We start from the raw sequence: 72,089 nt of genomic DNA on the forward strand, positions 1-72,089 counted from the left end.
GGTTCAGTGGACTGTAGTGGACGGGGTTTTATATGCACACATTGCTATGTTAGCATAAGCGCTTTAGAAGTAAAACGCCATCTTGCCACTTTGCTGCTTTTGCACACAACACTACAGGTAGCTGTTATTACAAGTAAAACTGCTGGCTTGCTTTTTCTTCACATGAGAATGGTCTGTTGTTCACATCCCTAGACGTGCACCGTGACCTTAGTCTGAACACTGTGTGCAGAAGCCGTCAAGGTCAAATAACAATGTATGCTGTTGATTTCAGGTTGATCGCCCACGCTCTAGAAACAACACGCACACAGCTGCAAATATCTGAAACTCAGGTGCCTTTAATATTGCATTTGCATGCATGATTCAGACACCTGGAGAAAACCTTTCCAGACACAGAGAGCAGAGCTGATCCTGTGATGTGATTCACCTAAGCTGATCTTTGCGGTATGGGGTTCCCCACTCAAACCTAGAGACCTTCTATTAGTTTATAAAACTAGTTTACTAGCCAAGGGAGTGTGGTTCACAAAGTGTTATAGGACTTGTTTTCCACCATCATTTTTAATATGATTTCTCCCTTCATTTTCAATGGTATTGTAAGAATGCTGATGGTTTTATTATTAATCATTTGCCTGCTTGTATTAGCCAAAGTACTGCATCTTAGAGCACGTAGTTAAAAATAAACATTTTAAACTTTTCCGTGTCTCTGATTCCTCTTGTTGTGGACTGATATGAGAATAATAACGAAAAAGGTGTTTCTGATTCCCACCATTCCTGAGAGTACTCTAAGTCGCTTGTTCTGGGTTGTCTAATCATTGGTAGCTTCGAGATGATACGGAGAATGAATGAGACACTGATGCTAGTCGGATAGGGGTTCTGGGTACTGAGGTGAGTTTTTGGTACACCACAATTCACTGAGGTCCTGGTTTCCTGTGCATAGTTCTGTGCATGAGCAGAATCCCCGCAACATGGCGCACCTCACGTTTTGGTCTTATGATTGAGATGCCTTAGTAGTGCTTATATTTGTCCACAACACCCTCACTCTTGTTTCCGGTTGACGGGAGAGACGGTTTAAACCTACCTAAATAGTTAATATATAGGTTCTCTCAAGATTGACAATTAAAAAGGTTTCATTTTAAATTCTACCCTTTTTGTGCAACGATTTAAAATAGATTGTTTTTCTTCTCTGTATCCTTATGGCCGAAGTCGCTATTGCAGTGCATAGTCGCGCACCTCTCAGGCGCCATTTGACGCAGTTCGGGGTGCCTGACAATGGGATGTCTATTATCTTTGTAGTGAGTGCCGATGCATCGTTTCCCTATGAGCTGATTTACTCTTGGGTTACTTTGCCGGAGCTGAATGCAGATGATAAGACGTTTCACACATACACTCCTACGGCAGTCCCAGCTAATTACACGCCATATAGGACACAGGAAATTCCCATTTCTGCTGGGCATCCTCGTATTTGGTTCAATGGTGCCCTCCCCCACACCGTTAAACCGGTTCATTTGGGTCCCTTGTCCATTCAAGGGGCCACTTAGCCAGTCTTTGCCGGGTTTATACCACATCCACGTTATTTGCAAGCCCCACTATGAGGTAATTCAGTTTTCGTATTTAGCCACCATTTTGTGTCTTTCCGCCATTTTGTGTTGCCCTCACTCAGGCAGCACGGTGAACGAGGTGTTGTTTTCCCTCATCCTACTGCAACGTGTCAAATAACCTCCTACCTCTGTTTATAGCTGGTGTCTGGGTCTGGCCGACTCGACTATTCCTCGTCTGGTTTGGCTGATCCCTGTCTCGACTATCTGTTGGTTCGCACCATTCTTTCCTGACTTTATCGTATCCTCTGGCCTTCGCTATTCTTTACTCGTATTCTCTGATTTCACAACTGTTCTGCGGGGCATGCAAATGTGTCCTGTCACCTGCAAGTCGACTTATAAACACTACCACTGATTAACTTGTGGGGAAGGGTGACAAACACAGTTGGAAGGGAGGCTTATTTGAGTTACTTAATATCTTGTTTTCACATTCTTCTCATTGGTTAACCCTGTATGCATTGGGAGTGTTCTTTGTGAATATGTGTGTTATAAAAGATTGTGCGCCACGAAGTAAAGTGGCAGTCTCCTAAGAATATACCGAGTGTACTTCTGGGACAACTATACTTAGCTGCAGTTAATAAACCAAACCTTCTACGCCTAACGGAGTGTCCCGTGTCTCTGTTCGACAAAGCAGGTGAACTCAGGAGATTAAGGCGTACCCTGCGCCGCCAGGCCCATAAGGTCCCGGTTCTTCAATTTGGTGCCCAACGTGGGGCGGCTTCAGAGGTAGCAGTTCTGCCCGAGGATCGTGAGGAGCCTCGCAAGAAAATTCTGGAGGAATCGCGAACCACGTCAAGTGACCCCTGTATGTCGAAGTGGTCCGAAGGTCTTTTTCAGCGCGGTTTCTCCCTTCTGACGGCTGCTGACGACTGCTGCCCTGACTGCCGCCCTGCTTTTGTCCCTTTGATGATGTTTGGTATCGCGAAACATTAGACGGGCCTCTGTTGGCGTAAGAAGACACTTAGTTAAGTATTGGTGGGTAGCTCCCACTATTTTGTTTTGATTTGGGTCTTTGATTCGGCTATTGCAAAAGCCGAAGCCGAGGGGTGAGTACGTTTGTGCTGTATTATTTGATTTAACCCCTTGATGTTTGTGAACAGTCCAGTGAAATAACGATGCCTGGTCTGAGTAAGTTTAGGAAGTTCTGTTGCTTTGGTTTTAATAGGGATTCCCGGCTGGAGGACTCTTGTCCGATTCCTCCGGTTGGAACTCCCACCTATGAGCTTTATTCAAAACATGGTGTCGGCCCCATCGTCTTTAATAAGGCATGGATCCGATACACGAAGAACGATGGCGTTCTGCAGTGGCCACAAAATGGTAGTTTTGAGCCTGACATATTAGACAATTTGGAAGCGATATTGTTAAAAAGACAAGCCCGGCCGGCAATGTTTGACTCTTTCCGCCTCTGGCGTAAGGAAGCCAAACAGAAAGAAATTCAGCAGGCAAAACGAGATAAGAAAGCACAAAATATGACGATTATACAGGCTGCCCAGCAGTTTAAAGATAATGAGATTGATGATGCAATGGAAATTTCAGAGAGACAGCATCATATGGCAATAGATAGATGCTATCCGGTGTTGCCTAATTCCCCAACTGATAAAAGTAAAGATCTGGAGGAAGACCCTTTGATGTCTCACCTACTGAGATTGCCTACAAGGTGCTAATGCACCCCCGTTGTTACAACCTGTTCAGTTGCCTGTTGTTCCCCCACCTGTTCCGGTTCTTCCACATTTGCCCCTTCCGGTATTGCCACTCTCACATCCTGCGCCACCGATTCCTTTGTCTCCATCTCCTGAGCACCAATCTCCTTTGCCTTTGGCTCCCCTTATAACTGCCAGTTCCTCTCCTGTATCGCCTAATACCTTGTCCCCTGTCCTTATGTCTAATTCTCCTACTGTGCGCAAACGAATAACAGATACTGTCTCTGGTTTTTTGTCCCCTTCCTTTGGGACTCTGAACATGTCTCCGGCTTTTTCTCAAAGACAGTCTCGTAGTCAACTTCCAGGTTCCGACGAACGGGTGGTGTTGGACTCTCTCGCTCGCAAATGGATCGAGAAGGGTCCCCAGTATAGTGTGAAAGATATCATGATCACCTTTCATCAGTGGGATGCGCCCACGCTGGGATATGTATTTAATGTTATGTGTGACACTCTTGCTAAAGGATCGGAGGATATGTGTGAGAAGTTGGCCTGATGTATGATGTGACTAGTTCTAGTGTACATCTTATATCAGTCCAAACAACCCTTATGGTGATTGGTTGTAAAGTCAACCTTATAGACCAGCTATCCTAGTGGTAGCATGGACAAGAGCAGTCTTAGGCTAAACTCTGAATGGCATGTGAAGCCAGCTGTGATACCATATATAATCCCTTGAATACCAAATGAAAGGACACCACAACAGATATATATATATAAAATAAAGTGTATTCATTCTAGTCAAACCCTCAGCACTCTTTATGAGATTAGAGGTAAGTACAACACAGTCTTATTTAAGCATACATTAAGTCACACAGGTAAGTAATACAGTTAGGCCCTAGGGGCCACGCAAACCATATACTAAAGAAGTGGTATAAGGACCACTGTCACGGAAATAGGATAGGCCTAGGCCTAGGGAATCGCTGGGGCTACACTACACTACCAACAGTTAGGAAGTGGGAGGCCCACGGGATTCAGGTGCAGAGTGGAAACACTCACGCGTAATGCGTATAGTCGATAGAAATAGTACAGTTTTGAAATAAGCAGTTTAAGGACACTTCTGAAGCAACTAGAGAGTCGAGACCCGGAAACTAGACCCTAGGATAGTCACTACCCTTGTGAGCACCGAAGTACCCAAGTTACCTAGCCCACGGGCTGCGGGTGTATAGGTGTGAACTTGCGTCGGGTTTCGTCGTGGACTTCTATGGATGCCTGAAGGAAAGTTGCTGACAGTCAGTGCAGAGTGTCCGGTGGATCCCAAGGCCGGGATCAAGAAGGAAGGGTACCTGCAAGCAGAAGGGACAGAGTCAAGGTCACTAGCCAGTGACCACGTGGAACCAGGAAGGAACCAGGCGATGTCATGAAGATTGCAGGTGAAGGGTGAAGCTTGTCGCTGCAGCCACGGGTACCAGGAGACGTCGAGGACGACCAGGACCAGGAGGCGAGCTGTCCCACGAAGGCTCTTGCTGTCGGCGGCGTAGAAGTCGAACTAGGACTCACCAAGCCTTGGCAAGCGGAACCCACGAAGAACGGAGGACTTGCTTCTGGTGCACACCAGGAAGGTCTGGGGTGCTTCTCTTTTGCAAAGAAGCGGGAGCCAGTCTGGAGGAGCCAAACCAGCGGTGAAGATTTCAAGGTGTGTCGTCACAAAGGCCGCTAGCCAACGGGCAAGCAACCGGACAGACGCGGCAAGCAGGAAAATGCAGAAGGGCCCCACGCAGGACTCGTGGAGTGTGGGGGGCTGATCTTCGATGCAGATGGTGCTTGGGGTTGGGGCTTCTCAATCCCCGGTGCACAACTTTGAGGGTACCTCAGAAGCTGCGCTGGAAGATACTTGCCACTTTTCCCAGGTAGCCGGTCCCACGTCTCTCGTCGCCTCCACGAATCTCAGCTCGGCTGTGGATGTGGATCAGGGTCGGAGAAGTCTGGAAGTCAAGGCTCTGGTCGGGCTCTGCAGTCGGTCCCTCGTAGAACTTCAGCAAAGCAAAGGGTAGTCTCTTGATGGTGCCTGTTTGCACAGGGTAGCCACTCCTTGGCCACAAGGGAGATTCTTCAGTCTTCTTCTTTCGTCGAATTTCGAAGGTCCAGAGTTTCTGTTCAAGTTGCAGGTTCAGGATAATCTAATCTCCTGGGGCCCAGCTACCACTCTTATACTAATCTGGGGGGCTGGGTTGCCTGCTAGGTCACGCCTTATGGGTGGACCTGGGAGGGGGGTGGTTACACCCCCTTCCCTTTGTCCAGTTTCGCACCAGGACTGGGGCTGGAGTGCCCCAGCACCGGTTTGAACTGGACTATGCATGGGACACCTTGTGTGCCCCAGGCATGTCTCATTCCTTTCAGCCCTCCCTGCCCCAATACACTAAAGGCTGTCTGGGGAGGTGATAGCACCTCCCCAAGCAGGAAACCTATTGTCCAAGCCTCCCTTGCCGGGATCACTCCCAGCAGCAGGAGGTCAGACTCGTGTCTGTGGCAGCAGCATCCATTTTGTGATGCTGAGGCTTTGGTTAGAGTTAAACAGCAAAGTAGGATTTTAACATGTCTCTCCCTCTAGAAGGGGGGAATAATATCCTCATCACCAGAAATGGTATGGGGGTATTATTCCAAAGTGTTAGACACCTTACACGACATGTTTTGATAAAGCCAAACCATAGTTACCATAACCGTTTAAGATTATAAGGTACTTTTAAGAGTATATGGTAGGCTATATCATAGAACAGCTATAAGGACATGGTTCCGAAAGCTGCAGACAGGCTCAGCTCATGCTAGAGCACCATCTCACATGTTACCAAGCACTCTGCCTCCAGGATTGTTAAGGCCTGCCATAGGAGTGGCTCATAGGTACACATGTGTCTATTTTAAGGGTAGATATAGGTATACTATATCTAAGCAAGGGGTGATTACACGACCTTGCCCCAGCTGAGTGATCAGCCAGTTGTGTCTGATTGGAAGGCCAGACCAGGGGTGGCATAATACATGCTGCAGCCCCTGGGAGGCCTAGGGTACACCTATGCCCTGGGTACCTAGGGTACACTGTACAGGGTCCAATAAGGTGATCCTTACCAATTGGGAATGTACCTAGGGTACATGGAGTCCATTTTAAAGAGAGAGCAGACAGCCTGAGACCCTGAATGGCAGGATCTCAGGCCAACTAAGTCGAAAAACCAGCTAGACACTAGGCAAAAAGTTGGGGGTAACCATAGTCAGATATCCACCTTCCTACACAACCACCCCCCAAACGAAAGGAGATAAGGCTGGCCTTGACAAGGTAAGCCTCTATTGCCAAAGTGGCCATATAAGGAAGAACCAGCACTGGCATGGTTACCCCCTGTCTCATGGTCCACTAAGCAATCCCTCACCCTAAAGGTATCATAGGGTCTCCACCATAGGGAATCTCTACCTTTGGTGTGTCTTTGCAAAGTAAAAGGCTGGTGTTGAGATGGAGTACTGAAGTGAGTGTCCTCAAAGTGAGGCCTCAGCTTCCTCCAATCATCCTCCACCATGGATGCCTTTCTTTCTTTCACTGAGTTGCACTGTGCTCTCAGGGTCAGCCTCTGGCTACCTAAAGCTGGAGGCTGGGTCCCTTTTGTGGGCTTACTGGAGGGACAGGTCAGGTCAGGTTTGGGGCCTTAAAGTCCAATGTTTGCCTGTGCCCAACAGAATCCCTCTGGGGGTGGTCCCTAACTACCTGTAAAGGAGATCCCTCAGGAATGTTTTTAACCATCACCTGGCTAGGGCTACTAGCCAGACAATCCTCATTCTTTTGATGGGGGGTTCTTGTGGACAGGGGCCCTCTTGGGGTCCACTGGCCTCCCTGACCTCTGCAGCCCTGGGCTGACTGAGGCAGGGTAGAGAGAGGCAGGCTACCTGCACCAGACTGGGCCCGACCTTGGAAGGGGCCACTGACATCAGAGGCTCTGCCAGGCCAGGCCTGGCTTCCTCTGGGGCAGTTCCTTCACAAGGGGTGATGTCAGATCCCTGAGGAGGCTGACCTTTTCCTAATGTCTGGGGAGAGGGAGACTTTTCTTCCTCCCCACTACTCTCTGTGTGGAGTGATCCATAGGTTCAGGCTTCACTACACCTATGTCAGTCTGCGTATGAGCTGAGACCATTACAGCCTTGCCAACCTTTTCAGGGAGGCACTCAGTTTGGGTTTGAGCTGTGACTGTCACAGCTCTGCCAATCTCTACAGGGACGTCTGTCTTTGCCTGGGCTGTGGCTACCACTGCCCTTCCAACCTTTTCAGGGAGGAAATCTACTTGGACAGGGGTTGTGGCTGGCACAACCCCACTACCCTTTTGTGAAAGGCCTACCATTTTAGAATGGGTGTCTTGTTCAACTCCAGCCCAAGCTGAGAGTTCTAAGTCATTCCCCAGTAAGCAGTCCACAGGCAAGGTTGGAGACACTGCAACCCTTTTAGGGCCAGTGACACCTCTCCAGCTGAGACATACCTCTGCCATGGGATGACTGTTCTGTTTGCCATCAATGTTAGTTACCTGGTATGAGAAACCAGGCAAAAGCTGCTCAGAGGGAACTAGCCTATGAGCCACCATAGTGATGCTTGCTCCAGTGTCTCTGTAGGCCTCAGCTTTTCTACCATTGATGTAGGGCTCCTGTCTGTACCTACCCAAAGTGTTGGGACAGGCAGTGAAGTTGGCAAACCCTATGCCACCATCACAGACAAGAGTAGCTGCTGTAGGGGAATTGGCAAAGCCAGGGTCCCCCTGTGTTCCCCAAGAAAACCCAACCAAATTTTTGGGGGCACTCCCACCACCTGGGGGACTACTGCTGACAGTAATAGGTGGTGTGACAGGAGTAGTTGGAGGAACAGTTTTGTTTTTAGCCTTTGGGCAACTGCTGTCAGTTTTCCAATGCCCAGGAGTTTTACACTCATGGCAGTAAGGCTTTTTAACTGTGGTAGAGGAGGGAGCTTGGGGCCCACCACCCTGTGTGGAGTTTTGGGGCCCTGAGGAAGATTTTTCTTTTGTTTTGTCCCCACCCTTCTCTTGAGGCTTGGTGGTATCTTTCTTTTGGTCACCACCCTGATTTTTAGGCCTAATCCTGGTCCTGACCCATTTATCTGCCCTCTTTCCCAATTCTTGGGGAGAGGTCAAATCTGAGTCTACCAGGTGTTGATGGAGAAGCTGGTTCTGACAATTACTAAGGATCTGCTCCCTCATAATCAAGTTGTACAATCCTGTATAATCCTGCACCTTGCTGCCAGTTAACCAACCTTCCAAAGCCTTAGTGGCACAATCCACAAAATCAGACCAGTCCTGTGTCTGTGTCTTCTGGGTGTCTCTGAAAACAACATATATTGCTCAGTGGTTAAGCCAAACCCATCTATCAGAGCACTCTTCCGGGCTTTGTAATTGTTAGCATCCTCATCACTAACTGTGAGGAGCTTGTCTCTACCTTTGTCAGAAAAGGAGAGCCACAAGATAGCTGCCCACTGACTCTGGGGTACCTGCTGTACTTTGCAGGCCCTCTCCAAAGCAGTCATCCACTTGTGGATGTCATCCCCATTCTGATATGGGGGGACTATCTTGCTTAGGTTTTTATGGTCATAAGACCTATCTCTATCCTTAGGGATATTGCTGCCACCGGTGGGTTCTGACCCACACAATATTTGCTCTCTGGCCAGAGCAAGCTTCTCTTTGGCAAGGGCAAGTTCTTCCCTTTCAATCCTCAGATTGGCTTCCCTCATTCTGGCCTGATGCTCTCTCCACTGGGGGGAAGTCATCCCCCTGTGGGGTGAAGCATTGGAGCTCCTTGAGTGATAGGAGTGGAGAGAGTCCCCTGAGGGAGATCTACCCCTTCTATCTCTCTTTTTAAGATTACTTGGGGGCCTGTAAGGGAAGCTCCCATGCAAGCTCCCATGCAAGCTTAAGTTAGCCTGACTAAGTCTTCTGACTGGGGTCTTGCTACCTCCCTCTTCCTCTGAGGTCTCTTCTAACTCATCTGTATCAGTTAAGTCAGGGGTCTCTTCTGTGGAGGGGAGGCCCTTATCTACAGCTATGGCACCATACTTGGCACCTCTTTCAGCATCATAGGCCTCCAGAAGCTCCACTAGCTGTCTAAGGGTAGGGTTGGAACCCTGTTTTAATCTCCTGGAGGTACACAGTTGTCTCATCTCCTGGAAAGTGAATGCATCATATCTAGAGGGAATCTGTCCAGGATTCTCCTCTCCTGAGGGAGTATCAGTGTGATCTCCATTCAGGGACATGATTCTAGTGAGGGTGTGGTGTGTGCACCTACCTACACTAGTTGTATCTACTAAACCTCTCTAGTAGTTGTAGTCAGGGTGTGTTACTCCCTTCAACCTACAACAACTAAGTCCAGTAGGACTTAAGTATTATAATCCATGTTATATGTACCTAAACAATATCTGTGTGATCTTTCAATTTAGTATCTCAAGATTACAATGGTATTACAACAGCAAGCTCAGATCCCAACCGCTGCTCACCAATGTGAGAAGTTGGCCTGATGTATGATATCACTAGTTCTAGTGTACACCTTATATCAGTCCAAACAACCCTTATGGTGATTGGTTGTAAAGTCAACCTTATAGACCAGCTATCCTAGTGGTAGCATGGACAAGAGCAGTCTTAGGCTAAGCTCTGAATGGCATGTGAAGCCAGCTGTGATACCATATATAATCCCTTGAATACCAAATGAAAGGACACCACAACAGATATATATATCAAATAAAGTGTATTTATTCTAGTCAAACCCTCAGAACTCTTTATGAGATTAGAGGTAAGTACAACACAGTCTTATTTAAGCATACATTAAGTCACACAGGTAAGTAATACAGTTAGGCCCTAGGGGCCACGCAAACCATATACTAAAGAAGTGGTATAAGGACCACTGTCACGGAAATAGGATAGGCCTAGGCCTAGGGAATCGCTGGGGCTACACTACACTACCAACAGTTAGGAAGTGGGAGGCCCACGGGATTCCGGTGCAGAGTGGAAACACTCAAGCGTAATGCGTATAGTCGATAGAAATAGTACAGTTTTGAAATAAGCAGTTTAAGGACACTTCTGAAGCAACTAGAGAGTCGAGACTCGGAAACTAGACCCTAGGATAGTCACTACCCTTGTGAGCACCGAAGTACCCAAGTTACCTAGCCCACGGGCTGCGGGGGCATAGGTGTGAACTTGCGTCAGGTGTCGTCGTGGACTTCTATGGATGCCTGAAGGAAAGTTGCTGACAGGCAGTCAGTGCAGAGTGTCCGGTGGATCCCAAGGCCGGGATCAAGAAGGAAGGGTACCTGCAAGCAGAAGGGACAGAGTCAAGGTCACTAGCTAATGACCATGTGGAACCAGGAAGGAACCAGGCGATGTCGTGAAGATTGCAGGTGAAGGGTGAAGCTTGTCGCTGCAGCCACGGGTACCAGGAGATGTCGAGGACGACCAGGACCAGGAGGCGAGCTGTCCCATGAAGGCTCTTGCTGTCGGCGGCATCGAAGTCGAACTAGGACTCACCAAGCCTTGGCAAGCGGAACCCACGAAGAACGGAGGACTTGCTTCTGGTGCAGACCAGGAAGGTCTGGGGTGCTTCTCTTTTGCAAAGAAGCGGGAGCCAGTCTGGAGGAGCCAAACCAGCGGTGAGGATTTCAAGATGTGTCGTCACAAAGGCCGCTAGCCAACGGGCAAGCAACCGGACAGACACGGCAAGCAGGAAAATGCAGAAGGGCCCCACGCAGGACTCGTGGAGTGTGGGGGGCTGATCTTCGATGCAGATGGTGCTTGGGGTTGGGGCTTCTCAATCCCCGGTGCACAACTTCGAGGGTACCTCAGAAGCTGCGCTGGAAGATACTCGCCACTTTTCCCAGGTAGCCGGTCCCACATCTCTCGTCGCCTCCACGGATCTCAGCTCGGCTGTGGATGTGGATCAGGGTCGGAGAAGTCTGGAAGTCAAGGCTCTGGTCGGGCTCTGCAGTCGGTCCCTCGTAGAACTTCAGCAAAGCAAAGGGTAGTCTCTTGATGGTGCCTGTTTGCACAGGGTAGCCACTCCTTGGCCACAAGGGAGATTCTTCAGTCTTCTTCTTTCGTCGAATGTCGAAGGTCCAGAGTTTCTGTTCAAGTTGCAGGTTCAGGATAATCTAATCTCCTGGGGCCCAGCTACCACTCTTATACTAATCTGGGGGGCTGGGTTGCCTGCTAGGTCACGCCTTATGGGTGGGACCTGGGAGGGGGGTGGTTACACCCCCTTCCCTTTGTCCAGTTTCGCGCCAGGCCTGGGGCTGGAGTGCCCCAGCACCGGTTTGAACTGGACTATGCATGGGACACCTTGTGAGCCCCAGGCATGTCTCATTCCTTTCAGCCCTCCCTGCCCCAATACACTAAAGTCTGTCTGGGGAGGTGCTAGCACCTCCCCAAGCAGGAAACCTATTGTCCAAGCCTCCCTTGCCGGGATCACTCCCAGCAGCAGGAGGTCAGACTCGTGTCTGTGGCAGCAGCATCCATTTTGTGATGCTGAGGCTTTGGTTAGAGTTAAACAGCAAAGTAGGATTTTAACATGTCTCTCCCTCTAAAAGGGGGGAATAATATCCTCATCACCAGAAATGGTATGGGGGTATTATTCCAAAGTGTTAGACACCTTACACGACATGTTTTGATAAAGCCAAACCATAGTTACCATAACCGTTTAAGATTATAAGGTACTTTTAAGAGTATATGGTAGGCTATATCATAGAACAGCTATAAGGACATGGTTCCGAAAGCTGCAGACAGGCTCAGCTCATGCTAGAGCACCATCTCACATGTTACCAAGCACTCTGCCTCCAGGATTGTTAAGGCCTGCCATAGGAGTGGCTGATAGGTACACATGTGTCTATTTTAAGGGTAGATATAGGTATACTATATCTAAGCAAGGGGTGATTACACGACCTTGCCCCAGCTGAGTGATCAGCCAGTTGTGTCTGATTGGAAGGCCAGACCAGGGGTGGCATAATACATGCTGCAGCCCCTGGGAGGCCTAGGGTACACCTATGCCCTGGGTACCTAGGGTACACAGTACAGGGTCCAATAAGGTGATCCTTACCAATTGGGAATGTACCTAGGGTACATGGAGTCCATTTTAAAGAGAGAGCAGACAGCCTGAGACCCTAAATGGCAGGATCTTAGGCCAACTAAGTCGAAAAACCAGCTAGACACTAGGCAAAAAGTTGGGGGTAATCATAGTCAGATATCCACCTTCCTACAATATGGATTTGGGTTTACTTCCCCAGGGTCTGCTGGATGTTCAGACTAATTTCGATAAAGGACTCATTGTGGGTTCTAAGGTTGAGGACGCCGTAAGGACACTTGTTACTTTTAGGTCCTTATTTTCTTCACAAACTTTTCTTGATTCTGATCCTGCTGTTCGGCAGACATTGAAACATTACCCAATGAGAGAGGTTCCTCCGATATGGAGGGAAGAGGTTTCACAAGCAGGTAATAATCCAGCTATTCCCGCTCACTTCCTGCGTATATGGGTACATGGGTGATGTTTTGGCCCTCAAACAATCTTTACCGGATCCCCGTAAAAACCCTGCTGGTTACTATAAAGAATTGTCCCAGACTGTTGATGCCTGTATTATGAATTTAGCCGATATTGACATGTTAATGGGAAATGTAAAGTCAATGTATCCCTGTGCACACAATGTAAACAATGTTCAAACATTCATTTCGGCGCCCCTTGTGACACACGGAGTCCGACCGTGGCGAGAAATTGTAGAGAATGTGGTGGGGAGTGTCACCTTCCCACTGGAACAAGTGCGCTCTGTAAACAATGAAACACTACGGTTTCTTCTCACAGTTCGGAAAATTTATTTGAGCAAGAAGATTTAATCAATGAATTTTGTTTCAAATACTCGTTGAACACTTCAACATCGTGTCCATAATCCACTTCATGTAGAACAAGCGTAATATTCAAAATGATATATCCACCCAATGCATTTCGGGTCACATGACTGACCCTTCTTCAGGGGTCTAGAATGAAATGAAAGAGGGACCATTAAGTTCACCGCACTTAGTAAGCTTGAATTGCCAATAAACATACAAGTGTGATACAAGATCGGAAATCATCAAAGAAAGAATGCTACACAGATACATAAATCACATGATGTGTGAAAATACAGTTCATGCACATTTGAGTTGGAGTGAATGGGAAACAATACCAGAAATGCAATAACGGAATCAAAAAGGAATGACAATGTAAGGCAGTACATGATAGCGTGTGGGGGAACGATCTTGGATAACAAAAAGCAAGCAGCGCAAAATGAGCGCGGGGTAATGCATAGTGTGAACTGTGAAAGATAAATTGATATCGTGCGCTAATAACCCTAACGTTACACTTACTGTGGACCGGCGGGTCTCGATTGCCGTAGAGGTTCTGCGGTCAAAGTTGAATTTCGCACTAACGATTCTTACAGAGAATCTGATAGGTCTAATAGTTTCGTGAAATCATGATCACCTGATGTAGGAGGAGGAACGTAATCATGACGTGTGGATGAGGGGCCAATGAAAGTGTATCCTATGTGAACGTGAGTGTCACATGATCGCGAAGAGATGAGCTGCGGGAAATGTCGCCGTGGTGGATGCAATAAAGAGTTGAAAAAAGTGTTGAAAGAATGAAGGGTAGGAAAAAAATGAGAAAGTTCAATTGTGCATGCTGTAATGCGAAATCAAGGCAAAATACAAATCATTATACTGACAACAGGTTAAATTAGAATGTTCAGGCCAGAATCTTCCTCATTACCAATGCCATATTATAAAAAACATGATAGTTCTATGCGATCATTCATCCCATGCGGATGGGAACTGTTCAGTTTTTTGATCCAAAAATATTCAGCTCGCAGTCTTTGTTTATGGGGATCCAGGTCTCGACGTTGTGTGATCGTTTCAATGATGGTGAAGCGGAGTTGGGAAATTTGATGTTTGGCCTCAATCCAATGGTTAGCTACAGAAGACTTCGAGTTCATAAGTCTGATGTTACTCTTATGTTCTGTAATGCAGATTTTAATTTTTCTTTCTGTTTGACCCACATATACTTTGCCACATGGGCATTTGATAACGTAAATACAATTGGCCGTGTCACAAGTGCTGGTATGATTGAGAGTTATAGGGTAACCTTTAGTTGGATGATTGAGTTTATTACCAACGATGACATTACTGCAGTGTGTACAGTTATGGCACTGTAACATCCCATGCCATTGCTTCATGATTTTTTGTGGAGAATTCAATATTTCTTTCAGGTTTTTGGATCTTTGGAATGCGAAGGTGACACTCTCTTGATATAGATCTTTCAGATCGGGTTCCAATTGTATCATCCGCCAATGCTTGTTAATTACTTTTTTGATCTTGGATGACTCCGTTGAGTATTTCAGAACACATACAGTTTTGTTCTTAGGATTGGTCGTTTTTTCTTTTAGTAAATCATCCCGTGCAAGTTTTGACACTTTGTCTAGAGAAGTCTTTAATACATTCTCAAGGTAGCCTCTTAGGCGATACTTCTCAGTTTGTTCGTCAAGAGTTCGCTGTAAGTCTTCTTGCTTTGATGAGATGCGTTTCATTCTGATGTATTGAGACGTTGGTAGGTGTTTCTTCAGAGCCTCAGGATGAAAACTTTGGAATAACAGGCAAGAATTTTTATCGGTTTGTTTAGTGTGGACTTGAGTGATGATTTGATTCTGATCGAATTTCACTTTCACATCTAGAAAAGCAATGGATTTCTCTTCAATAGTATGAGTGAATTTTATGCAGTCATTATAAGTGTTTAAAGTGCAAATATTATTTTCCAGTTCTTGACGAGATCCTTTCCATATTACAAATAGATCATCGATGTATCTTTTGTACATCACAATTCCCTTTGTCCATATAGGATTCTCCAGGATATGGTCCATCTCAAATTTGTTCATAAAAATATTGGCGTACGAAGGAGCTCCTCCGAATCCCATGGATGTACCACTGGCTTGGTTGTAAAACTTTCCTTGCCACTCAAAGTAACTGTGGTATAATGCGAATTGCATAAGTTCCATGATGAGTATTTTTTGTGTCTCCTCCAAGTCGCTTTTCAGTAGGATCCATACAAATTGAAATCAACAAAAATCCCGACCTCACAAAAACCTTGGAAGACATCAATTTAAAATTAGAAAAATACGCCAAAGAAGTCAATGAGAGAAAAGTCCGCAAATATCGAAGAGACACACTGGATTACAAATTGGAAGAAGTGTACTCTTGGGCAGAAGTCTACAACCAAAGAAAATGGCAACCACAACAACAGTCACAAAAGGCACCGTCATCTTCATCTCAAGAAAGCGTTGTATCTGATTCGGATATTTCCGCATCAAGAGGCCCTATAAGTAAGACCACCATACCCACCGCCAAACCATCTACAAGCACTACTCAACAATCTGCTTTTTTAGATATCAGTCCGGCAGCAAACTCTCCACCGAGCGCGGTAGAGCAACAAGAAGGGGCAAAAGAAACCGACCAAAATATAGCGGTAAGGACCAGGAGCCAACTGTCGAAAGTGACCTCATAGTCAATATTTCATCTAAAACTCTCACCAAATCCGAAATCAACTTATTAAGCAAAGGTACCACCTTTGTCCCGACTTATCACTCGAACCTGGCCGAAACTGAGATTGCGCTCTTTAAATTTTTCAGATCGTTGAAACTCAAATTCTTCTTTAAGGACATACAAAAACCTCATTGCGAGGAAACTTGGGATAAAGTTTTCAAACCGAAGAGCACCTTCTGTGCGCCATTTTCACACAAGACCATTGAAGCCTTCGAAAGATCAGTGCTAGCTGATGTCCATGAAATTCCGTTCATCAAACCAAAGAAGATGAACTTATCAGTAAAAGAATGGCATACTTTGAAAAATTTAAGCTACAACAAACAACTCACCTTTCAAAAAGCAGATAAAGGCGGAGCTCTTATTGTGATGGATACTGAATTCTATATAAAGTGTGTGAATGATCACGTATTGAACCAAGATATTTATCTTCCTCTGGATTCCGATCCAACTCATGCATATCAAGAAATTCTACATAAGATCATTGAACACGCATTTGAAATGAACTGGATTGATGACAAAACCAAACAGTTTTTCGTTACTAAATTTCCCAGAAGACCGCAGCTACACATGCTGCCAAAAATCCACAAAAATATCACCAACCCTCCATTCAGACCCATCGTCTCGGCCTGTGGGTCGATATCTGAACCCATTGGACAATTTGTGGATAAATTCTTACAACCCATTGTTCAACAAACCGTAACATACATCAAAGACACAACTGCATTTCTGAACTTATTGAAATTGATTGAACTCGAATCGGATGAGACTTACACGCTGTGCACAATTGATGTAACAGCGTTATATACATCGATCCCCCATAACGAGGGGTTGGAAGCACTTGAATGGATCCTACTGAAAAGCGACTTGGAGGAGACACAAAAAATACTCATCATGGAACTTATGCAATTCGCATTATACCACAGTTACTTTGAGTGGCAAGGAAAGTTTTACAACCAAGCCAGTGGTACATCCATGGGATTCGGAGGAGCTCCTTCGTACGCCAATATTTTTATGAACAAATTTGAGATGGACCATATCCTGGAGAATCCTATATGGACAAAGGGAATTGTGATGTACAAAAGATACATCGATGATCTATTTGTAATATGGAAAGGATCTCGTCAAGAACTGGAAAATAATATTTGCACTTTAAACACTTATAATGACCGCATAAAATTCACTCATACTATTGAAGAGAAATCCATTGCTTTTCTAGATGTAAAAGTGAAATTCGATCAGAATCAAATCATCACTCAAGTCCACACTAAACAAACCGATAAAAATTCTTGCCTGTTATTCCAAAGTTTTCATCCTGAGGCTCTGAAGAAACACCTACCAACGTCTCAATACATCAGAATGAAACGCATCTCATCAAAGCAAGAAGACTTACAGCGAACTCTTGACGAACAAACTGAGAAGTATCGCCTAAGAGGCTACCCTGAGAATGTATTAAAGACTTCTCTAGACAAAGTGTCAAAACTTGCACGGGATGATTTACTAAAAGAAAAAACGACCAATCCTAAGAACAAAACTGTATGTGTTCTGAAATACTCAACGGAGTCATCCAAGATCAAAAAAGTAATTAACAAGCATTGGCGGATGATACAATTGGAACCCGATCTGAAAGATCTATATCAAGAGAGTGTCACCTTCGCATTCCAAAGATCCAAAAACCTGAAAGAAATATTGAATTCTCCACAAAAAATCATGAAGCAATGGCATGGGATGTTACAGTGCCATAACTGTACACACTGCAGTAATGTCATCGTTGGTAATAAACTCAATCATCCAACTAAAGGTTACCCTATAACTCTCAATCATAAAAGCACTTGTGACACGGCCAATTGTATTTACGTTATCAAATGCCCATGTGGCAAAGTATATGTGGGTCAAACAGAAAGAAAAATTAAAATCCGCATTACAGAACATAAGAGTAACATCAGACTTATGAACTCGAAGTCTTCTGTAGCTAACCATTGGATTGAGGCCAAACATCAAATTTCCCAACTCCGCTTCACCATCATTGAAACGATCACACAACGTCGAGACCTGGATCCCCATAAACAAAGACTGCGAGCTGAATATTTTTGGATCAAAAAACTGAACAGTTCCCATCCGCATGGGATGAATGATCGCATAGAACTATCATGTTTTTTATAATATGGCATTGGTAATGAGGAAGATTCTGGCCTGAACATTCTAATTTAACCTGTTGTCAGTATAATGATTTGTATTTTGCCTTGATTTCGCATTACAGCATGCACAATTGAACTTTCTCATTTTTTTCCTACCCTTCATTCTTTCAACACTTTTTTCAACTCTTTATTGCATCCACCACGGCGACATTTCCCGCAGCTCATCTCTTCGCGATCATGTGACACTCACGTTCACATAGGATACACTTTCATTGGCCCCTCATCCACACGTCATGATTACGTTCCTCCTCCTACATCAGGTGATCATGATTTCACGAAACTATTAGACCTATCAGATTCTCTGTAAGAATCGTTAGCGCGAAATTCAACTTTGACCGCAGAACCTCTACGGCAATCGAGACCCGCCGGTCCACAGTAAGTGTAACGTTAGGGTTATTAGCGCACGATATCAATTTATCTTTCACAGTTCACACTATGCATTACCCCGCGCTCATTTTGCGCTGCTTGCTTTTTGTTATCCAAGATCGTTCCCCCACACGCTATCATGTACTGCCTTACATTGTCATTCCTTTTTGATTCCGTTATTGCATTTCTGGTATTGTTTCCCATTCACTCCAACTCAAATGTGCATGAACTGTATTTTCACACATCATGTGATTTATGTATCTGTGTAGCATTCTTTCTTTGATGATTTCCGATCTTGTATCACACTTGTATGTTTATTGGCAATTCAAGCTTACTAAGTGCGGTGAACTTAATGGTCCCTCTTTCATTTCATTCTAGACCCCTGAAGAAGGGTCAGTCATGTGACCCGAAATGCATTGGGTGGATATATCATTTTGAATATTACGCTTGTTCTACATGAAGTGGATTATGGACACGATGTTGAAGTGTTCAACGAGTATTTGAAACAAAATTCATTGATTAAATCTTCTTGCTCAAATAAATTTTCCGAACTGTGAGAAGAAACCGTAGTGTTTCATTGTTTACAGAGCGCACTTGTTCCAGTGGGAAGGTGACACTCCCCACCACATTCTCTACAATGGGAAATGTAGTCCCACAAGCGTTATGGGCTCGGATTCGTAGAGAGGGTCACGTTCAAGAATTGGGTGGTACGTGGGATGCTATAACTGCCTCGGATAGAGCGCAAGTGGGTGGTGCTAAGCCTGATGCTTTGATCACAGAACTCCCTGGTAGGATTATTACTTTAATGAAAACAATGATGCCCGCCTTACGAGTTAATTGGTCTCCGATTTGAGGAGACGTTTATTGATCACAGTGCGCAGGATATGACTGTGGAGGGTGGACAGGGATTATTTGTAGATAAATTCGTATTTAATTTGCTCCCCGAGTTGTCACATAAGTTAAAAGACTCTGAAAGTTCATGGGCTGTTTCTTCTTCCGCTCAGATATTGGCTACTGCTCAATATTACGAGAACAGGGACAAAGAGGAAAAAGATAAGCAAGAGAAAAAGACTAAAGAATTAAAAACGAAGGTTCTTCTGCAACAAGCTTGTCCTCCTCGCTCTGCTCAGCGCCAGTTTCAACAGCCTCCCTAGTTTCAGAGGGTGTTTCAAAAGCCTGAGCCCTATATTCCGCGGCCTTTGTTAGGTCCTAACCAATGCGCCTATTGTAGGGAGGAAGGTCATTTTAAGAATGGCTGCCCGGTTTTATTACAGCGTAATGGAGGACTATCTACTCCACGAGCGCCCAGGGGTAGAGGTCGAGGTATGTCACCCCAGACACAGCGCTTCCTTCCACCTCCACATTCTATGAACTACTCTGATCAGCAAAATACTCAGTCTACACAGTATTACAATGATGATTACTATGTTGAAGGTGAGAAGGACGGTCTTCACACTAACTAGGACAGCCATAGACAAAGTGAGGGAGTTGTATCGATTCCAGTAGATCAGAATGGGCCTTATGTTAATGTCACTACAATGGGTGTTTCAGAGCCATTTCTTTTAGATACTGGTGCGATGAGAAGTTCTATTATTCACTCCAAACTCCCTGGGGCACCTTTGTCTGGCTTAACAAACGTATCCGTAGTATTTTCTGGCGCCCCAGTTCATAGCCCGGTCTCTTGTCCTCTGCCTATTTCAATTGGTTCTTATGATTTGGAAGCTCCGCTTCTTTTAACGACTGGTTGCGGCGAAAATCTGTTGGGTTTGGATTTATTGAAAAGATTGCATGCAACAATATATTGTTCTCCTTCTGGTGTACATCTCGTTTTGGGGCAGAAACTGACTTCTCCAATGTATTTGTCTGAAGATCAATTTCGACCTGAATTGCTCTCTCTCCCCGCAACACTTTGGGCTACGGGTCCAAATGATGTTGGTTGTCTTGGGATCCCACCCTATGTCGTTACCCTCAAGCCCAATGCTAAATTGCCACGCATCCCTCAATACAAAATTCCCAATGATGGTGAAAGAGCACTTTTTGCTATTATTTATGATTTGGTTCAGAAGGGTGTGGTCGAGGAGACGAGGGGAAATGTATGCAATAGTCCTGTTCTCCCGGTTCTTAAACGCTGTGATCCTTCTCAGCCTCCTGTTTATCGCTTTGTTATTGATCTTCGGGAGGTTAATAAAATTGTTGTACCACAATTTCCTGTTGTTCCAGATATTACTGCCCTGTTAACTATGATACCTGCCTCGGCAGCTTGGTTTTCTGTTATTGATCTGAAAAATGCTTTCTTCAGCATCCCCATTGCTGAAGAGAGTAGGGATATTTTTGGCTTCTCTTTAGGAGGCCGAAGTTTCCGGTTCAAGCGTGCACCCCAAGGCTATTGTGAAAGTCCCTCCATCTATAGCCAAGCTCTGAAGTGCCAGCTTGATGCTTTTCCTTTGCCGCCAGGTGCTACCCTTATTCAGTATGTGGATGATTTATCGATTGTTGCTGATTCAGAGGATATTTGCAAGAACGTGACTATTGCACTATTGCAACACTTGTCTGACCTTCACCATAAGTTTTCACCTTCTAAATTACAATATGCCCGCCAAGAGGTTACCTATCTAGGTCATCTCTTGTCGAAGGAGGGAAGGCGACTGACCCCAGAACGTATTCAAGCAATTGCACAAATGTCTGTGCCATCCACACAAAGAGAAGTGCGTGCCTTTCTGGGCATTACCTCTTATCACTTTGAAAGACACACCCCAACCCCTTCCTTGGACTGACAAATGTCAGAAGAGTTTTTCTAATTTACGTGCTGCTCTGTGCTCTGCTCCTGTGTTGGGTACTCCGGATTACAGTAAGCCCTTCACGCTCTATGTCCATGAAAGAGAGGGTTGTGCGTCGTCAGTCTTAACACAACGATTTGGAGACAAACAGCGGCCATGTGCCTACTTTTCGGCTACATTAGATCCAGTTGCCAAGGCATTGCCTAGTTGTCTTAAAGCTACAGCAGCAGCAGCAATTTCTATTCGTCAATCTGCTGGAGTGGTGCTAGATAACACTCTTATTGTTTTGGTACCACATGCAGTGGATACCTTGCTAAATAGGACGAAAACGCAGCATCTTACAAGTGCTCGCTTGTCTGGGTATGAGCTGACGCTCTTGGCTAGTCATGTACACATCAAACGATGTAACACTTTAAATCCAGCCACATTGTTACCTCTTCCAGAAGAGAAAGGTATTCAGGAACAACATGATTGTTTTCTCCGTACTGAGGAGGAGACAAAAGGAAGGATTGATTTGAAAGATACACCACTAATGGACCCGGATGGGATCCTATGGATGGATGGTTCATGTTTTAAACTCCCTAATGGTGAAACAACTTCAGCTAATGCTGTTACCACCTTGCATACAATTGTGGAGACAGCATGCATCAGACATAATTCACCTCAGGCGGCTGAACTGATAGCTTTGACCAGAGCGTGTGTGTTATCTAAAGGGAAAAGAGTGAATGTATATACCGACAGCCAGTATGTGTTTGGTGTGGCACATAGTTTTGGTCGTTTGTGGAAGGAAAGAGAATTCTTTACCTCCCACGGTACTAAAATACAGCATGGTCAGTTGGTAACTGATCTTCTTGAGTCACTTGCTTTGCCTACCCTGATAGCAATCATAAAGTGTAATGCGCATAAGAGGATTACTGATGATGTTGGTCGCTGGAATGCTTTTGCGGATGAGGTAGCGAAAGAAACAGCCAGAGATGCTATGAGTCGCATGTATGTTGTGGGCCCTGCAAATTGGCTCAAGGAAAAAGGAATGTGTGAGGATACAATAGAAAGTGTGAGATCGATTTAAGGAGAGGCTACAGAGAAAGAGTTGAGTAAGTGGAAAGAGAGTACAGGAATGTTAGACGCAATGGGATGTTGGATAGAATTGTCAGAACATCAGCGTTGGCTGTTACCAGATGCCTATGTACTGCCTGTAGTTGCTATGGCACATGGTCCAGCCCACATCAGTGCGAAAGGAATATGTAAGCTTTTGGCTCCAGTGTGGCTGAACGAAGGGATTCCAAAATGTGCAGATAATTTAGTGAAGCATTGTATCATTTGCTTGATGCATAATCCAGGAAAGGGAACCCCAACTCCAGCAGGTCATTTTGCTCCCCCAACATATCCTTTTGAGGTGTTGCAAATTGATTATATTCACATGGAACGATGCAACAATCTCAAATATGTTTTGGTGGTGGTGTGTGCCTTCTCCAGATGGATAGAGGCCTACCCCCTGAAAGACAACACTGCTTTGTCCACTGCCAAAGTTCTTCTAAAAGAGTTCTTCCCTAGGTTTGGTTTGCCACGCATTGTCTGGAGTGACAATGGAAGTGAATTTGTGGGCCAAATTATGAAAAAGGTGTGTGCCGGTCTTGGTATCGGGCAGAAATTCCACGCGGCGAACCATCCCCAATAAGCGGGTCTGGTAGAGTGCTTTAACGGCACTCTCAAACTTAAGCTTGCAAAGGTACAGGCTAGCACGGGACTTGCCTGGCCCGATGCTTTACCTTTGGCTCTCCTATCCACTAGAACAGCAGTGCATTCTCGTTTGGGACTCAGCCCATACGAGGTTGTTTTTGGGTGCCCGGCTAATGTTTGGGGAGTCCCTCGCCCTAAAAAGTATTCTGACATACAGTATCCAATGCTGATTGACTACTCACATGACCTCACCACTAAATTAAGTGTTCTCCACCAACAGGTTCAAAACGCTGTACAAGAGGCCTCCACAGACCCAGGTCATTCTATCCAACCGGGAGACTGGGTTTGTGTGAAAAAATTTCAGAGGACAAGGAATTTGGAACCTCGTTGGAAGGTGCCTCAACAGGTTCTTCTGGTGACACGTACAGTAGTGAAAGTCGAAGGGAAAAAGAACTGGATCCATGGCGTGCACGGCAAAAAGGTGCCCTTGTTCTTGCCTTTTGACCAGTGGGTCTGTAAGGGTGTAGGTGACTTTGAAGGCGAAAGGGTCCCCCAGTTTGTACCTTTCAGTAGTGCACACCTAGATGGAACTCGGTCAGAGAAAGAAGATGACGACGTTTTACAAGAAGCCGTAGCGCCACATCTCCGATTGAACACTACAGATCCACAGACACTATTCGCGCGAAAAGCCGTGAGGGGAACGGCCAGCCAGATCTCTTGCGCCGTGAGGGGAACGGCTAACCTGTTTGCATCAGCTTCCGCCGTGAGGGGAACGGCCATCATCGCCAATTGAACTACAGCCCCCAGCAGCCCCGCAGCGGTGACGTGGTAATGCGGCGCGCTATTTCATCTGCGCTCGCATCCCGCAGCGCGGGACGCGCGCGGGCGTGCCCGGACCACGCCTGGGCGAAGCACGGGCCAAGGGCGGGCCCGTCAGCGCCCGTCAAAGACCGGAAAAGACTGGACTGGGCCACCCCCCTTATCTGTCAAGTAAGATCTTCTGGTAAATTAAAGGCAAGACCCCGTCAGATTCACACGGGTACTCATGCATTTTATTCCTGCAACATCAATTGACTGAGGCCTTATCGCCGCTATTGTCGTTATATGAAATTTTATATAGTAACTTACTTTTAGGGTGCATGCGTGGTACCCAGTTTTAAAAACATTGAATGTGTCCAGAATACTCGCCTGGGGTATTGATTTTGGGTGATACTCTAGTTATACTGATAGTCGGGCCCCTTTTTCTCTTCTCGTTTTTTTTGTAACGTGGTAAAGGAGTTATATCAGTTGTAATATATACTGTGTAAACCCACCCCTAGGGTAACGATGGGAAAGCGGAAGGCTACTGAACCTATGATAGGGAAGAGAAAACTAGCTAAGACGCAGAAGCCAGTAAAATCTGCAGCAAACAATTGTACATTGGCTGAGATTGATGACCTAATAGAAGAAGTTGAGAATATGTTATCTAGTGACAAGGGGATTAACACCAAGGGAGAAAATACAATCTCATCATACTATGGTAAAAGAGAGAAGGTGATACGAGCAAAGTCCCCCGGTCCCATTGTCACAGTCCACCAGACTTATTCCACAACTCAGTCCCAACTATTAACTCCATCACCCTCGAAGCAAAGTATGGGGCCAGTCACTACACGCCCCCCAGCCTTGACAATACTGAAAATTTAGACAGAAATCCAGGTAGCATTACCCGTAGAGAGGTGACCAATATTGAGTGCTCAAATAGATTTGCACCCTTAGGTGACAATCCAGAGATTGATAATATGAACTATGTGAGCAGTAAGGATGAAACGGCTCCAAAGCATCTTGATGTGACAGGGGATCATTCCCAGGTGCAGACACAAGATAAACCAGTGACACAGGATACTCATAGCCTAGTGGTAAACTTATACAACAAACTTGACGTACTCCAAGAGGAGGTCAGGACAATTAAAAGAATGCTCGAGGTCCTAACTCTCCACCTACCAAAATACGAGGGTGGTCCAACTTCTACATTGGGGGAATTTATTGAACTTGAAAAGAAATCCCCATGTATAGCCAGTGAGAGCCAATTGACCCAACCACCACTTCGAGTAACCAAAAGTCACCCTGGGTCTCAGAATTCTACTTCGAGTAAAAATGTAATTCCAAACTTACATCTTCCAACTAATTTTGGAAGAGAACAGGATAATAATCATGATTATTTTAAAAAGCCTATTTCCCAACACCAGGCACAATATACTCACGTAAACCCAAGAATCCCATGCACAGACAGACTTACATGTATTGCCCAGGACTCCTGGAGGGGGTTCAGGGGGCCAGAGCGAAACCGAGAGCCAGACCGGGCCCCCCACTCTTTAATTGGGGAGGATCTGGATTCCCGTAGTGTGTTCCTTACAAACGTTCCAAGATTGAAGGCGGGTAGCAGGGAAGATAAGGACTCCCTAATAAACAAAGCCGTACACTGGATTAGAAAGGAAAGGCAGTGCCTTTCTATAATAAGATCAGATCTAAAAAATGTGGAAAGGATTCAACAAGATAAGGGTAATTTGGATGATATAAAGTTAACATTCTACTCTAAAATCATCGCTGATAATTTAATAACCATGAACCTAAGATCTTACTCCCTCTTTAATTCCAGTATCGGCATTAGGCAAAAAAGAACCTGCCTACCTGGTAGGGATACCGAGTCATATACTCATGGGGGCAAACGAACCTTGAAGATCCAGACTGACTGAGTCTAGCGTGGCACCAATGCCCTCCGGAAAGAGTGATACCCGCTATAGCCCCCGAGCCCAAAGTGCAACTGTAATTGCTTCTGCACTCGAGGTAGATACACATCATGAGATACTACACCCCAAGGAAAGACTAGGCATTACCATAGAGGAAACGGGAGGCCTCGACTGCACTAATGGTGCCTCCCAGCGCTCTAACCATTTAGTACACCTATCAGCAGGCTGTAATGACCCTAATACTAAATCCACTTATATGAATCCAAACTGTGTGAAGATGGTAAGCTGGAATATAGCCGGTCTTGCAAGAAAGTTCCAGGAACCAGACTGGCAGGAATACATTGATGCTTTCGATCTTTGTCTCCTCCAGGAAACGTGGGCTAGGGAACCACTGCATAAGGTGGGCTACAGAACATTCAGTGTAGAGGCGCGACAATCACCCAGAGGAAGACCATCAGGAGGACTCCTTATCTGGGTAAGGAATAACATTAAAAGCCATAATAGGAATTATACCTTTAGATACAGAGGATGCCCTGGGCCTAAGCTTCAAATTTACAAATAACTCGTGGTTATATTTATTTAACGTATATATTAGGCCAAGAGACAGTTCAAAAGAATCAACAATATTACAGCATTTGGAAGAAGTCATAGACCCTATACTGCCTAATGGGCCCATTATAATTGGTGGGGACTTTAATTGCTGTTATGAACCATTGTCAGGCCTAAACGAAATTTTTGAGGAAGAAGATATTGCTTAGGGAATACCTCCTCTAGGGATAGTTAAAACTCCTAGATGTTCTGTCTCTGCACTACAACTATTAAATTTTACTGTAGCAAAAGGCCTAAGATCATGTAATGGTAGAACTCTGTCGGACCCTGGTGGATCCAATACCTTTTCGAGGGGGCCCTCCACATCAAGGATTGATTATATTATGATAAGCACTGCTTATTGGGCTTATGTGAAAGATTTTAAAGTAGATGCCAGAAGAGAAAGTGATCACTTTCCACTCTGCCTAGAACTTGCAGAGGAATCGTTTCAAAAACATTTATTGATCCACTCTGGAATTGGGAATGAAGTTATCCAGCCCATAGTGAGCAACAATAGAAGGGCAGTAAAATGGCCTTCTATAATGGGGAAGATTGAACCACTCACTCACATTTATAATAGTTTTAGTGACCTAGTGTCGTCTTACCTAAACGAATGTCCGGGGATTACATTGATAACACAGACCCACTCAAAACTGGTAAAGACAATAGAACCATACCTAACTAAACCAGGGATTGTAAAGATCAAACATACCACTAAGATCGGGCCAACAAACCCCTGGTTTAGTAAAGATTTCGCTGAAAAGAAACAACGCCTAATGAAGGCACTGCATGCAAAAGATCCAACTATTATCATGGAAGCAAGGAAATTATACAATAAAACCCTGAATGTAGCCCGTAGGTGCTGGGAAGACGTAAGTTGGGGAGAACTGCTAATAGCATCAAAAGTGGGCGATCAATCCTCATTTTGGCGGATTATCGCAAATGGAAAGAAATCAAGTATCCAAACCCTCGACTACAACCTGGATCCAGGTACTTGGCACAGGCACTTTGCCCACTTGTATGCTTCTCTAGCCCCTACGATGAGTGGTCACTATTGTGACATCGAAAACCTCATATCATCAACCGAGATTGCCCCGTTATCCTTTAGCATCGAAGATACTAGATTGGCCCTGGACGCTATTAAGCCCTCAAAAGCTCCTGGCCCTGATAAAATACCGGGCGATCTTTTTAAACATGCACCAGATGTGTGGGCACCATATATTAACTTGTTGAGTAATGCAATTGCAGGAGGGCAGCCAATCCCCGAATCTTGGAAGGGAGCGGAGAACGTCCCGATATATAAAAAGAGTGGCAGGGACGATCCCGCTAATTACAGACCTATTAGTTTGTTGGATATACTACAAAAGGTTTATGCCAAACAGATTTTGGAAAAATTGAGTGATTGGATGTCTGCAAATAATGTACTCTCCCCATACCAAGCAGGCTTTAGAAAACGGACAAGCTGGATGGTTCATGTTTAAAACTCCCTAATGGTGAAACAACTTCAGCTAATGCTGTTACCACCTTGCATACAATTGTGGAGACAGCATGCATCAGACATAATTCACCTCAGGCGGCTGAACTGATAGCTTTGACCAGAGCGTGTGTGTTATCTAAAGGGAAAAGAGTGAATGTATATACCGACAGCCAGTATGTGTTTGGTGTGGCACATAGTTTTGGTCGTTTGTGGAAGGAAAGAGAATTGTCAGAACATCAGCGTTGGCTGTTACCAGATGCCTATGTACTGCCTGTAGTTGCTATGGCACATGGTCCAGCCCACATCAGTGCGAAAGGAATATGTAAGCTTTTGACTCCAGTGTGGCTGAACGAAGGGATTCCAAAATGTGCAGATAATTTAGTGAAGCATTGTATCATTTGCTTGATGCATAATCCAGGAAAGGGAACCCCAACTCCAGCAGGTCATTTTGCTCCCCCAACATATCCTTTTGAGGTGTTGCAAATTGATTATATTCACATGGAACGATGCAACAATCTCAAATATGTTTTGGTGGTGGTGTGTGCCTTCTCCAGATGGATAGAGGCCTACCCCCTGAAAGACAACACTGCTTTGTCCACTGCCAAAGTTCTTCTAAAAGAGTTCTTCCCTAGGTTTGGTTAGCAACGCATTGTCTGGAGTGACAATGGAAGTGAATTTGTGGGCCAAATTATGAAAAAGGTGTGTGCCGGTCTTGGTATCGGGCAGAAATTCCACGCGGCGAACCATCCCCAATAAGCGGGTCTGGTAGAGTGCTATAACGGCACTCTCAAACTTAAGCTTGCAAAGGTACAGGCTAGCACGGGACTTGCCTGGCCCGATGCTTTACCTTTGGCTCTCCTATCCACTAGAACAGCAGTGCATTCTCGTTTGGGACTCAGCCCATACAAGGTTGTTTTTGGGTGCCCGGCTAATGTTTGGGGAGTCCCTCGCCCTAAAAAGTATTCTGACATACAGTATCCAATGCTGATTGACTACTCACATGACCTCACCACTAAATTAAGTGTTCTCCACCAACAGGTTCAAAACGCTTTACAAGAGGCCTCCACAGACCCAGGTCATTCTATCCAACCGGGAGACTGGGTTTGTGTGAAAAAATTTCAGAGGACAAGGAATTTGGAACCTCGTTGGAAGGTGCCTCAACAGGTTCTTCTGGTGACACGTACAGTAGTGAAAGTCGAAGGGAAAAAGAACTGGATCCATGGCGTGCACGGCAAAAAGGTGCCCTTGTTCTTGCCTTTTGACCAGTGGGTCTGTAAGGGTGTAGGTGACTTTGAAGGCGAAAGGGTCCCCCAGTTTGTACCCTTCAGTAGTGCACACCTAGATGGAACTCGGTCAGAGAAAGAAGATGACGACGTTTTACAAGAAGCCGTAGCGCCACATCTCCGATTGAACACTACAGATCCACAGACACTATTCGCGCGAAAAGCCGTGAGGGGAACGGCCAGCCAGCTCTCTTGCGCCGTGAGGGGAACGGCTAACCTGTTTGCATCAGCTTCCGCCGTGAGGGGAACGGCCATCATCGCCAATTGAACTACAGCCCCCAGCAGCCCCGCAGCGGTGACGTGGTAATGCGGCGCGCTATTTCATCTGCGCTCGCATCCCGCAGCGCGGGACGCGCGCGGGCGTGCCCGGACCGCGCCTGGGCGAAGCACGGGCCAAGGGCGGGCCCGTCAGCGCCCGTCAAAGACCGGAAAAGACTGGACTGGGCCACCCCCCTTATCTGTCAAGTAAGATCTTCTGGTAAATTAAAGGCAAGACCCCGTCAGATTCACACGGGTACTCATGCATTTTATTCCTGCAACATCAATTGACTGAGGCCTTATCGCCGCTATTGTCGTTATATGAAATTTTATATAGTAACTTACTTTTAGGGTGCATGCGTGGTACCCAGTTTTAAAAACATTGAATGTGTCCAGAATACTCGCCTGGGGTATTGATTTTGGGTGATACTCTAGTTATACTGATAGTCGGGCCCCTTTTTCTCTTCTCGTTTTTTTTGTAACGTGGTAAAGGAGTTATATCAGTTGTAATATATACTGTGTAAACCCACCCCTAGGGTAACGATGGGAAAGCGGAAGGCTACTGAACCTATGATAGGGAAGAGAAAACTAGCTAAGACGCAGAAGCCAGTAAAATCTGCAGCAAACAATTGTACATTGGCTGAGATTGATGACCTAATAGAAGAAGTTGAGAATATGTTATCTAGTGACAAGGGGATTAACACCAAGGGAGAAAATACAATCTCATCATACTATGGTAAAAGAGAGAAGGTGATACGAGCAAAGTCCCCCGGTCCCATTGTCACAGTCCACCAGACTTATTCCACAACTCAGTCCCAACTATTAACTCCATCACCCTCGAAGCAAAGTATGGGGCCAGTCACTACACGCCCCCCAGCCTTGACAATACTGAAAATTTAGACAGAAATCCAGGTAGCATTACCCGTAGAGAGGTGACCAATATTGAGTGCTCAAATAGATTTGCACCCTTAGGTGACAATCCAGAGATTGATAATATGAACTATGTGAGCAGTAAGGATGAAACGGCTCCAAAGCATCTTGATGTGACAGGGGATCATTCCCAGGTGCAGACACAAGATAAACCAGTGACACAGGATACTCATAGCCTAGTGGTAAACTTATACAACAAACTTGACGTACTCCAAGAGGAGGTCAGGACAATTAAAAGAATGCTCGAGGTCCTAACTCTCCACCTACCAAAATACGAGGGTGGTCCAACTTCTACATTGGGGGAATTTATTGAACTTGAAAAGAAATCCCCATGTATAGCCAGTGAGAGCCAATTGACCCAACCACCACTTCGAGTAACCAAAAGTCACCCTGGGTCTCAGAATTCTACTTCGAGTAAAAATGTAATTCCAAACTTACATCTTCCAACTAATTTTGGAAGAGAACAGGATAATAATCATGATTATTTTAAAAAGCCTATTTCCCAACACCAGGCACAATATACTCACGTAAACCCAAGAATCCCATGCACAGACAGACTTACATGTATTGCCCAGGACTCCTGGAGGGGGTTCAGGGGGCCAGAGCGAAACCGAGAGCCAGACCGGGCCCCCCACTCTTTAATTGGGGAGGATCTGGATTCCCGTAGTGTGTTCCTTACAAACGTTCCAAGATTGAAGGCGGGTAGCAGGGAAGATAAGGACTCCCTAATAAACAAAGCCGTACACTGGATTAGAAAGGAAAGGCAGTGCCTTTCTATAATAAGATCAGATCTAAAAAATGTGGAAAGGATTCAACAAGATAAGGGTAATTTGGATGATATAAAGTTAACATTCTACTCTAAAATCATCGCTGATAATTTAATAACCATGAACCTAAGATCTCACTCCCTCTTTAATTCCAGTATCGGCATTAGGCAAAAAAGAACCTGCCTACCTGGTAGGGATACCGAGTCATATACTCATGGGGGCAAACGAACCTTGAAGATCCAGACTGACTGAGTCTAGCGTGGCACCAATGCCCTCCGGAAAGAGTGATACCCACTATAGCCCCCGAGCCCAAAGTGCAACTGTAATTGCTTCTGCACTCGAGGTAGATACACATCATGAGATACTACACCCCAAGGAAAGACTAGGCATTACCATAGAGGAAACGGGAGGCCTCGACTGCACTAATGGTGCCACCCAGCGCTCTAACCATTTAGTACACCTATCAGCAGGCTGTAATGACCCTAATACTAAATCCACTTATATGAATCCAAACTGTGTGAAGATGGTAAGCTGGAATATAGCCGGTCTTGCAAGAAAGTTCCAGGAACCAGACTGGCAGGAATACATTGATGCTTTCGATCTTTGTCTCCTCCAGGAAACGTGGGCTAGGGAACCACTGCATAAGGTGGGCTACAGAACATTCAGTGTAGAGGCGCGACAATCACCCAGAGGAAGACCATCAGGAGGACTCCTTATCTGGGTAAGGAATAACATAAACGCCATAATAGGAATTATACCTTTAGATACAGAGGATGCCCTGGGCCTAAGATTCAAATTTACAAATAACTCGTGGTTATATTTATTTAACGTATATATTAGGCCAAGAGACAGTTCAAAAGAATCAACAATATTACAGCATTTGGAAGAAGTCATAGACCCTATACTGCCTAATGGGCCCATTATAATTGGTGGGGACTTTAATTGCTGTTATGAACCATTGTCAGGCCTAAACGAAATTTTTGAGGAAGAAGATATTGCTTAGGGTATACCTCCTCTAGGGATAGTTAAAACTCCTAGATGTTCTGTCTCTGCACTACAACTATTACATTTTACTGTAGCAAAAGGCCTAAGATCATGTAATGGTAGAACTCTGTCGGACCCTGGTGGATCCAATACCTTTTCGAGGGGGCCCTCCACATCAAGGATTGATTATATTATGATAAGCACTGCTTATTGGGCTTATGTGAAAGATTTTAAAGTAGATGCCAGAAGAGAAAGTGATCACTTTCCACTCTGCCTAGAACTTGCAGAGGAATCGTTTCAAAAACATTTATTGATCCACTCTGGAATTGGGAATGAAGTTATCCAGCCCATAGTGAGCAACAATAGAAGGGCAGTAAAATGGCCTTCTATAATGGGGAAGATTGAACCACTCACTCACATTTATAATAGTTTTAGTGACCTAGTGTCGTCTTACCTAAACGAATGTCCGGGGATTACATTGATAACACAGACCCACTCAAAACTGGTAAAGACAATAGAACCATACCTAACTAAACCAGGGATTGTAAAGATCAAACATACCACTAAGATCGGGCCAACAAACCCCTGGTTTAGTAAAGATTTCGCTGAAAAGAAACAACGCCTAATGAAGGCACTGCATGCAAAAGATCCAACTGTTATCAGGGAAGCAAGGAAATTATACAATAAAACCCTGAATGTAGCCCGTAGGTGCTGGGAAGACGTAAGTTGGGGAGAACTGCTAATAGCATCAAAAGTGGGCGATCAATCCTCATTTTGGCGGATTATCGCAAATGGAAAGAAATCAAGTATCCAAACCCTCGACTACAACCTGGATCCAGGTACTTGGCACAGGCACTTTGCCCACTTGTATGCTTCTCTAGCCCCTACGATGAGTGGTCACTATTGTGACATCGAAAACCTCATATCATCAACCGAGATTGCCCCGTTATCCTTAAGCATCGAAGATACTAGATTGGCCCTGGACGCTATTAAGCCCTCAAAAGCTCCTGGCCCTGATAAAATACCGGGCGATCTTTTTAAACATGCACCAGATGTGTGGGCACCATATATTAACTTGTTGAGTAATGCAATTGCAGGAGGGCAGCCAATCCCCGAATCTTGGAAGGGAGCGGAGAACGTCCCGATATATAAAAAGAGTGGCAGGGACGATCCCGCTAATTACAGACCTATTAGTTTGTTGGATATACTACAAAAGGTTTATGCCAAACAGATTTTGGAAAAATTGAGTGATTGGATGTCTGCAAATAATGTACTCTCCCCATACCAAGCAGGCTTTAGAAAACGGACAAGCACCATAGATCAGGTGTTTAGATTGGTAATAATAGCCTGGAAATACACTAGGTTAAGATCTGGCCACTTATATGTGGCCTTTATTGATTTAAAGGCCGCATTTGATTCGATCCCTAGAGACCTTCTGTGGCTAAATCTATTACAACAGGGGGTACCTAAAAATATTCTAGTGTAGCTGGTTAGGTTACATGAGAATAATTTTGCAAGAGTACGCTGGGGCCATGCGGGAGAACTCACAGAAGAAATACCAGTCAATAGAGGCGTGCGTCAGGGATGTGTCCTGGCGCCAACCCTCTTCCTTTTATACGTCAATGACATGGTTGAGTTCCTGCAAAAATCCAATCATGATTCCCCGAAATTGGGGGGGAATCATGTCTGCGCATTAACCTTTGCTGACGACACAATGTTGTTGTCGCAAACACCAAAGGGTTTGCAAAATCTTTTGAATTCACTCAATGAATACTGCAAATTAAAAGGCCTGGAAATTAATCCTGAAAAAACTAAATATATGTCAATCAGGCCCCACAAATGTTTTAAGCGTAACATTAAGTTGAATGGAATGAGTCTAGAGTGTGTTTCTAGGTTTATCTATCTTGGAGTGAACATTGATCCTAAACTCTCTTGGAATCCACAGATTACGAAATCAAGATCAATTTGAATACAAAACTCAGCACCAATTTAAAAAAAACTTTATGCAACCACATCAAAGGCCATTACTCCGGCCCTGGAGGTTTACAAGGCCAGGGCCCAATCTGATGCGTTATATGGCTCAGAGTTTTGGGCGGGGGGGGCTCCCTCTTGACACTAACTACGGGGGAAAACAAGATCTTGAGGAAACTTGTTGCTCTCCCCCAAAATACACCAATGACCCCTTTAATGATGGACTTGGGTCTAAAACGAATGGGCCACAGGGCTGTTTGGATGTCCCTGTCTTATTGGGTAAGAATATGGACGACAGAGGAACTTCATACTTACAGACAATCACTAAGTGAACTCTTGGCTCTAGATATACACCTTAGTTTCCCGTGGCTGATCCATATCCGTAAATGGTTGCTGGACGTGGGTTTGAGCAGATTTTGGGTAAACCCGAACCTGCTCATCCCCGATTCAAAACAGGAAATAAAGACTATCCACTGGAATTTTATCAAGCATAATGTTGTTCTAAATTGCGGAGCTCAATTTTTGATGTTCAAAATAATTCCCCACTTCGAACAATTTCTAGACGAGATTGAGCCCTTACTCGCTAAAGTATTGTATTTAAAATTTAGGTACGGCACCCTCCAGATCAAGTCTTTTACATCTAAATGGGGGTCCACCCAGAGAGGGGAAATTGATGGTAGGTGTACCCAGTGCCACACAGGAAGCAAAGAGGATGTTGCGCATGTTTTATTTTTCTGCCCCGCCTACAGAGTGCCTAGAAAGAAATGGATAAAACGCATTTTAAAAACTGACACCTCAAAACTCATTGTATTTGGTACCAGTAGATTTTTATTGGCAGCTAATTTTATTAGGATTAAAAAAGGGCTCATATTTAAAATTTGCATTTTAAATCACGTGAATTTTATAATCTATTTTAATCATGTGTGATTCCCACAAGTAAACAAATACTATACTACTAATAGCTGATGTATGACTGTAAATATACATTGGGAGAGTTATGTTTACACGCTTTTTTATGCAAAAAACTCTAGCATCCCTTTACTAAGCACTTTGCACTTTATGGAAAATTAATCCTGGGTATTTTTGAATATTTTTGATCTCGAGTCATCCACACGTTAAAGTTCTATGAATGCTAAAAGCATATAGGTATCATGCACCTTGATTGTTAGGGAAATAATTATGTTGCTGCTTATGATATTGCAAGGTTTTTATCCATTGTAATGTGAATTTTTAATGAGGGACTAAAGTTCCATACATGTAAATAGACCATATACTCTCTTTTGCTTGTATTGATGCTTTTATGATTCTGTGAATCGAATAAAGATATATTGATTAACTATTTCAGGACCAAACTGTACTGAACAGAACTCGATATAATTTAAGGCCTAGACTGGTCAAGAACACCTGAGATTCTCATCTCTTTTGTGACATGTATCATCTGTCCAGGTTGCAGGGTCATGGTAGGAGTCTTGGTTCGTGACCTGTATAGTGGCTAGGCCCCCAGGACTTGCAGTGTCATAGGACGGCTAATAATCACAGCAAAGTGAATAAGGAAGATTGCTCTGAGCAACAATTTTAGAGGATGGATGTTAAATTGGGAAAGTATAATAAGAAGGAAGAGATGAGAAAGAAATATTGTAAATTAGTGTACAGTCAATGTGGCATAACATTGTGTGTTCTTATGTTTTCTAGTATCTTATTGGCTTGTATAGGTTGGATTGTTCATGCTATGCAGCACAAATCTGTCCCTACTTCTATTTCCTTGCCTCTTCATTCTACTATCTCCCCACATCAATTACATACGCTTCCCCAACATGAACTAATCAGGAGAACAGAATATTTTAACAATTCATTTGTTCAGTTGTTGCATCAACACCAATTGGTAGTCAACACAACCAACTGTTGAGTGTGTGGACTTATGCCTCATACCACAGACAAAGGGATGCCATATTTAGCCCTTCCATGCCATATTTAGCCCTTTAGGCTTGGGCCTATTTTGTGATGTTTTCAAATGCATATCAGAACCGATTTAGACGTCCAGTTGGTTCATATGGTAGTGGGCAAGATTTTAGTCATAGTTCTCTGATAAAAGGAATAGTGGCTATGGCTAGAATTGTAGAGAGTAGTAGGGTTTCTGTTGATGAGAAACGGGCATACGATGGTTGGAACGTGACTCGTTACGCTACTAGCCTTACAGATAGAGTTAAACAGGGAAAATCTCCACCAATTTGGACTGTGCCTCATAGAGGTAACTTTTGTTTACAAATGAATGGCCAGACTACTGACACTGGACAAGGAAAGAGTGTTTGTTCCCATACATACATTCACACATCTCAGAATTCACCACCGTTAGTGCCATCCCAGGGCACGTATTTTGTCTGCCACGATAGAGCGTACACGTGGCTACCGACGGATTTTTCAGGAACATGCTATATAGCCTTTCTTCTCCCCCCTACATACACTGCTCCTTCGGGACATCACAGAAACAGATATGGCAGAGGGATTATTGATTCTAAAGACACGGCAGGACAAGAGGGAGGTGATTTCCTTAAAAAATTTCTCCCTTTTTGGGGCCCAATGGCCAACAGTAGAAACATGAGACAATTGGTTCGTGTTGTTGAGACTACCATAGATGTCACTGTGGGAGCCTTGAGTAATCTCACAGCTGAACTTCAAGCGGATCGTCTCATGACATTGCAGAACCGGATTGCTCTGGATGTTATTCTTGCGGATCGTGGTGGTGTTTGTAAATTGATCGGATCTAGCTGTTGCATTTATATACCTGACGACGCCCCTACGGTATACCAAGCCATCTCCAAATTACATGCGATCTCCGAGTCGATTCATCAGGACGAAAGAGATTGGTCTTTATTGGAATGGTTTTGGGGATTACTGTCCAAATGGGGATTGAAGGTACTAACATTCCTTGGAGTGGTTTTGGCCATCATTTTTTCCTGTTGTCTCTGTATGTAGTGTGGCCCTGCCATCTGTGGTCTTTGTGCCACTATATGTGTCCCAAGGCCTGTGCCACGGAAGACGGAGAGCAATAAAATGATGTTGCAGCAACAGCTTGATGACCTCATAGCCATTGACGTTGACTCAGATTAAAATGAGTCTGTGTGTCTTGCCTGAGTAATGGCAAAAGGAGGGTCTGAGGTAATTCAGTTTTCGTATTTAGCCACCATTTTGTGTCTTTCCGCCATTTTGTGTTGCCCTCAGTCAGGCAGCACGGTGAACGAGGTGTTGTTTTCCCTCATCCTACTGCAATGTGTCAAATAACCTCCTACCTCTGTTTATAGCTGGTGTCAGGGTCTGGCTGACTCCACTAATCCTCGTCTGGTTTGGCTGATCCCTGTCTTAACTATCTGTTGGTTCGCACCATTCTTTCCTGACTTTATCTTATCCTCTGGCCTTCGCTATTCTTTACTCGTATTCTCTGATTTCACAACTGTTCTGCGGGGCATACAAATGTGTCCTGTCACCTGCAAGTCGACTTATAAACACTACCACTGATTAACTTGTGGGGAAGGGTGACAAACACAGTTGGAAGGGAGGCTTATTTGAGTTACTTAATATCTTGTTTTCACATTCTTCTCATTGGTTAACCCTGTATGCATTGGGAGTGTTCTTTGTGAATATGTGTGTTATAAAAGATTGTGCGCCACGAAGTAAAGTGGCAGTCTCCTAAGAACATACCAAGTGTACTTCTGGGACAATTGTACTTAGCTGCAGCTAATAAACCAAACCTTCTACGCCTAACAGAGTGTCCCGTGTCTCTGTTCGACAAAGCAGGTGAATTTAGGAGATTAAGGCGTACCCTGCGCCGCCAGGCCCATAAGGTCCCGGTTCTTCAACTGGATGACTTACGTCAACTCCATCCCGCCTTGATTACGGTACATAGGGCTTTAGTGCAATACGTCTCTCGCAATGTCCAGGTGGGGGCACCTGGAGTTGCGGCGCAACCAGCTGGCCTGGCCGGGATTACTAATAGTCCCGTCATGGTTAATTCGGTAATGGGCAAGCGCCCCCAGAATAAGGACGATATACCTTATGGGCTTGCTGAGAAATTTGACCAGCTGGAAGCGGTATTTCCAAATTCTACTCCTGTGGAAAAACACAGGATCCTTACCATTAGTTTGCAGAAAGACTTGTTCCCAGAGGTAAATGATTGTCAGAACTGGGGTAAAGTATTTGCAGCAGTCTACTCGAAGTGCTTCGGCACACAGTCTATGAATGTACTGCCCTCCGTGATCAAGCGTGTTCAAGATCAACATGGTCCGGAGGCGACGGTCGAGTTAGGAATGAGGCTTGTCGGTGTGTTCGACATAGTTGCTGATCTCATCCTTGCTAACGTCAAGGGAGATGCAGTTAACTTTTAAGTGTCGAATGAACTGCGCCTCGTCGCCGACGTCGATAAACCCCGACAGTTACCGAAAATTATTGCGGAGGCTTATAAGACCATTGGCCGCAATAGTTTAGGGCTTAAGCCTTTTGCTAACACAACAGCGCAACTACAAACTCAGACGGTTACGTCTACTAAAGACGACCGTCCAGCTTTTTCTAAACAAACTCAGAAAACTAAGAAACAGGGGAAGCAGCAACAGAAACAGGGGTCTCGGGCAGCGTCACCAGTACAAGTGACTACTAAACGCACATATGAATTGCGCAATCGCACTAGAATTAGGTCTCCTGATAGATTTTAGGTTCCTGAACAACGTTCTCGTTCTTCACAGGAAACATCGGTCTCACAGTCCAGTGGAGGAGAACGTGGCAAAGGTCGGGGTGCCCAACAAGGACGTGAGCAGCCCCGCCCGGTTGACGGTAAAGGCAAGCAGGAAGAGTTTGCATGTCAGCGACCCCTGTTTCAGAAAAAGAAGGTTGCTGCACTAACAGCGAGGTATGCCACAGATAGTTAGAACGCAGCTTCGGAACCTGACATGGGCACTAACACTGCTAGACAGCGCGGCGGAAGTTACAATAGTGCGGCAAGCACTGCGTCCATATCTGAAGGCAACTGCAACTGATACATTCATTACTGTAGAAACTGCTGACACTAGAGTGGCTCCCCCTGACAGACTATATGACATAGTCCTTTTAATAGAAGGTGACATACAACGTACCATAAAAGGGATTTTTTTGGAAAATCTGACCTGTACATATGACATTCTGTTAGCGGAGGTGAACTGGCCCCCAGCTTTCGTTTTGGCAGGTCCCAGAGGGGAGGAGGTAATCCTCCTGTCTTTCGCACACACCATGTCGAAGGAGCAAGCTCAGAACTTTGCAGAAGAGTGGGCACAGGTGCTTGCACCGGCGTTGTACCGTACTCAGGTTGGATGGGATAAATTGTCGCCTAGCCATGAGATTCCATTACGGTTTATGCCACAGCCACAACCCCAATATCCCATGCGCCACGAAGCTAGATCACACGTCGCAGAAATCCTTGAACAATTGGAATATCAAGGTGTAATTGAAACATGTGTGTCACCCATGAATAATCCTCTTTTCACTGTAACCAAACCTGGTGGGTCGCACCGCCTGGTTTTGGATTATCGGCATTTGAACTCTCATTGTTGAACGTGCGCGGTACAGAATACCCACAGTTCTGCCCTTGTTGATAGTCTCATGAGAAAAAGGTTTAAGACCACACTTGACATCTCCAATGGCTTTTATAGCCATAACCTGTCCTCTATTAGTAGTCAATGGACAGCCTTTACTTCAGGCGGCAAACAGAAACAGTTTAAAAGATTAGCCATGGTCTACAAAAGCAGTCCAGGTGTCTTTGCCGCACGTGTAGTCTCTCTGTTGGAGAGCAGTGACCCTGATGCGTATACGCATGTTGATGATAACTATCTCACAGACGATGAATTATGGCCGCATCTGTGTCGTGTTGACCGCATCATTGTTATGTTTGCGGACTTCGGTTACAAATTCAACTTTGCAAAATCATACATTGCAGAGTATACAGTGTTGTTTTTGGGCTATGAACTCAACAATGAAGGTCGAGATTTAGCACCTCACTTCCTGGAGAAATGCGCATGTTTGCGCGCTCCCACAACCCTGAAAAAACTACAATCTTTGCTGGGTTTCTTGAATTTTGGGCGTACTTACATTCCCGATTATGCCCAGTGTATCAAGCCACTATATGCCTTGGTACAACCAACTTTTTCCAATTCGAGCTGGCTGCCAGAACAATCAGCTGTTCTGCAATCTTTGCAGGCGGATCTTCTTGCCTCTAAATACTTACTGACGCGTGATAACCATGTTCAATGAGGGCGATACAGTCCCCATTGCTTAAAAGTCTCACTTGTACACATCGGCTGAAAAGCGCTTTTCCACGGTCGAAAAGGTTTTGACTGCAGTGCAGATGGAGATTTTGCAAGAGAGAGCGCTGTCTCAAAGGAAACGCATGTTGGTTGTCACACCGTATCCTGTCCTAGAGGCAGTAACGAAAGCCAGTGTACCAAATTCTAAAGCTTTGCATCCGCGTTGGATACAATGGGTCACTTCTTTGACATCTCCGGATGTCACTTACATCTTGGATGCCTCATTGCAGACTCAGGAGTATTTGCAGTATGAATTTGTTCATCCAGCTCCTCTGTCCTTGCGCCCACTTGAGGATTACCATTGTGTCATTTACACTGACGTTTCGGCGCAACCGGCGACAGATTCTAAGCATGCTTATTCGGCGGCCTGCGCAATAGTGGTGGGTACTTTCGTGAATGGTGAATTCAAGTCTGATGTTGTGCAAACGCAGACATTGGGTGATTGTACCGCCCAGTTGGCAGAGCTTCGTGCTCTGGTGCTTGCACTGGAGTTTGCTGATCCTCGAGTGACTACTCTTATAGTGAGTGACTCTTTTTACTGTGTTCAGTCTTACAATGACAATTTATTCTTTTGGTCTCAAAACGAGTATCGTGATTCCAAAGGTAGCACAATCAAGCATAAAATGCTTTGGGTTCAAGTCGCGGAACTTAAACAATGTTTGCCACTCGTGAATGTAATTCATACTCTTGGACACCATCGGTGTCCACGCTGTTGGCAACAGTTTAGCTGACGAAGCAGCGAAAACAGCAGTGGCAACATATCTAGTAGCAGCAGTTACTAGATCCAAAAGTAAGATTGATGATGACATCTTGGTAGAAATTGCTTCAACAGAGAAGGGTGATAATTACCCTCTGGGTTTCCCTTCTAAATACTCTTATCATTTAAGTCCTGATAAAGTTCCCTATGTGAGAATTAACGACGTTGGTGATAGATTGATTCCCAACGCGGACTGCAGACTTTCCTTGATAACAGCAGCTCACGAAGGTATGGCTTCTGCCCATGCCGGCGTTTCGGCGACTGTTACTATCTTACAACAACATTACTGGTGGCGCGGATTGTATAAACAGACTCATGCTTATGTCCTTAATTGTGACATTTGCCAGCAGATTAAACCTTCGACTGCTGCGCATCCACCTCAAACACAGTTGTACATATCTAATAAACCACTTGGGTGTGTTTATTTAGATCACTGCGGTCCTTTCTCCTCTGATACTGCGTATAAGTACATCTTAGTTGCAGTGGATTCGTGCACACGTTTTCTATGGGTCTGGCCACAATGGAGTGATGATGCTCGAACTGTCCTCAGGGATTTGTGTGTTTTTGTGGGAAATTTTGCGTGTGGTACCCTTCATTCTGACCAGGGTCCAGCGTTCGCCTCTAAGGCGTACAAGGATGCAATGAGATCTTTGGGGGTCCAAGTCAAATTTTCGTCTCCATACCGGCCTGAGGGCAATAGTGTTGTGGAGCGAATGAACCGTGACTTAAAGCAATCACTGACAGCTAGGGTTTTAGGCACTGGCAGGAACTGGTTGGCCCATTTGTATAGCGTTCAACGTGCACTTAATAATCTCCCAAGAAGGTCTCTGGGTGGGTGGACCCCATACGAAAAGCTTTTTGGCATAAAGATGTTTGTCCCGGACCTTGATGGTCTAGACATGGCGGCGGCGGCCACACCCTTTGACGTAGATGATCATTCTGCTGTATTACAGACTCAACAAGAGACCCGAGACAGTCTTGCAAAGGAACACTTGCCCTCCGCAACTGATGCTGCACTTCAGATTCCGGTAGTCGGCTGGCTACCTTGAGTTGGTGACCTGGTCTGTGAGAAGGTGGAGAACAAGATGGAGTTCGGCCCCTCTTATCGTGCACCGTTTCCAGTGCTTGGCGTGCAGGGTACAAGAACAGTCATTTTACCTCCACTTCCTGGTCGCAAGGATAACAGGTACATCTCCATTGACAATGTCAAATTACAACGAGTGGCCGATTCTTATAGTATGACTCCAGCGGTCTCTTGTCCAGCAATGCTGAGCAATTCTGTTTTGGCTCCGGCAAATACCAACAGGCCTGACGTTGCCATCGAGATGCATACCGTTACAAATCTTTCATTGCCTCCACCGGCTGGTGGTCTAGTTGAAGATACTGAGTATACCTATCCCACAGATGTGTCGTTGCCTGATTTACAATCAAGTGCAGTTGACCAGTCATGTTTTTCATTTGACACTAACTCTACAACATCGAATGCCCCATCGAAAATTCCTATTTTTGCTGTTTGGTTTAAAATAAAAATGTTAATTCCTCCTTCGACTTACATTTGGCTGGTGCTCATATCTATTTTTTTGTTCATGTTGATTGGATTTGTGGTTGTATTTTTTCGTCTAGTAAATGGACACTATCTCACCGAAAGAACTGCAATTAGATTAATTGATGGAACTTTGGCACCCCACTCCTCGTCACACATCATGAAGAGAGACCAGACTTTTGTTAATATTACTGCCTGGCTTGTGTTAGATGGGATTGTATGGGATGCTGTAAAATTTCAAATTCATGGTCCCACAGAGGTGATTAATGTCCCCAATGTACTTCGTGTTTCTATGGGGGATGTTGTGAAACAAAACATATGCTCTGATGATTGGGATGTCCAAGCCGTAGAGGCTCTTTTATCTGATTTGAAATATTATGTTGCTTTTGATGCTGAAGATTTATATTTAGACACAGCAAATTATGGAGAGCTGTTTTGCTACCAACACTATGGCAATCATTTCCTGCATAAAGCAAATACATTTAGAAATATCATCAATTATACACAATAGGAACATTGTCCAGTTCCAATTGAGGGCAGTTCCAATACTCTAGTGAAAAAATTTACGTATTTTACTGATTTCAGTGTAACTGATCCTGAAGCCTTTTATTTTAAAATGGCTGCTGAGTCAGCTTCCAAGGTTAGACTGACCCACACTAAATTATTGTATTCCAAGTCCTTTATGGATGAATTGGCTAAAGGGAGCTAAGAGCTGTGGAAGGATACCATTGATCCTAAATCTGTTTGGGGTTCTAAAGCTCGGCAGGTACAAGGTACAGAAGCTCTGCATCGTGCATGCCTGTTAGGGTATGTACAAAGAACCATGTTCAACCTTACTTAGAATCAGGAACGTCTGGTTTCTTGTAATTCCTTTTTTTTTTTTTACCTTATAAAGAAATGCCTTTTGTACCCTGTCAATGCTTGTTTGTTTTTGTATTTGCCAATGTTTGTTTGTTTTCAGGATTAGGTATGTACCATTCTCTGTATATTGCCAATGCTTATTTGTAGGAATTGTCAGTGCTTGAGCTCCATGCATAATTAGAACACGTTGTCTCAGACACTTCAAACATGTGCAGCAGAGTTCAGTATTAAGCTTGCACGTGGTATTAACCCCTTCGCCGCGGCACGAATTCCGCCGCAGCGCTGGGGGGGTTCGGGGTCAGCGCGGCGCCGCCATGCTCATGACGGAACCACTCCATCATGAGCCACGGGCGCGCTGTGCTCATGACGGAGTGGTTCCGTCACGACTCCGTCCACTTGCATTGTTCGCCCGCACAGGCGGGGAATCAGTGCCGCGTGGGCGGAGCGGCCGCCAACGGCCGCAGCATGACGGAACCACTCCGTCATGAGCACACGGCGCCCGTGGCTCATGACGGAGTGGTTCTGTCATGAGCAGGCAAGGGGTTAAAGACAGTTGCAACACATGAACAGCACATTTTCAGCACGTTTTTTTCTACTGGAACAATCAAGAAACCCCACCCTCCCGGTAGCTATATAAGTCCCGAATGAGCAGCAGCAAGCGCTTACGCTCTTTGACAATCCTTCCTCACCTGGAATCCAGCTTTCTTCGAGCATTGCAGAGTGGTAACCATAGCAGCGCTGATGCTTCAGTTGGCATTCCAGTCCGACTTCAGAATTCTTCCCCGTCTTCAAGGAAATCTTTGCTTGGGGCTTCTCCGGTCCACTTTCAAATGAAGCTCGAGTCCTGCAAGAAGAAATTAAGATCTTTTAACAAAGTGCACGCATAGAACAAATAAGTTCCTTCATATTTAAACTTGGATAACCTTTGAAATACAGTACACGGTATTTTCACCTCATTTAAAAGGCATGGAAAGTTGAATATGAATAAGACGTTTTTGGCACATGTTATTTTGGAAAAAGAAAGACTAGTTGGCACTTCGTTTTTTCAAAGAATTCAAGGACAGTTGCTTTTCAGATAATAAGTGAAATATTGCTTTCTTGAACTTTGCTGGAAGTTGGTGATTTGACAAGAACAAATGAGACTAATAACATTCTAAGCAACCGATTAACACTTACCTTGCATAGGGCGCCATCTAGTGGATATTTTTACAACTAGATGTACAACTAGATGAACCTGTAAAAGAAAAGAAATACATTATTATTTCTTAAAAGACTTCCTTGAACTAAATGAAGCAATTTTTAGTCAGTAAGTTCAAAATAAGAATCTTAAGTGGGTTTTTTCTAGTTAATAAGTGATAGGTAACAGTTATTCAAGTGTGTTTATTTGTTTACAGAAAGTAATTGCATTAAAGCAGCTATAACGTGTTGAATAATATTCTGGCGGAGACGAGACCAGAATAGAGAGGTATAATTTCTTATTGATGTTATGTGTACAAAATAACAGAAATATAAGGTCTAAGTCCTAAGCTTATATTTTCTTGTTTCTGTTTTATGATTAGAAACACCGTCCATGTATTCCAGAGCACCTGATACGGAAGCAAGAATTTGGAGTGTTTCTTTCTGTTTATTATTTTGTCCCTATTTCCCCTTCCCTTAGTCTTTTGCTTCTGTTCCACTGTCTGTATAAATTCAGTTAGAACAGGAGTAAATTCTAAAGGGGAGTTGAAATTTCTCTTCACGTCTCTCAAGTTGAATAACCTGGACTTCAGGTGAGTGAAGGTTCAACAGAAGCGTAAGCCTTCACAACAATTAAGGTTCTACTTGAGAGACATGGATTTAGAAAACGAAAGAATTGATGGTCAAGCTATGGCTCAAGCACTCAGTGAAGACTTAGAAAGAAACAAATCTGTATCAGAGATGTTACAACAGATGCAATTGGAGATAGATAAATTGAAACAGGAGAATTTGTCTTTGCGTCAAGAAGTGGTTCGTTATAAGCCTAGAGAGGCTATGTGCGACACACCTCTTTCTACAGTTTTCAGAGAATCTACAGACTTTGGGAATAAATCTAGAACTTCGAATATGTTCATGGCTTCAGACTCAAATCCATCACCAGTCCAGGTAACAGTGGCTGTGCCTAATGTTGTCCCATTATCTGCTCCTGAACGCTTTTTTGGTGATAGTAACAAGTTTAATGTGTTCATTAGTCAATGTCAGTTACATTTCATTTGCAAACCCCAATTGTTTCCTACAGATGCGACCAAAGTAGCTTTTGTGCTTTCTTATTTGGGAGGCACTGCTGCAAATTGGTCTATACCATATATTGATAGAGATGATCCTATTTTGCACGATTGGCCCCTGTTCAAAAGAACCATGTCTAAGTTGTTTGCAAAACATACATATATTCAAGCTAGTGACAATGAACTGCTTAATTTGAAACAGGGAAAACAAGACTTGTTAACTTATGTCACCACTTTTAACAGGTTGTTAACTGAAACTCAATGGCCTGAAGAAAAGCGCACGTCTTTGTTTTATAGAGGTTTGCGTGATGATTTAAAAGATGCCTTCGTGCACATTGTAGATTTGCCAGAAGAGTATTCAGAATTTGTAGATTTAGTGGTTAAACTAGATCATCGTCTGGGAGAAAGAAAAGGAGATAAAACGCGATTCAAAGCTAGGTTTTTAGCAATAAAACATGACAAAAAAGAACCAGAGAATAAGGTTTCAGAACCTGAGCCCATGCAGATAGGAACGATTAAAGGACCTTTGTCAACTGAAGAAAAAGATAGAAGAAGAAAATTAAATTTATGCTTATACTGTGCTAGGTCAGGACACTTTGCAAAAGATTGTCCAATCAAACCTAAGATAACTAAAAAGACAAATGCTTTGGTAATGAATCTGTTAGAGGAGGAAAACTAAGAAACTCGTCAAGAAGGGAGGTCGCTTGTGCGAGTGATAAAAATCTACAGATCTCCAAATACTTAGCAAATACTGTGCCTAGAATACCTCGTAATTTTGTTATACAGGATATTTTGATTATTAGTACTCAGTTGCGACACTCAGTGCCAGTCTTATTAGACTGTGGAGCCACAGGTAATTTTTTAGATATTAAATTGGCTCAAGATATACATATACCCACAGAATGGAAATCCCACCCTGAGTCAGTTAGTGCAGTTGATGGTTCGGAATTATCTTCAAAAAGAACTAGCCTATTACTATGGTATGCCAAAATGGTCATACAGAAAGGATAAGTTTTGATTTAATTGACACACCTAATTTTGGACTTATGTTAGGTGTACCTTGGTTAATAATGCATAATCCTAAAATAAACTGGATTTCTAGAACAGTGACTTTGGATTCCTCTCATTGTCAAGCATCTTGTTATCAAGAGGCTCCTAATGACTCTATGACTATTCTACATTGTGCAAATACTGTAACATCAGCTCCTGAGATTCCGTTGGAATATCAGGAATATAAAGATGTATTTGATCCTGTAAAAGCTGGTTCTTTGCCACCACATAGATCTTATGATTGCCGCATAGATTTAATACCTGGTGCTACCCTGCCAAATAGTAGAGTGTATGCTCTCTCAGAAGAAGAAACGAAATACTTAAGAACTTACTTGGATGATTTGTTGGCGTCAGGTTTTATACGGCATTCTCCATCCCCCGTATCGTCGCCACTATTTTTCATCCCTAAACCTGATGGAAGTCTGCGCGCATGCATAGATTATCGCGGATTAAATAAAGCCACTATCAAAAATAAGTACCAGTGCTCTTGGATCACTTACGACACTCAACGATTTACACAAATTAGACTTAAGAGGGACATATCATCTAGTCAGAGTAAAAGAGAATGATGAATGGAAAACTGCTTTTAAAACTAAATTCGGCTTATTTGAGTACACCGTCATGCCCTTTGGCTTATGCAATGCCCCAGCTGCATTTCAATACTTTATAAATGAGGTGTTACATGAATTTCTTGATGTTTGTGTAATTGTTTACATTGATGATATACTCATTTATTCTAAAACAAAGAAAGAACATACACATCATGTAAAAGCAGTTTTAACCAAACTACAAGAAAATAAGTTGTTTGCAAAACTGGAAAAATGTATCTTCAATACAGACACAGTAGATTTTTTGGGTTATTGTTTGTCCCCAACAGGAAAAATGATGGATCCAAAAAAGGTGACTTCTATTAAAGATTGGCCTGAGCCCACATCAGTAAAAGAAGTACAGAAAGTCTTGGGTTTTGCCAACTTTTATAGACGTTTTATTCCTCACTTTGCAGAAACAGTGGTACCCCTTACTAAACTGTTACAGAAAGGACAACTATTTTCTTGGTCGGATCAAGCAGCACAGGCTTTTAAGCTCTTGAAAGAAAAATTCACTTCTGCACCTTTATTGAAACATCCAGACCCTGATCTTCCGTTCTTTGTAGAAGCAGATGTGTCGCAGATGGCTGTGGGAGGGGTGCTCTTTCAAAGAGATACGCAAGATGGTCAATTACATCCCATAGCTTTTTATTCCAAAAAATTGCTACCTGCGGAACAAAACTATACAGTGGCTGAGAGGGAGCTCTTAGCTATCAAATTAGCGTTTACTGAATGGAGACATCACTTAATGGGAACAAAATTTCCAGTAACCATCTTTAGTGATCATAAAAATCTACAATTTTTTAGCTCTGTGAAAGCACTTACACCTCGTCAAATGCGTTGGTTAAATTTTTTTAGTGCCTTTGATTTTGTTATTACATATAGACCAGGAACACAACAAGTGCAGTCAGACGTTTTATCCAGGTATGGTTACACAAATGAATCTAAAAGAGATATAACAGGCCCTCCTATCATTCCTCCGCAGAAAATATTGGCACCAATCATTCAAAATGATTTTATGGAAAAACTAAAAGCAGAGCATCTAAAAATAAATGTACAAACATGGTTAAAAGACCCTCAAAATTCTATTCAGGAGGGATTATTTTACCATAAATCACTATTGTTTGTGCCAACTAAGGATTTACAGGAAAAGGTGATGACATGGAATCATAACTCAAGTTTGGCTGGTCATCCAGGCTATCAAAAAACTCTAGATAATTGTAAAATACATTTTTGGTGGTCCTCAATGGTCACCAATATCAAAGAATATGTAAACACTTGTCCTGTCTGTGCTAGAAACAAATCTTTACACCAGGCACCAGCTGGTTTATTAGAACCATTACCTACTCCTAGTCCCTGGCATACTATCAGTCTGGACTTTATAACTAATTTACCTGCATCAAACAAATATACTACTATCTTGGTGGTAGTTGATTACTTATCTAAAATGGCACATTTCATTCCATTATACAAAATTCCTACTGCTTCAGAGTTAACAAATATTTTTCTTCAAGAGATAGTGAGACTACATGGTTTGCCATTTTAGGTTGTTTCAAACAGAGGAAGTCAATTTACTTCTAAGTTCTGGACAAATTTATGTAAAACTCTGAAAATTGAAATAGCTCTTTCCACAGCCTTTCATCCCGAGACCGATGGTCAAACGGAAAGGGTAAACCAAACGTTGCTACAAACACTGAGATGTTTAATGGCAGAATTTACTAGTGAATGGGATAGAGCATTACCAATTGCTGAATTTATCTATAATAACAATGTACATTCAGCAACACAGTGTAAACCATTTTATTTTTTAAATGGGTATCATCCAAGAGTTTTACCTATAACGTTAATCCCTTCCTCAACACCAGTCGTCACAGAACGACTTTCTCATTTATTAGACATTCAGGACAGAGCAAGAAAACATCTAAATAATTACAAAGACACAATGAAAAAGCAAGCAGACAAACATAGATTAGACACTCCTAAATACCAAATTGGACACAAAGTATGGCTTTCTACAAGGAATTTGAATATTTTAGGACCCAGAAAATTGTTACCAAAATACATAGGACCCTTTCCTATAGTCAAAATTATTAATCCAGTGACAGTACAGCTAGAATTACCTTCTGACTATGCCATACATCCTACCTTTCATGTCTCTCTGTTGAAACCTTATAATCCTGAAACAAGGTCAGAACCACCACCCCCACCTATTCCAATCGACGGTCATTGAGAATATGAGGTTCAGAGAATAATAGATGCCAAAAGAATCCAAGGAAAGCTCCATTACTTAATAGCCTGGAAAGGGTATGATGCTACTGAAAACTCTTGAGAACCAGCGTCGTTTGTTCACGCACCAAGATTAGTGAGGCAATTTCATTTAAGATTCCCACGAAAACCTCGTCCTGTAGGGAGGCCTTTGAGGGGAGCGACTGTTAGGGTATGTACAAAGAACCATGTTCAACCTTACTTAGAATCAGGAACGTCTGGTTTCTTGTAATTCCTTTTATTTTTTACCTTATAAAGAAATGCCTTTTGTACCCTGTCAATGCTTGTTTGTTTTTGTATTTGCCAATGTTTGTTTGTTTTCAGGATTAGGAATGTACCATTCTCTGTATATTGCCAATGCTTATTTGTAGGAATTGTCAGTGCTTGAGCTCCATGCATAATTAGAACACTTTGTCTAAGACACTTCAAACATGTGCAGCAGAGTTCAGTATTAAGCTTGCACGTGGTATTAAAGACAGTTGCAACACATGAACAGCACGTTTTCAGCACGTTTTTTTCTACTGGAACAATCAAGAAACCCCACCCTCCCGGTAGCTTTTTAAGTCCCGAATGAGCAGCAGCAAGCGCTTACGCTCTTTGACAATCCTTCCTCACCTGGAATCCAGCATTCTTCGAGCATTGCAGAGTGGTAACCATAGCAGCGCTGATGCTTCAGTTGGCATTCCAGTCCGACTTCAGAATTCTTCCCGTCTTCAAGGAAATTGTGGTGTTGCGGTCTAGTCCGCAGCGCGCACGGTGCGTTACGTCACCGGACTTCCGGCGGCGGCCATCTTAGAATCGGCACTAGCGCGCCGATTTGAATAGCGTTCGGAGCTCCGTACCGGCGCTCCTGCTGTAGTTGTGTAACCAGGAATAAAACCCTTCAACTCTACCAACGCGAGGTGTCTTCTGTGGGGGGGCACATCATAGAAGGAAGGGGCAACATTACAATGGCGACGAGGAGGTGAAACGGCCCAGCGCTGCCTCCAGGGTGAGTGCCTCGTGGTCAGCACGCCATCTACACCCACGGTCACCACCACCCCGACCAGCAGGAGCGCGGCAGCGTCTCGGAGGGAAGAGGAGGGCGCGCATCAAGTCCGACGGGTCACACTCGAGCCTGGTTCCGGACAGCAGCAGCCCAGCGGCGTGGAACGGCGCCAGGGAGAGTCCGCGTGGCGAAGCGCACACACACACCGTGGCGGGGGTCACAGGACGACACGCGAGAAGCGGCAACTCCGACCGAGAAGACGACCCAGGTGAAGGGAGCCCCGACAGCACCCGGGGGTCGAGAAGCTCGAGCCCAAGACCGCGGCGAACGGAGGCAAGGCATAAGATGAGTGCCACATCGACAGGATTGCCGAACCCGGTACCTTTCCTCACGAAAGCAGGAGTTCCGGATATGCCGTGGGAGGATTGGAAGCCGTATTTCTTGAATTTCTTGTTCGCTTTAGAGGAGGAAAGCGGCGCAGAGTTCCCAAGCACGCGCAGGAAGAGGATACTGCTACACCTGAAGGTCAGAGAGTATACGACGATCTGGTGAAGGTGGTGCGGCCCGCGGCAGACGATAATGTGTTCCAGCACGCGATCGACGATATGGATGCCCATTACCGCCCAACCGTATGCGTAGCCGTCGACAGGTACAACTTCTACCACAGAGCGCAACAGAAAGGGGAAACGATTGACCAGTATGTGGCGGCGTTACAGAAGCTAGCCCTAACGTGCAAATTCGGAGCCTTCCAGGAAGAGTTGATCAGGGACCAAATAGTAATGCACGCAGCGAACGCGTCCATCCAGGACAAGTTGTGGGCTAACGGAGACGAACCCCTTAAGACGGTGGTAGCCATGGTGAAGAAAGCAGAAATGTCCAAGAGATGCGCAGAGACAGCGAAGAAGGACCGACTCCCAGAACAAGCAGTGTGCAGGATAGAAGATAGAAAAAGCCGCGAGAGACAGGCGGCGGCAGAACAGCACAACACGCGGCCGCACAGGAAGCCCATGACCCGAGGCGCGAAACAGCAGACACAGGGACAAGGGAGCACCAACACGTGCTACAGATGTGGCAGTGAAAGACATGCCGCCGACGACAAAGGGTGCCCAGCGTTCCGAGCTAAGTGCGCGTACTGTGGTCTGATGGGTCATTATGAAAGAGTATGCCGAAGGAAAACACCAAGGCAGCAAGTGAAGTACGTGGCACAGGAGTCAAGCAAGGAGGAAGAGCAAGAAGGCCAAGAGGACGACGAAGAGATCATGATAGAAGACCAGATCCTGGGGATCGACGGCGCGGTCGACAAGAAACCGAGGTGTGACATGACCATCGGGGGAGTAGGAGTCACTATGGTCGCCGACTCAGGCTCCCCCTACACGATCATAAAGAAGAAGATATGGGAGGAGGACTTCGCACCGGTTACCACACACCAACTGCGTCCCACGGACATCCATCCGGTGACATTCACCGGGGAACCCATACCCATGGTAGGGTATTGCCCCCTAACATTCGAGTTCAAGGGCAGGACGTGCGAAGGAAAACTGTATGTGGCGGAAAAGAGGCCATCAGTGTTGGGATGGAAGGATCAAGGGAAGCTGGGAATAAAGCTGAATCCGGGAGGCCGTGTGCAAGTGCTCATGATGGAAGAGGACCCTGGAGTGGGAGCAAGGCAGTGGAAGGAGGAGTTCCCAGAAGTCTTCAGAGACGACATAGGGAAGCTAACCAAATTCACGCACAAAATAAACCTCAAGGAAGGAGCCCGACCGGTGTCCCACAAAGTGAGAAACATCCCGTTCCGCACCAGGGAGGCAGTACAAGAGGAACTGCAGAGGTTAGAGGACAACGGGATCATCGAGGCCATTGACAACGCGGAATGGTTGGCCCCCTTAGTTGTGGCGCAGAAGCCGAACGGGAAGGTGAGGTTGTGTGTAGGCCTCAGAGAACTCAATAAGAACATTGTGGTGGACAAGTTCCCTCTTCCCCGCATCAATGAGATGTTAGCCAAGACCAAGGGCGCCAGGTGGTTCTCCACAGTAGACTTAACGTCTGCGTATCACCAGATCGCACTCCACAAATCGTGCAACCACCTCACATCGTTCATAACACCGTTCAGGTGCTACAAATTCCTACGGATGCCGTTCGGGCTTGCCTCGGCAGCGGCAGTCTTCCAAAAATTGATGTACCGCCTGTTCAACAAGATGGAGGGGATCCAGTTCTTCCAGGACGACATCTTGGTGACGGGCGCCTCCAAGGAAGAACATGACCGAAGGCTAGCAGGCGTACTGACAATACTAGAGCAGAACGGACTAACGGCCCAGTGGGACCAGTGCAAGTTTGGACTGGAAAGTGTCACGTACCTGGGGCACGAAATCAGTCAGGAGGGCATAAAACCCAAAGCCTCCAACGTAGCGGCCATCAGGGATGCACCCACACCCGCAAGCAAGGAGGAAGTACGGACATTCTTAGGGATGGCTGAGTTCTACAGCAAGTTCGTATCCCACTTCGCATCAAAGACATACCACCTGAGGTCGATCCTTAAAGACAAAACAGCGTTCACATGGAAGGAGGAACAACAGCTGGAGTTCGAAGGGATGAAAAGAGAAATATGCGAAGCCGTACCCATCCAAGGGTTCGACCCAGCAGCTCCTACGACCCTGACCACAGACGCGAGCGACCGAGGCTTAGGAGCCGTGCTAACGCAAAGGTCTGCGCAAGGAATGACAGCTACAATCAGCTTCGCGTCCCGCACGTTGGCAGACAATGAACGCAAATTCAGCGTGATCGAAAAAGAAATGCTAGCCGTCGTGTGGGCAGTGGAAAGGTTCCGACAGTTTCTGTGGGGAGGACGGTTCCTCTTACGAACAGACCACAAACCCCTGGTAAAGGTCCTCACATCCAACGGCCATGAGCACGCAACACCAAAGATCGCAAAGATGACGCTGCGACTCCTCGACTACGTGTACGACGTAGAGTACATCCCAGGCACCAGGAACCGCGTGGCAGACTACCTGAGCAGGGCGGCTGCAAAGGAATCCGCAGAGGCGCAAGACGCAGAAAATTGGGCAGAGTACGCAGTGGCGTTCATGGGCGATCACGAAAAAGCCATCAGCAAGCAGGAATGGGAAGAAGAGTACGGGTCCGACGAGAAGGTGAAGGCAGTCAAAACATATGTGACGCAGGGGTGGCCGGAGAAGAGGTTACTCGGAGAAGAACTCAAACAATACTGGGAGGTCAGGGAAGAACTGTCGCTGGGGGACAACCCGTGTTTCCTGTTCCGGGGCAACAAAGTAGTACCCCCATTGGCGCTGCGACCTAGAGTGGTGGCTATCGCCCATGAAGGTCATTTAGGAATCGTGAAAACGAAGGGAAGAGTGAAGGAGGACTATTGGTGGCCAGGGTTGGACCTTGCAGTGGAAAGACACGTCAGAACGTGTGAGCAATGCAGCAACGCAGACAAGACGCAGAAAGTGCTACGTCCTCCGCTGGGACACTTCGACTGCCCGGAAAACCCGTGGGAAGAGATCTCTATAGATGTCCTGGGCCCCATACAAGACGCCAGTGGTAACCAGAAGTACCTCACCGTGGTCGTGGACAGGTACTCGAAGTGGCCAGAAGTCCACGTGGATGAAAACGCAGAGACAGATACCATCTTGGGGTTCCTCACGGAGGTGTTCATCAGAGAAGGGATCCCCAAAGGAATCCTCAGTGACAACGGCCCACAGTTCACGTCGACCAAATGGGAGGCCTTCATGGACAGAAACGGGATAACCGTCAGGCGCACGCCAGTTTACCACCCTGCGGGGAACGGAGCAGTAGAGAGATTCAATAGGGTAATAATGGGGTCAGTGCAAGCGGCCATCGGTCAGGGAGCAAGCTGGGAGAAAGAACTCAAGCGCCTGCTATGGGCGTACCAGATAACTCCCTCGTCCACAGGCTACAGCCCATTCCGCATACTGAGAGGAAGAGAACCGTTCACCCGAGACAATGTGGCCTGGAAGAAGCTCACAGTGCAGAGTCATTGGTCACCGGCAGTGGTGCGCAGGAACTTGGAGAAGGCGCAAGCCGTGTACACAAACTACTACGACTCAAAGCATAGCACCAAGGAAGTCGCCCTGGAGAGAGGAGAGTGGGTGAGGGTAAAACTGCCGACACCGGGGAGGAAAGGGGACAGCAAGTTCACGCCCCCATTCCAAGTGGTGGAACCCTACTCCACATCAGCCTTACTGAGCGACGGGAAGATATGGGCACAAGATCGGATGGCAAGATGCACCAGGGCCGATGAGGCTGAGCTGAACATGGAGCCGGACAGCAGGGCAGGAGCCGAGTCCACACCGGCGGGAAAAGGCGAAAGTAGGAGACCAGATGGAGAAGCAGGAAGCGTTCCCAAAGGAACCTGGAGTCCAAGAGGAGGAGAAGCCGAGACTCCAGGACTAAGTGACCGAGAGACAGAGTTGTGTGGTCGTGAACCACGAGAGGCGAGTGGAGAGGCGATCCCGAGTGGGGGGGGCAACACCCCTACCGCAGGCGCAGGAAGCAGGAGGACACGCTGCGAGAATAATGCTGCCACGAAGATTCGAGGAGTTCAGCCTAGACCACAAGTAAGACTGTTCTAGTGTAAAGGAGGGACTGTGACTGTTGTGTTATAAAGGAGGGAGATGTGGTGTTGCGGTCTAGTCCGCAGCGCGCACGGCGCGTTACGTCACCGGACTTCCGGCGGCGGCCATCTTAGAATCGGCACTAGCGCGCCGATTTGAATAGCGTTCGGAGCTCCGTACCGGCGCTCCTGCTGTAGTTGTGTAACCAGGAATAAAACCCTTCAACCCTACCAACGCGAGGTGTCTTCTGTGGGGGGGCACATCATAGAAGGAAGGGGCAACATTACAGAAATCTTTGCTTGGGGCTTCTCCGGTCCACTTTCAAATGAAGCTCGAGTCCTGCAACAAGAAAGTAAGATCTTTTAACAAAGTGCACGCATAGAACAAGTAAGTTCCTTCATATTTAAACCTGGATAACCTTTGAAATACAGTACACTGTATTTTCACCTCATTTAAAAGGCATGGAAAGTTGAATATGAATAAGACGTTTCTGGCACATGTTATTTTTGGAAAAAGAAAGACTAGTTGGCACTTCGTTTTTTTTTCAAAGAATTCAAGGACAGTTGCTTTTCAGATAATAAGTGAAATATTGCTTTCTTGAACTTTGCTGGAAGTTGGTGATTTGACACGAACAAATGAGACTAATAACATTCTAAGCAACCGATTAACACTTACCTTGCATAGGGCGCCATCTAGTGGATGTTTTTACAACTAGATGTACAACTAGATGAACCTGTAAAAGAAAAGAAATACATTATTATTTCTTAAAAGACTTCCTTGAACTAAATGAAGCAATTTTTAGTCAGTAAGTTCAAAATAAGAATCTTAAGTGGGTTTTTTCTAGTTAATAAGTGATAGGTAACAGTTATTCAAGTGTGTTTATTTCTTTACAGAAAGTAATTGCATTAAAGCAGCTATAACGTGTTGAATAATATTCTGGCGGAGACGAGACCAGAATAGAGAGGTATAATTTCTTATTGATGTTATGTGTACAAGATAACAGAAATACAAGGTCTAAGTCCTAAGCTTATTGTTGTAATCAAAAGGAAGTACTGGTCTTCTATAGTAGATTAGTTAAGTTCCTTTATTTAAGTTAACAAGGGAAACCCCACCAGGAGCAGCTGTCCTGCTGCTCAGCCCACACCCAACTGACATTCACAGACATCCAACATTCCATCCATCCAACATTCCACACCACAGTCATTCTAGCTGAGCAGCAGGGAAACATAAGTTACAACATATCTCCCTTCTTTACGGGGAACAAGTGCATTGTAAAATAAATTAGATGAAACAATACAACAATGACAATATGGCAAATAACATATAGTCACGAAATCGAATACAATGCACCAATAGTAAGAAAATAATGCAATACAATATAAACATCTCACATCATACCCTGTCACACCATACCACGTCTCATCAAACTCACATGAAAGAAACGTCATATCACAACATACTACATCTCATCTCACACACAGTGAATAAAGAAACGTCATATCACATCATACTACATCTCATCTCACACACAGTGAATAATTAAAAGAACATTCTTTCACGCCATACTACATCTCAACTTACACGCAAACTATACTAAAGATTTCACACCACATCACATTCTGACCAAAGTATCACAACGCTTCCTGAATTAAACCACCATCCTACATCATACACCAAAACCCACATGCCATAAATCACACCAGTTGGCCAGACCGGTACGACAAGCAACATACGGGGAACCAACCTTAAAACAATACATATATCAGGACACAACGTGCGCACCGCAGGTCAGAAAACATTCACCCTCATAACACTTCAACACACACATCCAATAAATCTACCACTCACACTTACCCAAAACCTAAACACCAATACAATAGGTGTTTCAATATTCTGGGACCTATGTCCCTTCCCAGTTCCAATTATGGGACATGGCTCTCTGTCGTGGTTCAAATTCAAGCACTAAGTCAATGGGTGACTTATCCCCATACTATCAACCAAACAACAAATATGTAGTAATGAGTGACTTAACATAACACAGTCATCTCATACACGACACAAACCAATGAGTGGCTTAACACTTAACAGCCACCACATACACCATATTCACAGTGGTTCATTTTCTGGGACCTGTGTCCCTTCCCAATTCCAATTTTGGGACTTGGCTCTCTGTCGTGGTTCAAATTCTAGGACACTCTGTCCCTTTCCAATTCTGGCTCAATGGCCAGCTACCCGGTTCCAGGTTCAATCTGGAGGCTGCTGGATTCTATCTCCTAGGATCACTGTCCCGGCTCTAGGCTCTATGCTCCTCATCGCACTCTTACTTTTAATTACTGACCCTGTCATGGATCAGGTTCCGGGAGATTTATTCCACTTATTGACTTTATAGTCATTTCAGATTGAAGGGCACACTGCCGATACTCAGCTAGTAAGCAGGATATTTTCCTCTCAATTGTGTTTTTTTTTTTATACATCCTGAGCCACCGGACACGCCGTCGATATTCCCACAGTAATATACACAGTCATCTTCAGCTGTTTCAAAACAACATATCCCGCATCAGCAAGGCAAGAAGTTTAAAACCGATTAAAATACTTCACTTTTCCTCTCTGACAAACAGTCGATCTCAGCGCAGCAAGATTCCTGTTATTCTGACACTCCCAATTGACATTGTTGTCAATACCTGGACCTATAAACTGTGTGGGCCTGCGTTATTCACATAAAATGAAGGCACGCATATCCACGTAGATCCGGGTGGTTCTCGGCAAGAACATGCACCCATAATCGCCACACAGGAGTACTGACGCAGGTTGGAGTGAGGAGTCGTCACAAAAGAGATGTGTCATGGTGACGCCGAAGGTAAGTTGGCGCGTGTGTTGTCCATCTCGTGCAGGATTTTTCCATTTAAACTAAACAGTTAATCCGTTACTGAAGACAACACTGTACTTACACGGCACCCCCGAAAACAGTGTTAACCATTAAATAGGGTTGAAAATTCAATCGGCATCAGCACATCTCTACTCCCAAAACATTTGCTGCCAAATAACATATACATTGTCCGATGATTTGTCAACATCACAGACTTCTATTAGTCATTGCCTCGACATTTCCTATGAATCGATGTTATTCATCTCTGCCCAAAAACAGCATCAGACATTGACAGGGCCCGCACTCCAAAGTCAAAACAAAACTGCCCAACAGCTTCTCACCGGGGCCCGGTCTTTGCCCCCGAGTAATATATTCCAAAATACACACCGGGGCTCGATCTTTGCCCCCGATCAGCACACATAAAGATTCCTCACATTATAACCAAATCCTTCAATATTTAGCACTGGAGCTCGATCTTTGCCTCCAATCAACACATTTTAAATGAAGTACTGAACTCGTATCTTGTCCAAGATTAACACAAAATCTGGCACGCTTGGGTTAAAGGGCGACCGTTGGCAGGGTCACTGGTGGGGTTTGGGTGCCAGACAGCATTACACTCGTACTTTTAATTTTCGTAAAAAGTCTTTTACCTTGTGGTTTCCATGGCTATTTTTCCTGTACCTGTCAAATTTCAGTTCTCCATCATGCTCGGACTTCACTTTTCTGTCAAGTTTCTGTCAAGTCTCACTTTTTCTTTCCTTTAATTTCCATTAGGTGGCACACGTGGATTCTTCTTCTAATTCATCGCCAAAATGTTGTAATCAAAAGGAAGTACTGGTCTTCTATAGTAGATTAGTTAAGTTCCTTTATTTAAGTTAACAAGGGAAACCCCACCAGGAGCAGCTGTCCTGCTGCTCAGCCCACACCCAACTGACATTCACAGACATCCAACATTCCATCCATCCAACATTCCACACCACAGTCATTCTAGCTGAGCAGCAGGGAAACATAAGTTACAACACTTATATTTTCTTGTTTTTGTTTTATGATTAGAAACCCAGTCCATGTATTCCAGAGCACCTGATACGGAAGCAAGAATTTGGAGTGTTTCTTTCTGTTTATTATTTTGTCCCTATTTCCCCTTCCCTTAGTCTTTTGCTTCTGTTCCACTGTCTGTATAAATTCAGTTAGAACAGGAGTAAATTCTAAAGGGGAGTTGAAATTTCTCTTCACGTCTCTCAAGTTGAATAACCTAGACTTCAGGTGAGTGAAGGTTCAACAATGCCTTATCCCAAACCACATGTTGTTTTTGAATTCTACCATTTTTCAAACCACCTGCTTTGGATTGGCTACTTCTAAAAAACTGAATTCCCCTACTATTCCTGATCTGGGCGGATATCAAAATTGGTATAATCACACAGAATTGTCCCTTGATGAATTACAGTCATTCATTACTATTATATCCTTCAACATTTCAAACTTAGATCCTGAAGGATGGTTAATATGGCAGAAAAGTTCAGATTCCTGTCAACATCGTTTTCTGGGTCTGTACCCCGGCTATAAACAGGTTAGGATAGACCCTCGATTTGAATCTTCCCATTCTGTTGCTACCTATTCTGTAAGAAAGTTATGTCAAACCTGGCTGCAACATTCCACCTTGGCATCTGTTAAATTTAATTTATCCAAATTGAATGACAAGGTAGATTTGAATGATTTTGTTAAGGGCCCTGTGGGTGGCAGGTTCAAAAGATGGGTGTATGCTGTTTACAACGAAGTTTGGAAATTATATCAAATTGAAGCTGCTTCTAGATTAAGGGCTATTGATCAAGCCAATTTAGAAAAAATGCTAGCTGTCATCGATAATAGCATTAACACCCTTTCATCCAGAATTTACACGTTAGATAAAATTGTTTCATCTGTTGTGGATATTGTACAGGATGATATGTCTGTTTTATACCATGGTCAAAATCAATTGCGTTCTATAATGCAGTTTGCGTGGACTTTACAAACATTGAAGGCTGGGAAAGTTCCCTGGGACTACATGAATACTTCATCCTTATTCCTGCTGTTTAATCTGACTGATAAACAACAGTTCATGTCCATGAAGGATGCAACATACTCATTATTGCATATTGAAAAGTTGGAACCTTTACCATTCTCTGTGGCCGAATCGAACTCAGCTGTGTGGCTCATCCATGGATTGATCACTTTACAATTTCCATTGTTTAAGTTCAGTTCATGTATGAAACACTATGCCTTAGGCAGGTATGAACCATTGGGTACCACTTTCCTGCATGAAGTTTGGTCACTCCCATTTACATACAGATGCCTGAGAGAGGGTAAAGAGGTTTATTTAAAAGGGGAGGAATGTACTTCCACACCTGATCATGCATTAGTCTGTAGAAACATCCAATTGCATGGCGCTTGCGATGTTCACGCACCGAATTTAGCTTGCATTCTGAAAGGAAATCCTGTGCCAGCAATTAAACCCACTTTCACGTTATTAGCTAACGGTAGTTACTTGCTTTCAAATAATGAACCTTTTTTTTTTTTTAAATATCTTTATTGCATTTTGTCTTTTTCTGATATATATAACCTAAGCATCTGTACATGTTGCACTTATAACAAAATTATTATTGCTATGTCGCTGTGTACATAAATCAAGGTACTTCCATCGTATAATCATAGCATATGTTGTATCTGCAGCGCAGGTTTTGACGTGCATTTGTAAAATAACATTGGTATCAACAGCCCACCCATACTGTCATCTCTAATTGAGGAGCAGGATGCGTCAACCATGTGCGTCTCTTCCCAACAGTGGTTATCAATGTACAAGTATATCAATGTTCACAGAGGTGCATGGCCCCATACGCAGTTCAACTTCGGGATCTCGATATACAATGTTTCATGGGCAAGAAAAAGAAAATGTAAATGCCATAACTGATTTCTAGATATCCTCATTTTTAACATTTTAACCACAGCTAATGAAAACAAAAGAAAATCAAAAGAAAAGGAGATATCAATCACATAAAGGAGTATGTGTCCAGTATATAGAGTGCCGTTCGAGTTTAGTCGTGCCCAGGCTTGTGTGTTCGTAATGAATGTGAGCTGCTTTTTCTGTACTATGTATGGTTGCATGGACACTAGGGCATCCTGTGACTAAAGTTGTGTCTATGAAATGTTATTAAGGAATGTGGGGTCATTGCCTAACCCGACAGCTATGGCCGAGTTCTCCTGTGATTACAGCGTATCTGTTTCACCCAAGCGACATGCTTGGCATTATCCCCTTCTTGTTGCGTTGATGGTGCATGCAATACGGCATTAGAGTGTGTAAGGGCTTTAAGGATATCCTCCCAGGTTTGTGCGATGGGATAGTTTCACAACCCCGCTGTTTCTTCCCTATGAAGAATTGTGCTCTCCGCCTGTGCCCAGACCTCTAGGGATTTCACCCAGTGGGGTACCTCCGGGGGGTCCTTGTGTTTCCACCTCTTAGTTATCAGTCGCTTTGCGGTAATTAGGCCTAGATCATGAAATCTAGAACTTAGTTTGTTAGCTTTAGTTCGTTTGTAAAATCCCAGGATACATACCTCCCATGTATTGGGTACCTCGGTGCTAGTGCAGTTTGAAAGTGTCTCTGTTATCGTGCGCCAGTAGGACAGAAGCAGGGGCAGGACCATAGCATATGTAATAGGTCAGCACCCAGAAGACGGCATCTTGGGCAATCGGAGGTGTTGATGTTAAAATATTTATTGATCTAGTCTGGTGAGAGATACGCTCTATGTAATATATATGTTTGTATAAGTTTAAATCGTGAATTGTGTGGTATGTTTGTGGCACTGGCTAAGACACGTACCCATTCCTTATTGGTCCAGGGTCGGCCTCTGTCCTCAGTCCAACGCACGTGGAACCTCTGTGTTGGTTTTAATACGTGGGTAAGCAGGGCTTGTACTAACCAGTGGATCACATGTGACCCCTCCCCCATTATATGCAAATTCTGCAATAACTGGTGTGTCGATGGTTCATTTGTCAAGTCTCCCCATGCTAGCGTCAGTGTCGGTATGATAGAATGTCTGCATGTAGAAGGAACTGACCCACCGGTAAACCGCTATCTGCCATCAGGGTCGCAAAGAGCAGAAGGGCACCGTCTGCGTATAGGTCTCCTAGCGTCTCCACTCCTGCTTTGGTCCAGGATGTCAGTACTACATCTGTTACAGAGTCTCTGCCTCTGGGTGTCCCGATGAGTGGCAGTATTGGGGCATAAGGGACCGTATCTTTTGTGAGCTGGAGGCTCCTCCGGTAACATCTGTGAGCTAATTCGATATGTATCTGTGTCAGGCAGGGGAGTTTCGCCAGTGGGTGAAACAAACTATAGATCTGAGTCTGTGTCCACGATGATTACTCGGTCACCGTGTCCGTCAGGTTCTTATCACTCAGCCACTTTGTGACCCATTGCAGCTGCGCGGCTAAGTTATATAGTTCCAAATGTGGAACTGCCAAGCCTCCACATTCCGTGGCGCATACAATTTCTGCATAGCTATCCTGGGCCTCCCCGCATTCCAAATTAAGCCTCGGGTTAACCCCTCCAGTTCCCGAAATAGTCGTACCGGAACATATACTGGAAGGTTTGCACAGTAATACAGCAGCCTTGGCAGTACTATCATTTTGGTTACGGTAATACGACTCATCACATTGAGCGGTAGAGTTTTCCAGAATTGTATCTGCGCCCTTATGGAGGAAATGGCGCGCACTAGGTTATCCTCCAATATGTCTGCTGGGGACCTGTAGATATATATGCCTAGGTACCTGAACGTGGTCGGGTACCAAGCAAGCGCAGTCCCGTTGATGACTATATCCGTCGCGGCCACGTCATCATGGAAAGAGTAGGCGCCTGATTTAGCCCAATTCACTTTTAGGCCTGACACTTCCTCTAAACTACGGAACAGTGCGGATATGGCCGGCGGCACAGCATGCAGGTCTCTTATGTACAGCAACAAGTCATCTGCATATAGGGACACTGTGTGGAGTCCATCATTCAAGAGGACGCCCCAGTCCGTGCCACTCTCTCGGAGGAGAGCCGCTAAAGGCTCCATGGCAAGGGAAAAGAGTAACGGGGACAAAGGGCATCCCTGCCTAGTTCCTCGTCTGACCCTGATTGTGTCGGAGATGAGCCTGCCTGTGCGAGCCCGTACGGTGGGGCGCTGATACAGTAGTTGCACCAGTTGCAAATACCCGTCTCCTAGCTCGTACTTACGCAGAACCGCTGCAAGATAGGGCCACTCCAACGAGTCGAAGGCCTTCTCTAGGTCCAGCACCAAACATCCGGACCGTGGCCAGTTCTTCGTTGCGTACTTCTGGATCCTAAATAGTCTACGTATATTAAGAGAGGTGCTCCTGGTTGGGATAAATCCGTTTTGATCATTATGTACTAGAGTTGGCACAAACGGGGCTATTCGTTTAGGTAGGGCGGAAGCAAGTATTTTATAGTCTGTGTTCAACAGAGCCAGTGGGCGATAGGAGCCCAGGAGTTCAGGGTCTCTGCCCGGCTTTAGGAGGGAGATCAGCGTTGCCTCATTTTGTGTAGGTGTGAGTGTTGAGTCATCTAGAGCCGCTGCATATACCCGCAGCAATTCCAGTATCAGTATGTCCGAGTAGGCTTTGTAAAATTCAGCCGGTAGTCCGTCCGGACCCGGAGATTTGCTGTTTGAGAGGGAGAAAATACTATCCCTTATTTCCTCCGGTATCAGAGGATCACCTAGCTCCTCTTGTTGATGCTCTGTCAGTTGCGGCAGCGTTAGGGCGGAAATAAATTCCCGTATGACCGCGTCCGTAGCCTGCAAGCAAGACCTGTACATCGTTGAATAGTGTTCCACAAAGGCGTTGTGTATGTCACTCTAGGTATGTACCGTGACGCCTTGTGTGTTACGTATGGATGTTACGGGCGCGGTGACTGCATCTTGCCGTATCAGCCACAACAGCAGCTTACCAGGCTTGTCTCCCATATGGTGGGTGCGCGCGGAGTGTGCTGCATAGTTCAAATTGCGGAGCCGTTCTACCAATCTGGAGTGTTCCTCTCTATTTTGCACTAAGGATCTGTTGTTGCCCTCTAGTGCTTCTCCCTCCCTTTGGAGCAGTTTATTTTCAAGGTGTGTGAGTTCAGCCTCAAACTGTCTCCGCATACCCGCTTGTGCACAGAGGCAATCACCCCTGATCACTACCTTAAACGCATCCCATTCTACCTGAGGCGTCGTGGCTGTATCAGTATTTTCTTCAAAGTATTGGGTAATATTAGTGGCTAGCAGGCTTCGAAAGGGTGCATCTAATAGCATATCCGGTTGCAACCGCTAGGCTGAAACCGGCGGTCGGGGGTGTTCCCACGACAACTCCAATATATGTGGGTTGTGGTCTGAATGCTTCCTGCCTAAATAGTAGACTGCAGATATATGTGGGAGCAGCTCCTCCAAAAGCATGTAGCGGTCTAACTGCACATGCAAATCATGTGCACCTGAGTAGTAGGAATATACCCTATCATGGGGGTAGCGATGTCTCCAGACGTCCCTAAGGTGCCATTGTGTCGCCCAGTTAGTTAATGCCTTCATGGCATTGTGCGTGTTTGTTCCCGGAAGAGGTGGAAAGGAGCGGTCCAGTGATGCGTCCAGTACGCTATTGTAGTCTCCCCCCAAGAACATAGGAATATCATGCCATGGCGCTAGGACGCATGATATATTGTCAAAATAAACAGCCTGCTCTGTGTTGGGAGCGTATAGTGATGCACTTACAACCTGCCGGCCATCCAATGTGCCCTTAACTACAACATACCTGCCCTCCGTGTCTACCAATGACTGTGTGATTTTAAGTGGGACCCCTGGCTGCACCCATATGAGCGTGCCTCGCGCAAAAGCCGAATACCCTGTAGCATACAATTGGCCACGCCAGCGGCAGTGTAAGCGTTGGATTTCTGTTTTGGCCAGATGAGTCTCTTGCAGAAGAGCTATTTGTATGTGATGCCGTTTAAGATACGAATATATCTGATACCTGCGTGATGGTGAATGCATGCCCCTCACATTCCATATACCAATTTTAAGTGAAGAGATAGTCGTTACAGTGTACTAGGTGGCTAAGTGTCTGTAGCAGCCCAACAAACAAATACGGTGCAGGTGACCCGGCAATGCACAACTTTCCTAGCATACTAACTCGTGGCATATTGTGCTGTGTGAATCAGCATACAATAAAGGATATCTCACAATAAAACCAAAACAAGAACATGATCATGAGCAATTCCAAAAGGGTGAAAATGCAACCAGCAATCGTTCAAACTCTCAATAGAGATAACAGTAAAGAAAATGACCTGGAGGGTGCGCTGCTTGTTACGCACAGGTAACTTACAATTTGTGTGTCCAGTGTCTCAGAGGCTTCCCGTTGTCAGGCAAAATGTAATATAAAGAGGCAGTCGGTGCACTCCGGCTCATGAACACTCACCAGGCAAACTATGTATACTGGTGCCCACGCGGCAGCAGTAAAGCGTGTGGTTAAGTCCCGCCCTCCCTCCCCACATCATGATGTCACCCTCGACCTCATGTGGATGCTCCGAATCACAGCAGCGACTATCATATATGGCTATACCATTAACGACTTCATACCCCCACATATAAACCACAATACCTCAAGTCGTAGTCCAATCAAGGATAGGGTCTCGTAATGTTCATATTATTATGTCAGCCGTCTGCGGTGTGACATCTGGTTGCTCAGTTGAATCCTGTGAGTTCTGTAGGCCATAGATTCGCTCGTCATCACTAGATAGATCACGCTGGCTGGAGTTGGATGCGTCGTTAGTCACCAAAGAGCCGCTGATCTCCGCCACCGCCTACAGGGCGTCTCGTTGTCCGCTGAGAATCAAAGCTGAGTGCGGTCCCACAGTTGGCGAAGGCGGTGTCCGCATCCCCCTAGATCCTCGTCCCCTCTGGCGGTGGTGGAGGGGGCCCCTCAGTTTCGGTAGGGTCGCTGTCACAGCAGTGTCTTGAGGTCCCGCAGCAGTGAAGGTGTCCAGCCAGTCCTCTGCCTCCTCCAATGTGGAAAAGAAGTGTGTTTTGTCACTTGCAACCACCCGGAGGTACGCAGGGAAGAGCAGAGGATATTTCAGGTTATTTTGCCGAAGGCCTTTTTTCACCGCCATGAATGAGAATCTCTGCCTCTGCACCTGGATGGTATAGTCCGGAAAAAACATTATTTTATGATTTTCTATGTGAATATCTTGCAGCTTCCTGGTTTCCTGTAGTATGGAGTCCCGGTCTCTGTAATTGAGGAGTCGGAGGAGCATAGGACGCGGGTTCAATCCAGTGGGAGGGGTCTCGCTGGGACTCTGTGTGCACGTTCTATGACAAAGTGAGATGAGAGAGTCCCCTCAGGCAGCAGGTCTCTGAGCCATTTTTCAATGTGCGAGGTGCGCTCCCTCCCTTCCCATCGTTCCAGCACACCCACTATGCGCACATTGTTTCGTCGTGCTCGCCCTTCAGCATCCTCGGCTGTATCCTCCAGGACCTCCACACGGTTCAATAAATCCTGTACATGTTTATCCGTCTGAGCCACCTGTGGTTTGATGTCAGCGATCGTGGTTTCCAGAACAGTGGTGCGGTCCGTTAGCTTCCGGTGATCTGCATCTAGATGAGTGAGGTCGATGGCCACCTTGTCAATTTTAGATTCCAGGGAGGTGCGTGTTTGATTGATGGTTTCTTCCAGCACCTCCATTGCGGCAAGCACTGCGTCCAGTTTGTTCACAGTTTGGTACGTGAGTCCTTGCTTCGCCATCTTGTCTGATTTTGGCTTGGATGGCAGTGATAGGGCCTGTGTTCCTCCCGTTCCGGTCCGCACCCGGGTGCCACCCGACATGAGTCGTAGAGTTTGCACACCTACGCTTTTCCGTGTATGGCAGGACCTCAATACGATGTCTTTAGGGCGCGACCCTCACAACGTGGCCCGCGTCGACACTAATGGGTTGCGATCAGTAAGTGCTAAGCTCGAGGCTTTAGCGGCAGGGCCCCTCTGCCACACGCAGGTATCTTCTCTGCAGCACGGCCACCGTCCACACCATACAGTCACTCAGGTCGCACCAGGCAGTGGCACATATCTTCACCTCAGTAAGGGGTAATTTATGGTTTGCGTCGGTGATGCAGGTATCTGCGGGCGCCAGCAAGACCCACCCCCGGATACCAACCGGGCAGCCTGCACAGGGTTGTTCAGGCGTGGCACGCCAGAGCAGAGACGTGCTTGTGCTAACAGTGCAGTGACCACCAGAGTAGCAGTGTGCGTCTCATCGCTGCCATGGGCTTTTGGTGGCCATGCACCAAAATGGCGCCTAGGTGCCCGCACAGCATCGGCTCAGGGGATCATCAGCTATGTAGATCTCAGGCATCAGGCGGGGTTGGCTTAAATTCCTCCCAGGTATAGCCACACAGCTCCCACAGGGGCACCAGCACTCCGCTCTACCCTACACAGCCGCAGGCATGCCTCCGTATCAGCCAGCGATGTCTTAATTGGTAGCATAGGGGATCTTGACGCCCCAAGAATGGACCGACAGTTCACAGTAGGCAGCTTCGCAGTGGGGGCTCACCTCAATCAATGGCGCCGTGAGGGCAGCGGCAGCGCAGGCGATCCGAGCAGCCTCTGTACCCGCTGACTACCTCCCTCTGCAGCAATGGTCAGCAGTCTGTCCAGGGGGTCTCATGCAGCGAAGACGTGTGGGCGGCTCAACAGGAGCCCCAGCTACACCTCACTGCCCATCGGTGGGTATTGACCGGGGCGGTGGCAGGGCAAACAGCCGCAGGACTTTTCTATTGGTGGGGACTCTCCCACCGCAATCGCAACGGCAGCGCAGGCAGTCCGGGCGGCGTCTTCACCCGCTACCCCCCTCATTCACCGCAGCGGCCAACAGCCAGTCCAGGGGAGACGTGCAATCGGTCCAACAGGGGCCCCAGCCGCACCCCGCTGCCTATCGATAGATATGCATTCGGCAGCCGTTCCCGTCCTTCGGCGGGGGCCCACTTACTACAATCGCGTCATGAGGGCAACGGCGATGCAGGCAATCCGGTCAGCGTCACCGCTCTCGATCCACCCCCTCACGTCGCAGCAGCCAGGAGTCGATCTGGGGTCTTATAGAGCGGAGGTGGGCAGGCGATTCAGCAGGGGTCTCAATTGCACTCCGCCGCCCATCGGCATGTATTCAGCTAGGCGGCGGCAGGGTGAGCAGCCACAGTCCGCCTCTGTCGATTCATTTCGGCTGCACCATCTTTTGCGGCCTTGTGGGTGGAGCTAAGCCTCAAGCTCGCTTAGTCGGAGCTGACCACACAGGAACCGTACGCCAGGCGGCCCACCCAGACAGGGTCCGCGAACTGGACCCGGAGAAGGTGTATTCAGCAGCGGCGCTCCGGGCTGTTGTCCTGGTAGAGTTGCGCCCGGTAAGAGCCTCCGTAGTGACTACATTCGGAGAGCAGGGCCTGTTTAGGAGAGCCTCCGACAGAGCTCTACCCAGACATGTCTGCCTCCATTGCAGTCGTAGCCACGCCCCTGTTTTTAAATAATGAACCATGCTGCAGTATGCTAGTGGGGATTCCGTACATTGTAACTGTCTCACAACGAGTAGTCCGTTGTAAGAATGTCCTTTTCCCACACCCACACGGGAGACTGGATATATCCAACTGGCCTTCTATACCAACCTTGAAAGCGGAGTTCAACAAGATGAGCAGAATATGGGCTCTATTGTCTCAAAAAGAAGTCACACTTACTTCTTCGCGTGAAACATTTGTCCTTCACGTAGCAAACATCCGCACCGCGGTGCATGCGCTTTTAAATACTGATCTCCCCCTTCATTTCGGTGCTCTGATTCATACTATATTCAATGCCTCGCCAACAAGTGGCTTGGTGCATTTTTTCAAATTTGTGGGCTCTGGCCTTGTGACCTCCTTCCAAACAATATTTGGTGTGATACAGGCATTTTTTCATTCTATTTTTTTCAGCGTCTTCGGCGGGCTTCCGTTGATTCTCACCTGCTGTTGGTTTGCTTGCTCCGCAATTGCTGCATGATTTGTATCATACGACAGCCTGCCCCGGCTGCTTCAACTGCTTCAACTGCGCAACTGGATGCTTGATTACTATGGAACATTACCACTGGCCAATTTGAGTGTAGCCTATGGATTATCACTCCGGTTCTCATACTTTACTTGCGTGCAACCTGTTTTCCATTGCCTAGATTGTCCATTTGAATGGGCTCTGGATTTGTGCCTGTCGAACACGGCATCTCCTGCCCCGGATTATGATCGACTAATGAGTCCCTTAGTGGCTCATGAGTTGGACTGTTCTGGTATCGGGATTATGGCCTGTGGAGCGGCGCATGGAGTCCTAGGGAATTGGGATATATATGCGGCAGCATATGACTTCTTGGCGAGAAGTTATCTTGAAGAACACGCAAGTTGGCCTCTGATGGTGCTAGAGGCTTCGGTTATCGAAGAACATGTATGTTCATTTACTTTACTTGACTGGATGGCTGACTCTTTTACTGAACATTACAATGACTTCCTCTTGGAGGCAGTTGCAACTTATTGTGCCTACACGTTGATGGATTAAATTGGCAGTAGTCCATCTTCCGCACGTCCTAATCCAGATTTTTTTATTTTTTATGTTTTTACTCCACAATGGGCTGTATTCCTCCCCAGAGAGATGTTTTAATTTTTACTTTTTCCCAACAAATTTTTCGAACTTTAACTACCAATTATATGGATTGGCAATATATGGACTTGGTTCTGTCTCACTCGAACTTGAACTCTGCGTGCCTACATTACTTCCCTATTCTGTTTGTGGTCCGATCAAGGGAGGGTGTAGTGGAGACGGGGTTTTATGTGCACATATTGCTATGTTAGCATAAGCGCTTTAGAAGTAAAACGCCATCTTGCCACTTTGCTGCTTTTGCACACGACACTACAGGTAGCTGTTATTACAAGTAAAACTGTTTGTTTGATTTTTCTTCACATGAGAACGGTCTGTTGTTCACATCCCTAGACGTGCCCCGCGACCTTAGTCTGAACACTGTGTGCAGAAGCCGTCAAGGTCAAATAACAATGTATGCTGTTGAATTCAGGTTGATTGTCCCACGCTCTAGACACAACACGCACACAGCTTCAAATATCTGAAACTCGGGTGCCTTTAATATTGCATTTGCATGCATGATTCACACACTTGGAGAAAACCTTTCTAGACACAGAGAGCAGAGCTGATCCTGTGATGTGATTCACCTAAGCTGATCTTTGAGGTATGGGGCTCCCCATTCAAACCTAGAGACCTTCTATTAGTTTATAAAACTAGTTTACTAGCCAAGGGAGGGTTATTCACAAAGTATCATAGGACTTGTTTTCCACTATCATTTTTAATATGATTTCTCCCTTCATTTTCTATGGTATTGTACGAATGCTGATGGTTTTATTTTTAATCATTTGCCTGCTTGTATTAGCCAAAGTACTGCATCTTAGAGCACGTAGTTAAAAATAAATTTTTTAAACTTTTCCGTGTCTCTGATTACTCTTGTTGTGGACTGATATGAGAATAATAACGAAAGGGTGTTTCTGATTCCCACCATTCCTGAGAGTACTCTAAGTCGCTTGTTCTGGGTTGTCTAATCATTGGTAGCTTTGAGATGATACGGAGAACGAATGAGACACTGATGCTAGACGGATAGGGGTACTGAGGTGAGTTTTTGGTACACCACAATTCACCGAGGTCCTGGTTTCCTGTGCATGAGCAGAATACCCGAAACAGGACAAAGGAAGGAAGCTGTCAACCTTTCATCCTCCCGAGATACATAATATCAGTACTACACAATGGCAGCTCCTCCACTAAGGCGGAGGAGCGTTGCCCAACTGACAAAAAAGGAAAAATAAAATGATAATAACTATTGTTATTATCATTTTATTTTTCCAATATACTTCAGTGGCTCTCGGGCGGGGCTGGCGGAGTAAAGAGAGGAGTGGTTTTCACTCCTGAAGTGCTCACGACTGCTTTATCAACCCTCTTGGGCCGGCCAAGCAGCCATGCACACTTTGCATCTTCCCCACCAGGCTGCATTACACAACCTGGTGAAGAACATGAAAACCCTCCCAGTCCCCATCTGAGCGCCGATCCAAGGCGCTCAGACCAACCACAACTCTTCATTGCAGCGTTGTGATTGGCTATGGGGAGGCTGGGGGGGGGCAGGTGCTTCCTGCTGCTGGCCAGGAGTGCAGGAAGATGTCGGAGGGACGAAGGAGAGGCGGTGGGCATTTCAGGTGATCAATCAATCAATCAGGGGGTTTGTAAAGCATGCTATTCACCTGTGAGTGTCTCAAGGCGCTGGGGGGGTGTCTTCGGGATTCTTTGTGAGCGAGAGGATGAGCTGGGTGTCGTCGGCATAGGATACGATGCTGAGCTCATGCTGTCTGACGATGGAGGCGAGGGTGGCCATGTAGATGTTTAAGAGCGTGGGGCTGAGTGATGATCCCTGGGGTACTCCGCAGTTGATTTCCGTGGGTTTGGAGAGGAAGGGAGGGAGTCGGATCCTCTGGGTTCTGCCGGAGAGGAAGGATTGGATCCAGCAGAGGGCGGCTCCTTGGATTCCCGCGTCATGCAGTCTGGCTGCAAGAGTGAGATGAGAGACTGTGTCGAAGGCTGCGGAGAGGTCTAGAAGGATGAGGGCTGCGGTGTGTCCCTGGTCGAGTAGGGTGCGGATGACGTCAGTGGCGGCGAGGAGGGCGGTCTCGGTGCTGTGGTTGCTGCGGAATCCAGACTAGGAGGCGTCCAGGATGGAGTTCTCCTCTATGAAGGCGGTCAGCTGGGCATTTATGAGTCTCTCGTGACTTTGGCTGCAAAGGGGAAGAGAGAGATGGGCTGGTAGTTTTTCAGGTCTGTTGGGTCGGCCGTAGGCTTCTTGAGGAGGCGTTTTACCTCCGCCCGCTTCCAGTCATCTGGGAAGATGCCTGATCTAAGGGAGGCATTGATGGTGCGTCCTAGTTCGGGTGCGATGGCGGCGGTGGCTCTGTGAAAGACGTGCAGTGGGCAGGGGTCTGTTGGGGCTCCTGAGTGGGTTTTCTTCATGGTCGCTGTGATGACTGCGACGGTAGCAAGATCCCAGGATGTGATGGTTGG

Source organism: Triturus cristatus, chromosome 3_1 (assembly GCF_964204655.1).
Source record: "Triturus cristatus chromosome 3_1, aTriCri1.1, whole genome shotgun sequence".
NCBI classification, from domain to species: Eukaryota; Metazoa; Chordata; class Amphibia; order Caudata; family Salamandridae; genus Triturus; species Triturus cristatus.